The following is a 72,089-nucleotide window of genomic DNA, read 5'->3' as shown; positions in this document are numbered from 1 at the left end:
GGACACCAGGTCCTGGTTGCCTCGGAAGTTGTCCTCGTTGGCTCGTGCTGCTTGTCGGAAAGACAAGAACTGGCCGCATTAGAATCCTTCTCGGGCATAGACGTTGTCGATGTTTTGTTCTTCGCTCCTGTGGGAGGATCCTCCGACATGGAGTCGACCGGGGCCGTAACCACGTCGTTCTCGCTCCCGGTGCTTACTGGGCCAATCGAGATCGGCATCATGGTGCAGACCGGGAAGACAATCTCGCCGACTTGAGTCCACACCAGCATTGTTGAAGTTGAAGTTCCTTGGTTGATGCTGGGGTTGACGCTGTCGCCGATGAGGCTTGAAGTCATAGTAGTAGAACCTTGAGCACCAAGTCCCCCTACCTGGCGCGCCACTGTCAACGGGGGATACCCGTAGACCGAATATAGAGGGTATTGGGGTACGTTGGAACGAGGATCTATGTAATACGACATCAAGCAAACAAAAGACAAGGATTATATTGGTTCAGGCCCCTTGGTAGGTAATAGCCCTAATCCAGTTGGTATGTGATTATATGATGGAAACCACATATTACAAAGGGAATAATGGAACTCGATGATACCGACGAGATCGTAGTCGAGTTGGTTCGACTAGATCACCCGGCGACTTGGCTCTTGTAGGCTCCGACTCCGTAGGCTGTGGTGGATGTATTGGCGGTGAGATTCGATGCCTTAGGTCCTGCCCAGGGGGTCCCTTTTTTACTGCGGGTCAGTTGATCTCCAAGTAGGACTCGGAGATATCGGACCCCTCACGATATGGTAAAGACCCAGTCTCGTCCGAATAGGATTCCTTCCATCTGTGGATTCTGTTTCTATCACGTGAGAGATTTCCTTAACGTACACCGGAATTATCCGTATACGCGCGGGTGTACCATATCAGTATACAATCGTATGTTCAAAGATAGGGGATATACCTTATCCGTAACCCTGACAAGTGTACACATTTTCTTAATTATTCATAACATTCCATTCAAACATCTATATTTTCTATGTTTTAGATAAAGCCAAATGAACACCTATTCTAGTTTTACTCCTTCCTATCCTACCTTCATACTAAAAGAAGGCAATCTGACTCATATATCGATAACTGTTGCAATCGGATTGAGGGGCAACAGGAACACAACTAGAGGAATATGTACATCAAGGGCAAGTCGATGCAATCTAGTTGTTAAATATGTGATCCGAATTTTGGGTCCACAATATATTCGGATTAGTTTTCTAGTAGGAGTTCCTATTTGGTGTCTTTCTTTTATCCCCTATATATACTCTTGTAAGCCGTACGGGAAGGGGTGACGTTCCCATTGTTATTCCTTACGTTTGTAATCAACTCCTCTATAGTGATCATTGCTGGTCGGCGCCTGTGATTTTTTCCTGCAAAGGTTTTCCACGTAAAATTTGTGTCTCCGTTGTGCACCTATTTTCACAACAAGTGGTATCAGAGCATTGGAGATCGATCTACGTCACGTAGCCGCCGCCGGTTCGTCGAATCGTTGAATCAATCTGTCCGCCGCCATCCTCCCTGCCGCTCGCGCGTGAATTAGGCCAGCAGCAAGCCCATCACACGCGCACGTCCTGGCAGGAAAAGCAACAGCCGGCCGTCAACCAATCCATCTCTCACGCACGGTTCCCGAGGTTGAAAAGAAGTCAAAGAAGGGACCGATCAGGTTCCTGTTCATGTGAATTTTTATTCACGTGGAATTACTACGCGCACACAAGCTTGTGTACCAGGAAGACTCCAGATCTACGCTACGTGCACACTAGAAGTATACCAGGTTTCGTGTTTTTGCTAGGTTTACCCTAATTTCTTACTAGCAAATTCAGGATTAATTCCCATGGCGAGTTTGAAGTATGATCTACCACTCCTGGATCGATACACAAGATTCTCACTTTGGCAAGTGAAGATGCGAGCTGTTCTTGCACAACAAGACCTTGATGATGCGCTTTCTGAATTTGACAAGAGGACACAAGATTGGTCCGGCGATGAGAAGAAAAGGGATCGTAAGGTTATGTCATATATTCATCTTCATCTATCTAACAATATTTTGTAGGAGGTGCTTAAGGAGGAGACAGCCGCTGGGCTATGGTTGAAGCTGGAACAAATATGCATGACTAAGGATCTACCAGTAAGATGCACCTGAAGCAAATGTTATTTTTGCACAAGTTGCAAGATGATGAGTCCGTGATGGACTATCTCTCCACTTTCAAGGAAATTGTTGCTAATCTTGAGTCTATGGAGGTAAAGTATGATGAAGAGAATTTAGGCCTTATTCTATTGTGTTCATTGCTTAGCTCATATGCAAACTTCAGGGATACTATACTTTATAGCCGTGATACTCTAACTTTGAAAGAAGTTTATGATGCTTTGCATGCCAAAGAAAATATGAAGAAGATGGTACCCTCAGAATGTTCAAATTCACAAGCAGAAGGCTTGGTTGTTTGGGGCAGGCAACAGGAGAAGAACACAAATAGCAAATCAAGAGATAAAAGCTCAACTAGCTATTGTGGGAGATCAAAGTCCAAAGGCAGGTATAAGTCATGCAAATACTGCAAGAGAGAAATGCTTGTTGCTTATGCTAGTTGTGTACAAACTAGTGACCAGTGGATTCTTGATACTGCATGCACCTATCACATGTGCCCGAATAGGGATTGGTTTGCCACCTATGAAGCTGTGCAAGGTGGTACTGTTTTGATGGGTGATGATACACCATGCGAGGTTGCATGTATTGGAACAGTTCAGATCAAGATGTTTGATGGCTGTATCAGAACTTTGTCAGATGCGCGGCAAATTCCAAATGTGAAGAGAAGTCTCATCTCTTAATGTATTTTTGATCGCAAAGGTTACAAATATTCGGTGGAGACGAAATTTTGAAGGTAACTAAAGGCTCTCTTGTTGTGATGAAAGCTGATATTAAATCTGCCAACCTGTACCATCTGCGAGTTACAACTATATTAGGTAATGTTGCTGCAGTTTCTGATTCATTATCTAATTCCGATGCTACTAATCTTTGGCATATGTGTCTTGGGCATATGAGTGAAATTGGTTTGGCAGAATTGAGCAAGAGAGGATTGCTAGATGGACAAAGCATCGGGAAGCTCAAATTTTGTGAGCATTGCATCTTTGGCAAGCATAAGAGGATGAAATTCAACACATCTACACATACTACTAAAGGTATTCTTGATTACGTGCATTCTGATTTATGGGGGCCTGCTCGTAAGACATCCTTTGGAGGTGCTCGTTTCATGATGACTATCGTTGATGATTATTCACGAAAAGTTTGGCCTTATTTCTTGAAGCACAAATATCAAGCTTTTGATGTGTTTAAAGAGTGGAAAACTATGGTTGAAAGACAAACTGAAAGAAATGTGATAATCCTTCGTACTGACAATGGGATGGAGTTATGTTCTAAGATATTTAAATCATATTGCACGTCTTAAGGCATTGTGCGTCACTACACCGTTCCTCACACACCTCAACAAAACGGCGTAGCTGAGCGTATGAACAGGACAATTATATCAAAAGCCCGTTGTATGCTGTCTAATGCAGGTTTGCCTAAACAATTTTGGGCGGAAGCCGTTTCCACTGCTTGTTATCTTATCAATCGATCACCTAGTTATGCCATTGATAAGAAGACTCCAATTGAGATATGGTCTGGTTCCCCAGCAAATTATTCAGACTTAAAAGTATTTGATTGTACTGTTTATGCTCATGTTGATAATGGTAAATTGGAGCCTAGAGCTATTAAGTGCATTTTTCTTGGTTATCCGTCTGGTGTGAAAGGTTATAAGTTATGGTGTCCTAAAACCAAAAAGATTATGATTAGTAGAAATGTTGTCTTCCATGAATCAGTTATGTTACATGACAAACCTTCTACTAATGTTTCTATTGAGAGTCAGGAGAAAGCAAGTGTGCAGGTGGAGCGCTTGATCACTTCAGGGCATGCACGAGAAAAAGAAGATGTTGCTATTGACCAATATGCACCTGTTATTGAAGATACAAATTCTTCTACTGTTCAGCAGTCTCCAAAACGTTCTACTGCAAAAGATAAGCCCAAAAGAAATATTAAACCTCCTCAAAGATATATTGAAGAAGCGAACATAGTTGCTTATGCTTTGAGTGTGGCAGAAGAAATTGAAGGTAATGCGGAACCTTCTACATATTCCGAGGCTGTTGTTTCTGACGATTGCAATAGATGGATAACTGCTATGCATGATGAGATGGAGTCACTTGAAAAGAATCATACTTGGGAATTGGTGAAGTTGCCAAAGGAGAAGAAACCTATCTGTTGCAAGTGGATCTTCAAAGGAAAGGAAGGTATATCTCCAAGTGATGAGGCAAGATACAAAGCAAGGTTAGTTGCTAAAGGTTATAGCCAGATTCTAGGTATTGATTTCAATAATGTCTTTTTCCCTGTTGTGAAGCATAGTTCAATTCGCACTTTACTTAGTATTGTTGCAATGCATGATTATGAACTAGAGCAAATGGATGTTAAGACTGCATTTTCACATGGGGAGTTAGAAGAGGACACTTATATGGAGTAACCTGAAGGTTTTGTTGTTCCTGGAAAAGAGAACCTAGTTTGTAGGTTGAAGAAATCTCTTTATGGGTTGAAGCAGTCACCTAAACAGTGGTATAAGAGATTTGACTCTTTCATGCTTTCTCAGAAGTTTAGAAGATCCAATTATGATAGCTGTGTTTATCTCAAAGTTGTTGATGGTTCAGCTATATATTTGCTTCTTTATGTCGATGATATGTTGATTGCTGCAAAATACAAATCAGAGATAGCAAAGTTGAAGTCACAATTGAGTAGTGAATTTGAGATGAAGGATTTGGGTGCAGCGAAGAAAATTCTCGGTATGGAAATTACTTGATAAAGACATTCTAGCAAGTTATATCTTACTCAGAAAGGTTATATTGAAAAAGTTCTTCGTCGTTTCAGTATGCATGATGCAAAACCAGTGAGTACTCCTTTAGCTGCACATTTCAGATTATCTTCATATTTCTGTCCACAGTCAGATTATAATATTGAGTACATATCTAGAGTTCCTTATTCAAGTGCAGTTGGTTCACTTACGTATGCCATGGTGTGTTCTCGCCCTGACTTATCACATGCCTTGATTGTTGTCAGTAGATACATGGCTAATCCTGACAAGAGCATTGGAAAGCTGTTCAATGGATTTTCAGATACCTACATGGTACATCTAGTGCTTGTTTACAGTTTGGGAGATCTAGAGATGGACTTTTTGGTTATGTGGATTCAGATTTTGTTGGAGATTTAGATAGGAGAAGATCGCTCACAGGTTATGTTTTAACTATTGGAGGATGTGCTGTTAGTTGGAAGGCAAGTTTGCAAGCAACTGTTGCCTTATCTACTACTGAAGCAGAGTATATGGCTATTTATGAAGCTTGTAAAGAAGCTATATGGCTTAGAGGTTTGTACACTGAGTTTTGTGGAGTTATGTCTTGCATTGATATCTTTTGTGATAGTCAAAGTGCAATATGCCTTACAAAGGATCATATGCTCCATGAGAGAACAAAACACATTGATGTGAGATATCACTTTATTCGAGATGTGATTGCTGAAGGTGATGTCAAGGTATGCAAGATAAGTACTTATAATAACCCAGCTGATATGATAACAAAGCCCGTTCCTGTTACTAAGTTTGAGCTTTGCTTAAGCATGATTGGTGTTACAGTATAGTCCTAGAGACTATTTGGCGCGCGGTGATTTTACCTACATGAGGTATCTTTGGTGATTGATGTTTTTTATGCTACAAGAGGAAATTTGTCTAAAGGTGGAGATTGTTAAATATGTGATCCGAATTTTGGGCCCACAATATATTCGGATTAGTTTCCTAGTAGGAGTTCCTATTAGGTGTCTTTCTTTTATCCACTATATACTCTTGTAAGCCGTACGAGAAAGGGTGACGTTCCCATTGTTATTCCCCTACGTTTGTAATCAACTCCTCTATAGTGATCATTGCTGGTTGGCGCCTGTGGTTTTTTCTCGCAAGGGTTTTCCACGTAAAATTCGTGTCTCCGTTGTGCATCTATTTTCATAACACTAGTTGTCATGCTCTATATACTCTCTCTGATGCCTTCAAGAACACGAGCACCCACAGGTAGTAGGTAGGTCGTTGTGCCTGCTCTGCTGCCAAGATTGCAATGGAATCGAGGCGGCGTTGTGGGAATGATAAGAACTTGCCAAGTTGGGGGCTAGGCTTTGGGGTTCCATTGCACGGGATAGAGAGAACGAGATGAATCGCATGGCCGCCTTTTATCTGCTTAAGATAAACATTAAGTGTTGATATGCAAAATGAAAAATTGTTAGCGTGTGACTAATTGAGTTTTAGTTGTTTCAATCTTAAAAAAATGGATTTATTCAATATTTGAAAACAATTCCTATATGGAAAGTTTTCGTATGAAATGCACCGTTTAGCATTTTTGAATAGCATATGCTAATAAAAACCGAGGTAAAATATGTGTATTGGAATTAGCCTTTTCACTCGGTCCAAATGCGAATAAGGGTAAAAACCTTACTGACATGGTATAGAAGGTGTGTTTGTAAGATGTTTATTTTGTGGAGGAGAAATGATGGAAAATCACCATTCAATTAATCAAAGCTTGGCATGTGGCAGACATATGGATGGATGGGCCCACAAACCTATTGAAACATCTCTAAGTGGGCCCAACCTCCATGCCAATGGGCTAAGGATAATTCAGAAGACTTCCAGGAGGAAGCACTTGGCTAGGGAGGTTTGGCCGATCCCTGGGTTCGGCCAACCTAGGACTAGCTCCGTTGGCCCAGGCCAAGTCAATGACGGTTACTACCGACCTCTCAATGACGATTGATCTGGTTTTGGCGCCTCCAACCGTCATACTTTATTTCAACACACACCAAGAAGTAAATCATGTGAAGAAGGACATCCGGATAAGGAAGGGCAACTAGAGTTCTATATGGAAACGACTAGGACTACTCGAATTGTATCCATATTTGTCTCCCTAGTTATAATTGGACAAGGGGATATCTATGGATATAAATACAAGCCCCCTAGGAGGAGAGGGACACAACAGAATGGCAGACACATAAGCCAACACACGCCGCCAGATATTGACATTGGAGATGAGCCTAGGTGGTCATTGCAAATTATTTTCAAAGAGAAAATAGCCTAAAACTCTTACATGAATGAGTTTCTTGACCCATGAGAATTTTGTTTTACTACAAGAACCAGTAGCGCATCTAGAAATATTTTACAGCTCGAGCAAACTTTACTATAGCTAGTATTTACTATATAAATTCTATTTCTAATTTTATAATTAGATGAAATTTTAATGGATAAACCACCGACGAGCCCAAGCGGCTGCCTGGGTTGCCGGCCGGTAGATCCGCCTCTGGCAAGAACATATATTTCTAACAGTAGAAGATCGGAAAAAAAGAACAAGACCATGCCATCCCTCTCATACCAAACAGACAGCCAGGACCCTATCCCTAAAAGCAGGGATTACCCCTGGCCCCGAGTTATGAAGGGTGACTCATCTATAAAAATACCTTGATCCGTTTTCCATACCAATGTGTTCATATGCGAAAATTGTTCTTACGTAAGACCATGCGTCTACTTATGAAAATGGATTTTCACATGTGAGCTGGTCGCCAGCTAGCGAGTGGAATTTTCCTTTTTCCTATCCCCTAATCATAAGCTGGCTGACCAGCTAGTCGCATATAAAAACCTGTTTTGTCCACATGTAAAAATCTATTCTAGTGGTGCCATTCACTATGAATGATTTATCGAATTAATTAATTTCATTTACTCGACTATATAGCTCATACAACTAACTCAACTTGTGACACAAACGGGGCAAAAAAGTTACGTCGACCATGTGCTACTACCCTAGGAATAAACTAGTATTCTATAGGCTTGTATAAAGGGTAAATATAATTACCTTTTTTTCTCATTTCTGTAACTATCTAGCCTCCCTCTCTTTTCATCATTTGCATGTTAATGCACCGACTAACTACTCCCTGCTGTACTTTTTCGAAGATATTAATTAATGGATAATGAACCATGACACATTCCACTCAAAATTAGGGCATGTTTAGTTTATGAAAAGAATTTTTTTTCTGTCACAACAGATGTTTGACCAGATGTCGGAAGGGGTTTTTGGACACAAATGAAAACCTAATTTCATAACTCGCCTAAAAACCGCGAGACGAATCTTTTGAGCCTAATTAATCTGTCATTAGCACATGTGGGTTAATGTAGCACTTATGGCTAATCATGGACTAATTACGCTCAAAAGATTCGTGTCGCGATTTTCCTCCTAACTGTGCAATTAGTTTTTTAATTCATATTTAATATTCCATGCATATGTCAAAAGATTTGATGTCATGTTTAACTAAACCAGGACTTACTTCTCTTTTGTTTCACCAATTCCTCAATCGTGCCTAAATAAAATAATAAGGTTTATAGGTGCACTTTTTTTGTGGTTTACTAGTAATTAATCCTCCAGTCACAAAAGAATACTATTATTTAAACATTTCAAAGTTAATAAGACATAATTATGACCGCTTAATTATTTTTCGTAAAATATCCAAATAACTCTTACACAGGTACACAATTACGAAAGTTTTAGTTAATAATAACAAATTAAATTTGGTTATGCTTTCATACATCGAAATCTATATTCTAAACAATACTAAAAGTTAGCCTAGTTTAACTACACCAACTCTAAAAAGACATTTTTTAATTATGACCGGATGAATTACTAATTTTCGCATATCTGACGCATGTATATGTGTGCCTATGTGTGGGATTATCATTTGTTAATTATATAGGTACTTTGTCGTAATTGATGATATCTGGAGCACAACAGTTTGGACAACAATCAGATGCGCTTTCTGTGAAAATCACCGTGGCAGTAAAATATTGTGTACAACACGTATCATTTCTGTAGCTGAAACATGTTGCTCAGCTGACTGCAAAAATATTTATGAAATGAAACCCCTGAGTGATGTTTATGCTGAAAAATTGTTCATCAAAAGGATTTTTGGCTCTGAAGATCAATGTCCTGCTTATTTGAAAGACATATATATTGACATCTTGAGAAGATGTGGTGGTTTACCATTGGCGATTATTTCACTAGCTAGCTTATTGGCTAACAAACCACGCACAAAAGAACAATGGGGGAGGTACAGAAATTCTATTTGCTCAGCAACTGAGAACGTTCCTAGTGTAAGCAACATGCAGAGGATTCTATCTCTTAGTTATAATGACCTGCCCCACTATTTGAAGACATGCTTGCTATATCTGAGTACATTTCCAGAGGATGTGCTGATATGGAGGGATCCATTGATAAGAAGATGGATAGCCGAAGGGTTCATCACTACACAAGGTGAAGGTGGACGAACTTTAGAGGAAGTCGGAGAGTGCTATTCTAATGAACTAATCAATAGGAGCATGATACAACCGGAGGAAATCCAATACGACGGGCAAGCTCATGCTTGCCGAATGCATGATATGATTCTAGATCTTATTATATCTAAATCAGTTGTTGAAAATTTCATCATTTCATTTTCTCATAATTATTTATTGGGATGTCAAGACAAGGTAATTCGTCGACTTTCCCTCGACTGTCGAGAGCGAGATGTTATACTTCCAGCAACCATGGCTCTTTCGAGTGCTCGATCACTTGTTGTGTATGGGTCCACCGAACACATTCCACTTATTTCAGCCTTCCATGTTCTGCGTACAGTTGCCATAGAAAGCAATGATAAACTGAAAAATTGTTATCTCAGGGATATTGGGAGATTATTTCAGTTAAAATACTTGAGGCTGAGTGAAGTTAGCATAAGTGAGCTTCCTGAACAGATAGGCGAGCTACAAGAACTACAGACACTAGAACTCCAACGTACCAGCATAAAAGAACTACCGAAGAGCATAGTTCGGCTGAAAAATTTAGTGTTTTTGGTTGCTGATGGCATAACTCTACCAGAAGGAATAGGAAATATGAAAGCTTTGCAGAAACTTGTAGGGGTGAAAGTTGATATCAGCACCCCAGTGGATTGTTTGCGTGAACTGGGTGGTCTGAATGACCTGAGACGTCTGTATATAATATGGTGTGTTAGTGATGCATACCCTGACAAGAAAACATACACAGATAGCTTTATTTCCTGCATCGACGAGCTGTGTACATTCAAGCTTCGGTACCTACAAGTTGGATGCGATGTTACAAATGATTCTTCTCTGGATTTCATGCTGGATTCTTGGTATCACCCTCCTTACCCGCTTTACAATTTTCAGATGACCACATACTACTGTTTCCCCATAATTCCAGAGTGGATGGCCACGCTTTTTAACGTCGCATTCCTGGACATCAATGTTACTTCTGTGGGGAAGGATGTTCTTCGGATCCTTGGGGACTTGCCTTCTCTCTTATCTCTTTCAATTACGACGAAAACAATTGTATCAGAAAGGCTAGTCTTCGGCAGCGATGGGTTCCAATGTCTGAAAGAATTTTACTTCCATTCATGGCATGATGTCGTTGGTCCTTTATTGTTTGAGGTTGGGGCTATGCCAAAGCTCGAAAAGTTTCGGTTCAACTTGTCAGCACAAACAGCAGGATCTCTAAACAGCAACTTCTATGTAGGCCTCCACAACATGGTTTGCCTCAAGAATCTTGTCCTTGAGGTAGACTGTAGGGAGGCGAGGGCAGAACAAGTGGAGGCTACAGAGGCTGCTGCCAAGAATGCTATTGCAAACAATCCTCTCCCCGATCATCTCAATGTTCAAATCAGAAGAAACTGGGTACACAGAATAATAAAGGACACGCTCATGGGCAACAGCGTTGTGGAACAGCAAGAGGAGACAACAGTAAAGATTCATTATAACTGAAAAAGTGTACTGTGGTGCAAGTAAGTAAACATGACTACACGAGTACTCAGATTACTCCAACCCTTGCACACACCTACAATTATTTGTGCTACTACAACAACTACTACTAATTAGTACTTTGTTCAGGAATTGAATGGGAACAATATCGTTGGAGGTATGTCACGAGAGCCTTCGACTGAGCTTGCCGAAAGCAGTTCACAGCCGCCAGGGTGAAGCGTGGTGGCAAAGTGCGCGAAGACGAACGCTCAGCATGAATCACTAGGGGAAGCCAAGGGACTGAAGTGACCAACCGATCAATGGAGGCCTACTTGGTGTCCCAAGAAGAAGCGCTGGGTGAATTGCCTACAATTATCCTCATAAATGTCTCTATCATAAGGGTAGCCATATAAATTTCTCTATATTCAGTAATCCTAGGGTACATGAGCTTGTACTAAGTCTATAAATAGGACCCAAGGGGCATGTATTGGGAGGATCCCAAGAAATTTTAAATATTAATACATTGTTTTTACATTTCCACAAATAGCGAACCTTGTCTTTCAATGGACTCTGTTGTCATTCGACAACAGCTGGTGCTGACTGTGGGGAACCTAGGCCGAAACCACTTATGCCACTCTTGATATTTCTTAACGATATTACTACGAACATAATCCAAGGAATGCTCTATGTTACAAATATAAATCCATAAGCACACAGATATACCACTGTAGCAATTCACCCGAAAGTATTTTCAATGTATCATATTTATTTAATCTCAAGGGAAGATGTGGTAAGAGAGTACTATTCTAATAAATTCTTATCACTAGCCGCCAACCCGTGGTTGCACGGAATGTTAATCTAAAATATGTTGTCGTGTGATAAAAGCATTGGTTTTTCTGGTACAAATTATAAGTAGACTTTCTATTACTGACAGTTAAATGTAATGTAAAGTTCAATTTACTTTGCAGTTCTAAAGACAAGATTATTTTGTCTCTGCTAGATACCTTTTTTTTTTAAAGACAAGTTCTAAGTGTAACGCCCCAGGTAGCCACGTACCTAGAGTGTCACACTAAAAAAACACTCAAAACCACTAACTCCCGAAATTATTAGAAATTTCGGCAGAGTCTCTGCTAAAATACGGACATCCACGATAGGTTGTTATAAGATAGATCAATAACAAATTAACCAACACATTGCTAACCATCCTAGCTTCATAAATTCCATGTGAAAATAAGGACCAGAACTTTAAATGACCTCTACAAGTTCTACGCAAAACTTTGCTAAGCAGAATCATAGTCTAAAACTAAATTTCAATAGTGTGCAATAATAATGTGTAGTCTAGGGGTGCTACTCCCGTCCCATGCCAATCAATGTCATTAGGTACCTAAAAACCAAATTAAACACAAGAGTAAAGAATACTCAGCAAACACAATATTGACCTAGTAAAACATACACAGGTTTATGCAATAAGAAAACCAATATGAAACATTTGACTTCCTTCAATTTAAAACGAACGAGGCAAAAAGTAGTAGTTCCCTCCTGGGCAGGTGTGAATATCCTCTTAGCAATACCGGTAAGCCGAGCAAGCGTGATCAGCGCTTCTCAAGGATCATGAATAAAGATCCAAATTGCACTCCCATGACTACGCGTGATACTTGAATAATGTAAACAAAAACTTCTGAAAGAATGAAACATGAATAACGTCGTGAATTTGAACATGAAGTGAAATATGAATACGTAGCATAGTACCAACACGATACAATTGATAATAGGAAGCTTCGAATAATAATTGGGTAAATAAAACCAAACAAAGTAACACACTTTATCCATCACACAAGTCCGTCTTGTACTTGCCTTAACTTTTTCGATAATCCAACTCAACTCCTCCAACATTGGAACCCTCCACACCTGTGGAGAAAAACTACGCATAAACCACTATATCCAACTAATGATAATGATAGTTACAAGGGACATTTAATAAAATCGAAACCTAGAATATATAATTTTTTTACCGATTTATACTAAATAACCTATAGCTGTTCCCTTACTGTTTTATGCGTAACTCATAAACCGTCTAACCAAATCTAGAAAATAATATAACTTCGGACATCTATACAAAATTGTCTACAACTTTCTTGTTGGGTGAAAAATCCGATTATGCCTCTGCAAATCCCAGATTAAGGAAAACGAATTGCTGTCCTGATTTCTGGACCCGGTCAGCAGTACTATTTTTGTTGTTTCTCCTAAACCGTGTATCGGAATCGAGGGAAACCAGTGGCATTAGAAAGATATCGACGATGACTACAAACTTTATTTTGGACAACTAATCTGAATCCTGATGATTTAACACCAGAATTGAAAATACGGTTTCAGCCCCTAATCAAGAACCTCAAAAATTGCACGAGCGGCTATCGAATAAATTTCTATTTGAATCTTATATTTCTAGGGACTAAAGAGAAGTTTCCTCTGCAGAGGAGGAACACCACCTTGCGACAAATTTCCCTAATTTGCGAAATCGCTGAAATTCCGCAACGTTGCTCTGCCTTTTCCTTTCCTTCTTCCTCCTGTACAACCTCTCTGTACCCTTCTCTCTGATCAAGCAGCAGCAACAGCAGATTGGCTCAGCACCCAATCGCAGCCGCAACGCACAAGCAGCAGCAACAGCAGATCGGCAGCAGCCGCAGCAGCAACAGCAGATTGGCAATGATAGAAGGAGCAGGAGCAGGAACTCACCGGGAAGAAGGAAAACGGAAAGAAAACACCGGTTGTGATGGATGACGACGGCTGTGGTCTCCGGCTATGGTCGTGGCGGCGACGCAAACACGGCGGCGGCAACCGGGATGACGGCAGCGGCGGCAAGCGTGCAGGAGCGGCTAGGGCTGGCTGCTAGCGATACTTTTTTTCCCTTCTTTTTTTTTCTTCTGTTGGTTAAATAGAGAAAGACTAATGAAGATCGAACGGCCCACATTAATTCGGTCACTGGAACTTCGTTCGGACTCTGATTACTATAAACTTATAGTCTATTTTGCACTACTCGGTGAGCTCTACGCGTTCACGGTTCCTGATCGCTTTAAAAGTTAAAATTTTGCGTATTTGTTCTAATATTCCCCGAAATATACTAATACGAAATTCGGGGTATTACATTCTTCCCACCTTCAATCGAATTCGCCCTCGAATTCGCCCAACCATAATCTAGAATGCCGGGTATTACATTCCTCCCTCCTTCAATCGAATTCGCCCTCGAATTCGTCCAACCATAATCTAGAACGCTTGGTATTACATTCCTCCCTCCTTTAATCAAATTCGCCCTTGAATTCGTCCAGGTGTACCTCGAACAAGTACAGAAGGAACTCATAGGTAGGACTTATATAACTCACCAGGTGTGAACAACTCCGGATACTTCTCCCGCATCTATGACTCAAGTTCCCAGGTTGCTTCTCGCTCGGTCTGGTGCATCTAGAGAATCTTGACATATTTAATAGTTATGTGCCTCAGCACTGTTTCAGATTCCTTCAATATTCTTACTAGACGGGATTCAAATGTCAAATCTTGCTCAATGGTCACCGGCTCTACGGTAATATGATGTTCAGGGTCTCTCAAATATTTTCTCAACATGGAAATATGGAATACATCATGCACACCTTTCATGGGCTCTAGTAACTCGAGGCGATACGCTAGGATTCCAACTCTTTCCACTATCGAGAATGGACCAATATGTTTACCTTTCGTTCCAAATCTCACAACACCTTTGGCAGGAGATACCTTTAGAAGTACTTGATCACCCACTTTAAATTCCAATTCCCGTCTTCTGACATCGGCATAGCTATTCTGCCTACTTTGAGGTGCAAGCATGTGTTATCATATTTCTGCTATCCATTCTGTAGTCTATTGAACCCAATCGGGTCCTAAAACAGCTCTCCCCCCTATGGAATCCCAACAACAATGGGGATCGACACTTTCTTCCATAAAGTGTCTCATAGGGTGCCATTCTAATGCTTGCATGGTAACTGTTGTTGTAAGCAAATTCTACAAGTGGCAAATGATCCTCCCCACTGCATTTTCATGAAAGAATACATGATCTCAACATATCCTCTAGAGTTTGAATAGTCCGCTCAGATTGACATCAGTCTGAGGGTGAAAAGCCGTACTGATTTTCAATTGAGTATCAAATGCCTCTTGCACAGATTCCCAGAACTTAGAAGAAAATTTAGCATCCCTATCAGAAACAATCGAGCGAGGCACACCATGTAACCTCACTATCTCCCCCCTATGGAGTTAGATGTTGGTTTGTTAATCTAGATGTGCGGGTTGTGTTGTGTTTTCCTGTTTATAGATGACATTTTTTTTTATCTTGGATTGAAGGTCCCAGGTGACAATCAAGACAGTACTCACTCAGTGTTGTACCCTTGCTTTTATCTCCGCCAGCCAAGAACTGAGTGGCAGACCGGCAGGTAAGTCTGCAAGTAACATGACAAATAGAAATTATTCCCATCTGTCAATTCTTATCTTATACAGAAACCGATGTGTTTGCTCTGATTTATATTAATGATTTAACAATTTATAAATGGTAACCTGTATCCAGTACGTACTGAATGGGCTGTGGTTAATTGAGCTTTCAGTCCATAGGCGTGATAAAATATGCTGCATGCAGTAGGCTTCAATCTATCAGTAGACCAATCAGTAAGTTTTTCTAATGAAGCATTCGGTGTAATAATTTTATTTTTATGAGATGCTGAATGACATGCTCAAACTGTAGCTCTTGCTCAGTTGTTCGTCCTAATCTTTTTATAAGTTTTGAGCAATGCGGCACAGATTTGCAAGAGCAATGTGGAATGAATTCTACCGTTAAACTTACGAACTGACCAAAATACACTATATGTATAATCCTCAGATTTTCTTCCAATTTCCAAACTAATATTGTTAGTTCTGCAATGGATAACAATGGTGGGGTTCTGTACCAACATCGTCAACTAGAATAGGTGACAGTTTCATCCATCCAGTTAATGGCATATTCATCGAAGGTCCTGCAGCGGGTAAAAATGAATTATTTATACATTAGATTGTGCAGTTTATGTTGTCATGTAGCTACACAGCCATCAGCCACGTATGTATCAAGGAGTTCTGATATATATGCAGGTTGAAACATGACTTGTAACTCACAGGTTGGCTGTCAACCATATCATATATAGAATTCCATCACCCGTGAGTTTGCTTGTTTTACTGTTCTTTCTACCCTTTTACCTAAACTCATATAATTGATCTGGATATATTTTATATGATCCCCTTGTTATATCTGTGTCTTAGCTAAAAGTATTTGTAAACCAGTGAAATACAATTGAAATAGTCCGGCGTGATTTGAAGTTAATGTATTAATTTTTTTTCCCGTTGCAACGCACGGGCACCCAACTAGTGTAGTTATAATTTGACTCTGGACGTTGTGGTAGGATGAAGCATGGGTGGGCACGGACGGATGTTACGTAGTTAAAATTTGACTCGCGACGATGTGTTCATGATTGCGGATGACACGTAACACGTCTGTAGGCTAAAATTGAAGTGTACAGAGTAAAATTTTGACTCATAACGTGGTGTAGGTAGTGGCGGATTGGATGGACTGCCGACGTGAAATCTAGTTAAAAATGATTGATGATAGTAAAATTTTGACTCATAACGTGATGTTGGTGGTGGCCGATTGGGTGGACTGCCGGCGTGAAATAAAGTAAAACAATGGCTCACCATGTTATGGTGGGTGGTGTTGAAGTGGGCTGCGGGGACACGTTGGCTGGAGTGCAGGCGGGAACTGAATCAGGCACCACCTAATACGTAGCACCGTAAAGTGCTATATAGTGTGTGTATGTATATATGTATGTATGTATGTATGTACGTATGTATGTATGTATGTATGTATAGATTCAAAAGCTCAAGAAAAGCATCACCCTATGCTGGTCAAAGAACAGCTGTAGACGCTATTCGTACAGTGCGTTTGCAACGAGCAGAATTTATGGTAAAGGGTGCTGGTAGTGGAAGAGATGCTGCATTACGAGCCATTACTAAAAGTGGTGTACGATTAAGTTGTATACGCGATGTAACACCTATGCCGCATAATGGGTGTCGACATCCTAAAAAAAGACGTCTGTAAAAGAATTATACCCCTTTCAAGAGAAATAAACGATTCAATGATCAAATAATAATACTAGTCTATATGGTTCGAGAGGAGTTAGCAGGATCCACTCAAACACTACAGTGGAAGTGTGTTGAATCAAGTAAATTTGTTTGGTGCTCCATGGTGCCTGGGCACCATGATTGAAATTGAGTCTACCCAATTCAAATAAGTATGAATTTTTTAAATATTTAGATAGTAACATTAACTACTTTACTAACTAGTTCAAAAGAAGTTTGAACTGAATTTAAATATATTTTTGTTAGATTTTGATTGTAGGTATATAAGATCAAAACATATAATTAGTTAGGTATGTAATAATAGATTGTGAAATAAAGTTAAATTTGAGTTATTTTATTGCTACGTATAGGTATGAATCGAATTCTTATAACTAGATATATACTCACAATTTGAATATATATGATAGAAAATATAATGATGCTAGCGCACAATCTGCGCGGGCCACCATGCTAGTTAGGCATGAAACGAATGCAGATTGATCTACTTGTATTTTTTTTACTTGTGCAAATAAATATTTATTTCCTTTTGAGAGAAAAGGTGTACATACTATCTTAATTATTCATAATGTTCCATTCGAACATCTATATTTTATGCCGCACTACGGTGCTCTCTACTTATAGTAGAAAGCAATCTGAATTGTTGATTTCATTTGATTGAAGATTGCAAATCTATTTATATTACCACCCCAGTTAGTGGTAGTAGAAACGAGTATGGGCATTATTGTCAAAAAAATGTACGAATGAGTATAGTTGTCATTTAGTAGTTACTAAACTTTTTATCCTCATATTTTGGTTGTTTTTATGGAATATGAGCGATATCAATGGATGATCATATATAGATTGATTTTTGGAAAAACATAAATGACAAAGTAACTTGTAATCATTGTATTAGAAAATTACTAATTTACCCTAATAATACTGGTACTACCACCCTGCAGGTCTGCCGCCTCGCGCAGTCACGTCCTTGCCTGATCGTCAACGTCTGTCTCACTGTCTGATCTTCGTGACTTCGTCATTGGCATTGAGAATAATATCTTGGACAACATTGATCTCCAAACTATCATTGATGATTTCACTTCAAGAAATGCTTGAAGATCTTTTTTATAAGGGACATGGGATATTTGTGATCTTTTATTAAGGTATTTATACTACTTTGTTTCTATGGCGTTTTTTACTTGTCAATTATATTATCGTTTTTCTTTGCGCTTTATAGAGTATATGTATATATTAGAATTAAAAAAAATATATACTTAACTTATTAAGGGCCCATAGTGTCAAGTTCGCCTAGGGCCTCCAAAATATCAGGACTGGCCCAGTCTGATAGTATAATACTACCGGTAGAGAGCACCGGAGTATCGATCCTATATTTTCTACTCTTTTAGATAAAGCCAAATGAACACTTGTTCTAGTTTTACTCCTTCCCGTCCTAGCTTCATTCTAAAAGAAGGCAATCTGACTCATATGTCCATCTCTGTTGCAATCGGATTGAGGGGCAACAAGAACACAACTAGAGGATCTGTACATCTAGGGCAAGTCAATGTAATCTAGTTGCCATGCTCTATACATGCTTTCTCTCATACCTTCAAGAACACGAGCATCCAACAGGTAGTAGATAGGTCGTTGTGCATACTCTGCTACCAAGATTGCAATGGCATTGAGGCGGTGTCGTGGGAGTGATAAGAACCTGTCAATGTGGAGCTAGGCTTTGGGGTTCCATTGCACGAGATAGAGAGAACGGGACGAATCGCATGGCCGCGTTTGAGTCTACTCAAGGTAAATTTCAAGTGCAGATATGCAAAATGCAAAAATCGTTAGCGTGTGTGTAATTGGGTTTTAGTTGTTCAAACTTAATAAAAAGGGGTTTACTCAATATTTTAAAACAACTTCCATATATAAAGTTTTCGCACCGTTTAGCATTTTCAATAGCGTTCTAATGAAAACCGAGGTAAAACATGCGTATTTGAATTTGAATTTGCCTTTTCGCTTGGTCCAAATGCGAATAAGGGTAAAAACCTTACTGAATTTTCGTAATGCTAAAAAGTTTTGGCATGGAATGAAGGTGTGTTTGTAAGATGTTTGGTCTGTTGATTCAAGGGTCCGTTTGATCCTTAGTCTTTTAAAATTTCAACGCTTCGAGGATAGAAGTCCCCAGAATTTACCAAAATTCAGTACTCTTGAGATACCCGTAGTATGTTTGTTTTCTTTGTTACTAATTTTCTGTAATACCACAATTTAATTTTTTTTGTCCAACTAAACAAACCCTACATGTTTTATCTTTCTCCCAAGGCACAGTTAAGTTTGATGTTATGTTGCTACTAAAGTATCAGCAGGCCAAAATGTCAAATTATTGTCAAGATGTGTTCTTTTTGTTTAATAATGCCAAACTTTTGACAAAATTACTTCAAAGATTTTGCTTAGCGCCTTGTCAAACTAATTGCAACATCAAATAAACAGGTACGATTTGCCATTACTTTTTTTTTTTGGTGTATGGCACTCGTTTAGCCGGAGCTCACCAAGTCCGAATCCGTGTTGATCGATGCTATAGTTCGCCTCCACCTCCGCCTCCGCTTCAATAAAGCGAGAAATCTAGCTGCCACACAAATAGTAATCTATTTATCTATCTACAGGAATCATCCATCATCGAGAAACCTGACAAGAAATCCCCCGTCGATCGAGGTGTGCCGGTTCTCGCAGCGCATCTCCCGTGATGGCCGGTGAGAAGTTCCAGATCATGCAATACTTGCAATGGGAACCAGGGTTTCCCAAACCATCGGGACTGGGGTTACCGTGGTAACCGTGAAAAACCGTATAAAACCGTGCAAAATTTATTAAAAATTCAAATTAATTTTTAAATTTATTTGAATTTAAGGAGGTTACTGTGGTATTTATATTACTATACCCCGCGGTAAACCCGGAAACCGCGGTAACGGTAAAACAAACCCTGATGGGAACACCTTGCGCAGTTGCGCTGATCAGCGGCAGCACAAACGGAACTAAACCGGCCGCAGCCGCCAGTGAGAAGGTTCTGTCGAAGACGTCCGCCAGCCAGGCGGCCAAAATTTCTGATCATTTCGGTTGGACCGAGATTTATGAAATTTCGTGATTTTCGGTACATTTCAGATCGAAATTTTATCATGTTTTGACTGGGTTTGAATAAAATTTTACCAAATTCAACAAACATTTGAGAAAATCCAAAAAATTTGGTCGATATATTGATTTACCAGTGGGATCCAAAACTAACCGAAATTGTAATAATTGCGTCGGCAACAACAGGAAGAGCCGGCGGCGAGTGGCTTATCCGGTGGCGGCGAGCCTGCTGGTGAAGCCACGACGACGGCGAAGTCAACTGATCATCAGTCGTACCACGAGTGGAATGCGGAGCACGCTGCGTTGCTAGATGAATTGTGGAAGAAGACTATATCTGAGGTGAAGCTTTCAGACCATATCATTAATTTACTATTCTCTCCGTCATCTGAAAGGATTTGTTATATCCCATCAAAATCTCTTATATTATGGAACAGAAGAAGTCTGATTACTGTGAAGGTCCCGATGGTCTCGAAAGCTACTACATCGAGGATGATTCGGACACTGAGAGAGATTAGCATATGTAATTAGTCCTCATTTATCTATGCCCTAATAGTGTTTAGTTAATGCCTCTTCTATGTTTTCGTTACTAGCAAAAAAATATCCGTACGTTGCAACGGGTGAAAATTCTAATCATAATATATGGTTTTTACATATCAATGTAATGGCCCAACCTCGACGATGACAACCTAAAATAATTGAATTATTCATGTGACAACATGCATATAATCTAAAATGCTCTTTCAATCTCATTCGTGCAACCAGTAACAGAATCAATCAAATCCTACACTGTCTCGCATGGTCATGTCTACACAAAATAGAGTCACCTTGCATTCATCTCTAAATACTATCTCTGTCCCAAAATATAGCCAATTTTAACTATGAATCTGGACATACAAGTGTCAAGATTTATAGCTAAAAATGCTTATATTTTGGGATGGAGGAAGTAACAATTAAAAATATGTTTATTTCTTAATATTATTTTCATATCTATATTATCAAGAATAATAGCTATACTTAAAAAAAATAGTCTGATTATTACATACAGAGACGTGCAAGGTTTCCGATACACAATTTTATCTCGCGTTGAGTCGCACGGTTTTTAGGAGCGGTTCTTATTATAAATGACATTTTTTTCTCGTGTTGAGTCGGTCGATTTTCTATAACCTCTTTTTAGAAATGGTTTTTTTTCTCGGGTTGAGTCAGACGGTTTTCTTGAACCGTTTTTAGAAATAACGTTTTTTTCTCACAATGAATTCGATTGTTTTTCGATCCGTTTTATAAACAGTGTTTTTTCGATAGTTTTTTAGAGCGGCTTATTTTTTTATAAATGGTTTTTTTTCATGCTTAGTTTTCTTAAACCATAATTCAGAAATGGCGCATTTCTTTTTACAGTTTTTTCCTAGCATGTTTTCTTTTTGCTTCTTTTTTTTCTCGCGTGTTTTTTTCTTGTTTTCTCTTACTTTCTTTCTCGCGCGTTTTTTTGTTTGTTTTTTCTCAAGTGTTTTTTTTTTTTTTGCTTTTCTCCAATACAGATCGGATCTGTTTTTTTCCCAGGGAAATCGGATTTTTTTTCTCCAGGGAATCGGAATCTTTTTTTGTTTTTTTTTATTTTTTATTTAAATGGTTTGTTTCTCGGACTTTTTTTTGTTTTCCCCTTTTTAAGGGATCAGATGTTTTTTTGCCAGGAAAATCGGACTTTTTTCGCTTCTTTTTATTTAAACAGATGAAGGATAGTAGAGATAGAGATATTGCAGTCTAATATATAGTCTATCAGCAACCACAAATTAAGTGGCCGTTTTTTTTTCGAGCTCAAGTGCCTAAATTTGCTTTGTCCCTCCTCTTCCTATGTTAGTTCCTGATTTTGTATAAATTATTAGGGCCCCTTTCAATCGCAAGGTAAAAAAGCAGAGGAATAGGAAAAACATAGGATTCTGACAGGAATTGAAGTGTTTTTATTCTGACAGGAATTGAAGTGTAAAACAGAGGATTGCAAAACATAGGAAAAACACACGAATGGTCGTTTGATTGGAGCGCAGGAAAAACGCAGGAATTGGATGAGAGAGATAGACTCAAAGAAAATTTTCCAAGAGGTTGGAGCTGTTGCTAAATTTCCTCCAAAATCCACATGCAATGTGCCATTCCATAGAAATTTTATAGGATTTGGAAAACTTCAATCCTTTAAATCAAAGGGCCAAATAAAAAAAATTTTTATAAGATTTAAAGTCTATAAAATTTCTATATATAAATTTTTTGGTTCAAAAGGGTCCTTAATTGGCAGTGGAAGGATACGACGTGTGGTACCTGGTCTCCTGGTCGAGAGCAACCGCACAACCTACCAAATTATTGCTTCAACCCCTCCTTTACATACTGACATAATTTTATATAGGACATCCTATATACTTAAATTACTATTTAGCTACAGAGAAACGACGAACAGTTCTACCCTGACTCCTTTCCTTCCTTCCACCAAAACAAAACAAATCTGAACCTCAATAGGATTGAGTGGCATCAGCAAACGCACCGAACAAAGCTGTCGATGCGGTCCAGCAAACACCCTCTCTGTATGGCAAGTCTATGTGACAGATCATCCCAGTTGGATGTGACCCACAGCCTTGCCTGGACTGTCCCTCTTTGCGATGGCTGTATCAACAAAAGCACCCAACACGTCGCATTTAGGTTGTTGTCGTGCGGCTTGACTCTGCTTGGCCGCTGCGTATCACTGCAAGTAAGCAGAGAAAATTAATCGGGTCGACAATGGCCGGCTCATATGTTAACAAGGGGGCATAGGGTATACGTATTGTTTAACTGTTGGAGTATCACTTCAGGTTTACTGGACGGTTCACTGGTTCAGTAGTAATTTGCATTGGTGAATCTTTTGCATATAGTTAAACATCTTGTTGATGTTTTTTTTCTGCCATCGATAATGATTTACGGTGTAGTAGTATCATCGGAGTTGTCAAAATTGATGGTCGAATTGTTGAGATACGCATAGGCTACAATAGCATAAATCAAAATTTTCTATCGCATAAATCAGGAACCATGCAAGTATTAGATCATAGATCGTTATCACTCGACGCGCTGCGCAGTGGAAAAAGGCGCTAAGAAGTCGAAGGAATTCTCGCGAAGTAGCGCGTCGATGTAGAGGAAGTAGTCAATCGCACCGGCTCGACCTTCTCCTCGTGCGTTCTCCCTCGCCGTACTCCCACACCGATCAGCACCGCAAACCAGCGGCGCCTCTACCAGTATCCACACGTACAGGGACGGAACGCCACGCGCAGATGTGCTAGCACCCGCGCGCGGCTAGGGTTTTGCTCGGGGAGGGAAGTGACGGCTATGGTTTCTCACGTGATGCAATACCTCCGCCGGTCACACCCCTCACGAATATATAGGATCCATCACTTGGGCCTCCAAGTCCCGTAGGACTCCTATTCGAATCTCTATCCGAATTAAGCTCATATTAGATCTTCATCCAAAACCCTTATTCCGGCCCATTAAGCGTGTGACCCTGTAGGTTCATGTATACTCGGCTGTAACCCAAAAACTCCTTTTCGGTCCACGCGTCAACAGCGGCCCCTAGCAGGACGTATTGACCCACCGGGCATACATAAAGATCATATCGGCTGAATCTCTAGTGTATACTTGTATGAACCCCTTTACCTCACGATATCGATTAAGCTCAAGGCTAGATATGTGCCATCCTCTAATAGCCCAATCATTCATTTGAACCTGTTGATAGATTATATAACTTGTGATTGACTCCTCAATCATCTTTGGTATGGCCATGCACTTCCATAATCTACAATATCGAGGGGTCCAGAGATATCTCTCCATATGAGGGGCAAATCCCATCTTGATTATTCATATTCCACTACATGTTTCATAGCATACCCGAAAACTACTTTTATAACTACCCAATTACGGAGTAGCGTTTAGCAATCCCTAAGTAAGCTACTACACATATTGGGAACTATGATAATCTTAGGTCTAAGGATTCAACACCAAAACTAAATGAGATCACTGATGACACAACACATATGCCTCTTGCAGTGTCTCATGTTGGTCTATCCAACAACATGTTCACCAACATGTGTCCACATTATTAATTTGGTATCTCTATACCATGATCCATGAGACATGATCATCAATTAATACATATGCTGATCATATAAACATGTTTGTTCCACATATGACATTTGATCAGGAATAATTTAGAAATAGTAACAAACAACATAAAGAGTCTCATGAAAGAATCACATATTCATTAACGAATAATGAGTTATCTATTTCAAGGAACAATGTCGGATAAATATGTAAACATAGTATGTGCTATAATCATCTCTATGATTGTCTCTAGAACATATCACTAACACGAATCAAATAAATAATTTACGGATAAATTAGTAAAGAAACTACTACTATCAAATAGTGATAACGCACGGTTCCTCTGAGTAAAATGTCTCAGTTTCGTCGAAAGATGCTACAGATTTACAACACAAACCAACCAAGGAAAACTATGAACTCCTAACCATAGGCATGAATCGATAGACCAATGGTAGCAGATTGATATGCTGTATTTCTATCTTTTTATATTTGTTTCCATTTGAACATTTGTACTCTTTTTTTTATTTGTGCAAATAATGTTTTAATTCTTTTTGAGATAAAAGGTGTACATACTTAATTATTCTTAACATTCCATTCGAACATCTATATTTTCTACTCTTTTAGATAAAGCCAAGTGAACACCTATGCTCACATAATAAAAATAAAAGATAAACCAAGAAATGCCATCGACAAACGTCCAAATTCAAAAAATACCATCGATAAGTGTGAGTTTCAGGAAATGTCATCGTACAAATGATTTTATCTCAAAAATGCCATCGCCGTTTGGGTTCCGTCCATCCCGTGCCGTTAAATACACTATTCATCCTATAGCACTTAACGGTGCGGGATGGACGGAACCCTAACGGCGATGGCATTTCCTAAAACTCACACTTATCGATGATATTTCTTGGTTATGAACCCTTGTCAACGATATTTCGGATTATCTTATAAAGAAATTAAACCCGATAAAATCTATCTATGTATCTATCTATCTATACCTCTATACCTATACTAATTGGATACTTTCTACGAGCTTCCATGTTAACTGGAGAAATCTAACCGTTGATTTAATCAATTTTATTATCATGGCCGTACATACAAAATCTAACGTGGTGGGCTAATTTACCTTCTAATTTTGTGGGCTCTTTCAGCCCATCTATTTTTTTCTCTACAACAGATTAGTAGTAATCAAGAGAGATACAGATCGATCTCATCTCTCTTATAGAAATTAATGATAGAGAGGTGGGAGAGAGGACTAGCAACCACAGGATGATACCCAATGCGATTGATGACGATTTGTAATCTCAAATCCTCTCTAACTCGGGTACTATTTTACCTCAACCTTGAACAGATTGATTTTTCATTGATTTGGATTGACACTCATCTGAAACGTCATCATCCAACGAAATAAATTTCAGGAGTCCAGATGCCGATCCAAAAAATCGAGTGCATATGCCATCGTTCCCCAATTCACTCAGGTAAATGTCGAACTTGCATCTTCTATGCGATCTCCTCAGCCATCTATTTAAAACTTTCGTGATTTTTGATGTGTTTGGACTTTTGAGGGCCCGTTTAGTTCCCCAAAAATTTTTCCCAAAAACATTACATCGAATCTTTGGACACATGCATGAAGCATTAAACATAGATAAAAAGAAGAACTAATTACACAGTTATGGGGAAAATCGCGAGACGAATCTTTTAAGCCTAATTAGTCCGTGATTAGCCATAAGTGCTACAGTAACCCACATGTGCTAATGACGGCTTAATTAGTCTCAAAAGATTCGTCTCGCGGTTTTCAGGCAAGTTCTAAAATTAGTTTTTTCATTCGTGTCCGAAAATCCCTTCCAACATCCGGTCAAACGTTCGATGTGACATCCAAAAATTTTCTTTTCCCCAACTAAACACACCCTGAGTGATGAATTACTGGGCGATAGTTTCCCTATTTAATGAGTTGTTCGGTGTTCGATGAACGTACATGTTGCAACCTATTTAAGAAATTAGTGATGACTGATTTTGACTGAAATAATAAAATAGCTGTTGATGAGCTGTGCTAATAATCGGTAATCAGATCAGTCGACAAATCATAGACCCTTATCTATGACTTTTCTCTAAATATAAATACAAACTAGCAAATATAATATTTAATTCTCCAATTTACTGTACGTATGTCCGTATGCACTACATATAGTTATGCGGTTGACAATGCTAAGGAAGCATCCAAAGTCAAGGTCAGGATAATCAGACTTTGGGATGGCCTAAATCCCAACAGACATGATAGTTATTAATAAAGGTCGGAATAAATATTCCCCTCGCAAATAATATTGGTATTTATGGGTATTCCCAGAGAGCTCTCACATTTACTATAAACGTTAACTAAAAGATCTGTAGTTCATTAGGTCGATCGTATTACCATGACTTGATCAATCAAGAATTTTGTGTTAAAACCAATATTAGTTGCGCACTTCAGGGACGCTCGCACATTAGGAAGAAAGATCTTAACACCATTGATTAGGTGGTTTGCATTGCTATGATATTCGATCTATATGAATTCGTGTAAATTAAAATATGGCCCGGAAACTAACATGGACTCTTTAGTTTTATTTTTTAAAAAAATAATAATTCTGAAATCAGACATCATAAAGACAGGGTTTGCTCTCAATTTAGAAATTTGTTAATTTAATTGCATTTTTTAAATTCATAATTAGCAAGTTGTAACTTATGTGAACTCCAAACCATGTACAACTAAAATGTATTATTTACTATTTTTAGAATTATTAAATCATAAAAGTTATAATTGATACTTCAAAAATGTATTATTTCTAAATTTACAAATGATTAAATCACGAACAATCTATAACCGTGGGTCTGGACAGAGTACAATTTCATATATTATTTACGAAATTATTAAATCATATTCTTTTTACAGTTGAAAGTATAAATCATGTACTTGTCAAGACTCCAACTTGAAAATGTGTAACATTCAGCAAAATCTGATGACCAACATAATCATAACTTATTTATATTTTTAATATCTATATTATTAATAACTATAGCCCGTGCAACACACGGGTTAGCGTCTATATATCTATATCTATATCTATCTATATTCTATACTAATTGGATACTTTCTAGGAGCTCTCACGTTAACAGGAGATAACTGGCTGTTGATTAGATTGATCTTAGAATCAGAACCGTAGATCCTATATAATTTAACGTTGTGGGCTAACATTTTTTTTTACTTTGTGGGCCCTTTTCAAAGCCCATCAAACGCTCCTATTGCAGTCATGTTTGATCAGGTTGAATACGATCTGTACAGTGGGGGCAAGCAATGATCTATACTCCGCCAATGAAAACGGGATACAGGAGCGAGTATGACTTATCCCAATTGGTGATGAACAATGACGTAGACTCTGGAACAAGCATTGCCTCAAAACCTAACCAGCTCGATCAGCTGCTATTTCTCATCGATCTGATTGATTTCTCGTCGAAAACCATAACTCAATCGAACGGTTCACTTACGTGTGCTACCGTTATCGCACTGCCAGTCTCTCACGTCGCGTCTCGATTAGCTTTCCTCCGTCGGACACACTAATCTCGCTCGGTTCATGTCGAGGCACGAGTGCAAGCTATGCCTGACAACATGCACATCAACGAGGCTCGCAAGCTGCCATGCAGAGATTGTATTTAGATTTTTTTGTTAAATACGGATGAGCTATGTATGTGTCGCACATTTTTTTTTTTTTTTGCTGAAAACAGTCGGATCTCAGGCCGTTGATGGTTTGATGTACGGTGGATAAACGCTTTAGGGATGCAGCTTTCCTTTTTATCGTTATTAATCCTTTGCCTTTCTTTTTGATTAGCATCGGATTTTTCCTGTATGGATGATGACACGTTAGTTACATTATAGTTACATACTATTTACACTATAATTACATATATAATTTTAAAACTTACATATGTAATTTTCGGATTTACATATGTAATTTTAGGACTTACTATTTTTTGGTGAAAAATATGGCGCCATAAATATAGCTACTCCCATAATAAATATGTCATGAGGTAACGTGTACTCTTTATTAGATTTATAGTCAATAAATATGGAACTGTGTCCATCTTGGATTGTCACCTTAGAACTTTATTCATTTAAAACTGACATGAACTTTTTTTTTCTAAATCTAATCTGCTATAAGTTAGAAATAACTATGGAGTTGTGACCATCTTGACTATCAATTTAGCATATGTTAATTTCACTGTGAAATTCAAAGTAACAATTAATTAGAGTAATTAACTACGGTGTACTTCCTTTAGGGAGACCAGCTAACGTTTGAAAAAAAATAACAGATATATTAATGATAGAGATTTTTACATTTAGAATAAGGGTGTGTTTAGTTCTTTGGGTGTAAAGTTTTTGAAGTATACGAATACACATTTGAAGTATTAAATGTAGACTAATAACAAAGGGTGAATAACTAATATGATCCTTGAACTTTCGCTTAAGTATCAATTTAGTCCTAGACATTTTGTATTCTCCAAACAAGTCCCTAAAGTCCATTATGTGATTTAATATAGTCCTTGGACCCTCTAAAAATGCCATGTGTACATGCTACATCATCTATGCATGCAAATTCAATATTTAAATGTCCATTCTACCCTTACGTTTTCATAGGAAATAAAGAAAAACTATTGAGAAAAAACAGCCATTGGCAAAAAGATGTAGCATTGGTAACTAAAAAAATTTGGCATTTTCCTTTGTTTTATGTCCATTGGCATTTTCTTCTTGTTTTTCCCTTTGTTTTTTATAAAAAATGTAAGATTAAAATGGACATTTAAATATTAACTTTACATGTATGAATGATGTGGCATGTCCACGTGGCATTTTAAGTGGGTCCAAGAACTATATTAAGCCGCATGATAATCTTTAGGGACTTGTTTGGTCGTTATAAAACATCAAGGACTAATTTGACCTCTAAGCAAAAGTTGAAGGACTGAACTGGCTATTTACCCAATAACAAAACAAATTATATATTCCGCCTGTAAACTGCGAGATGAATTTATTAAGCCTAATTATTCTGTCATTCACAAATGTTTACTGTAGCATCATATTGCCAAATCGTGGTGTAATTAGGCTTAAAAGATTCGTCTCGCAATTTGCATGCACTGAGGTTCTTTATCTCGTACTTGGTTTCTTGGCTACTGGACTGGAACATCCAAAGCTACAACGCTATAACTGACCTCGGTCTTATTAGCAGGTGGATTGGACTGAAACAAAGCATTGACACGTTGTGGTAGTGCACTCATTGGAGTTGGAGCTGTTGCAACTCGGGCTATAGAACTGCTTTGGGATGCATGGATGACTATTCACTGAGGGACAAGCTTCTAGTTGCAGGGCATTGCACGGGTCGACTAGATGTCAACTAGATTTCTCAGTTTGGGGCACTTGTTGGCCAAATGACCCAGTTCATGGCAATTGAAGCAACGGATATTTTTCCAAACTCGGGATTTGCTCTTCCCATCTTGATTCTTCTGTCTTCGCAATGGAATTAGGCAAAAACTGTAGTCTTAGCAGGGAATTGCATTGCCTTCATGCTTCTCTCCATTGGAACTGGCAGGTTGGTTGGCCATCTTCTTCATCAGCGGAAAACTGAATTGACAATCTTTTGGTGCATGATCAGTTCCTTTGCACAAGAAACAAGTGATCTTGCTTGTAGGACATTCGCATGGTGGATGCTCTTCTTCACCGTAAGGGCAGGGAGCAATACACGTGCTAGCAATGTGTCCAATTGATCACCACAGCAAGAGCATGCCTTGAGTTCCCTTCATCCTTGTTGAAACCTGGGGAGACTTCTCATCTTCATCATCCGAGGAGACCTGGTCTGAATCAGACATTATCAGACTCTCTGCCGCCATGAGCTAAAAGATGTTTGGCCAACTGTTGCGCACCTCGAAAGAAATGTCCAACCTGACTTCTTGGAATGGTCCTACCAGTGAGAGGCCATTCCGTGCCGGTAATGGTCATCTGACAGACTTCATCTTCGATCCGCATGGGTGCTTTTCTCTTTCGGGTTTGCTGGAAATCATAGTTCTGCTAAGGACAATTCCTAGCATAGTGCCCTTGTTCATCATAGATAAAGCAGATGATACTTGTTTCTTTTGAGTCCACAGGTGGCATGGCATCATGGGCCTTCTGAGATGGTGGCACTACACTTATTTGTGATGTGAGTGTTTGGATATCCTCAAACTGCACTTGAGGTTGCATCTGACTCGGGTTCAGAATTTGTGTCTGGCACCGCTATAGTAGCTCTATAAGCAATTTGTTCTAGTTAATCAGGTGTTGGACCACTGCCACACAACTGGTGTCTAGTGATTCATTCACTCTGGAGCTTGAGGCGCCCATGTCCTGCCTTCTGACCTTCTTGCCTTTCTCATTATCAACCATCTATTGCAAGGTTTGGAGAGCAATAGAGCGAAAACGAAGGAGAGAGACAGATCATAATCTAAGGATATGACCTTAACAGATCTAACTCTTTTACTGATATGATGTCTGTTATACTTATTCTACAAGTTGATTAAGCAAACAACCTAGCATGGTTACATCACAAACCCCCGATGCAAACTGCGTGCTACACACACAAGCAAGGGAACATGCGACTAATGGCCCTACCCTAGAGGACGGCTTAGGTTCGACGACTGGTTCTCCAAGAGCTTCACTCCAGCTCCACGACTGGCTTCACTACTTCCTTCACTTCGCTAGAAGATCCTGAAGTCTTCTGGAGCTTCGGCAGACAACTGATGACTTCTCCTTCTTCGCAGAGCTAACCATCTAGTACTAATTGAAATCCGAAGAAGGAAGAAGAGAGTAAACATTTTTGCAAATAGCACAACGGAAAGGAGGAAAAAGGAACTTTCGCAAATAGTTTTGTTTATAAAATATGTCCTTAGGTTTTACCCACTTGGCTTAACCTACAGTCGAGATGACTCTGATACCATGTCTGTCGCGCTCAGGAAATATGCCTTTTCCGAAGGCTAGTGCATTGATCTCCGTCCCAGGAAAGACACATATTTATTATATCGATAATATTTATATTATTACAAAGGCACTTCAGGCTTGACAAACAAAAATAAACAGCAGCGGACTAGCAAGCCTACGGCTCCATCTTCACAGGCGCTCAACTGGGGTATAAGCCAAGACTCCACCTAGGATTTCTTCTCCAAAACTTCTCTTACTAAAGGAGGGGGAAATATTGAGCAAGAATGAGTACAACCACTATACTCAGCAAGTCACACCGGGAGATGCATGATTAATGCAATGTGGTACAAGGAGTAATAATATAGGGTTAGGTTTTGCGGTAAAACAGCTTTCTAAACCACTTTAGTTGCTCAAAGCTATTTGATAAATTCGATCCTGAGGCTACACAATATTATTAATCAAGGCCGTGAACCCACAGGAACCTGCCTTAACCCAAGGCCTACGATGATTTAGACCGAACTGGCAACCTAAACCAGGTCTCAGCTCGTCCCAAGCCAACCCAGGCCAACCATTCCAGGTTTTAGTTGATTAACCAAGTTTGAAGAGAGAAACAACTAACTTGGGTACATTGCTAGGCTTGCCCATAACCGAGGACGTTGCTATTCAAATAGATTATACTCTGATCAGAGGTATACATCTTTACCCACAAGACACAAACTTGACATCATGTCAGCCATGAATCGTCGAACCAGAAAGGTACCCGAAAAAGCCAAGATCGTGGCATAGTTCTTCACCCATCCTAGCTTTGAACAAAAGTACCGACACAACGCCCGCCTATGGCCGGAAGATCCCGGGACAGGTAGGTTATGGTTGAGCCCCACGGCATCAGGACCATCCCTTGGGAGTAAACCACCCGGATGCCTGTCCTATGCCACGACATCTCGACTACTAGAACAAACCGCCCATGTAGCCTTTATTTGCCTCAGAGATATCCATCGGTCCCGACTTCATCCATCTCTACCCATGTCCTTTTGTTCGTTACCAGACTTAGCTACAAACTAAGCCTTACCCATTAGACATGTAGAAGTACGGTAGTGCTTTGCAACTGAGGCCCGAAGACCGGTCCTTATGATGGCCGAGGTGCTACTATCAAAACCATGCACCTCGAGGCCAGCCTAAAACCATATTGGGGGTTTTGAATAGAGGGGAAGTGTATGTCCAATTCCAACATAAGCCAACCATTTCATAATGTCAAACTGATATGAGAATTCCCACAGTCTAAAGTTATAAAACCACCTACTGTTGCCTAATTAATTAGCGAAGCATCTACCTAAATTCATACTAGTGGAACCATGAATAGTTGGGGTTATATTTTCCTAGGGTGAGCAAGGTGATTATAACAATAGCAATGATAAGGCTATAACAAGGAATAATAGGAAAGCTAAATAAAACAGTGATAGCGCGAGAATTTAAATAAAGTAGTAATGCAATAATTAAAAATAAAGTAATTTTGTAAACTGGGATTCAATCTGCTCAAGGATGATGCGACTTGCCTTGCTCAGAGAGAAAAGCCTTCCGAACCTTCGGTGACGACCGCGAACCCGGGAGGCGGCCCAGGTGGGAGGGGCGGGGCGACCTGGACCGGGGCAGACCGGGAGGAGGAGCGGAGGGAGGGGCGGCCTGGGAGAGAGAGGAGAGGGAAAAGAGAGGGAGGGAAGTGGGCCGGGGCATGGGGAGGCCCGAGAGAGAAGGGAATGAGGGAGGACTTCAGCCACGGGCCGAGGGAGAGGAGGGGAACTTTGGGCCAGACTTGGCCCAAAGGAAAAGGAGGATTGTTTTTAGGTTTTTATTTTTAATAAGCTCTGATAATTATTTTTGTTGCTTAATAAATATTTCCGGTGCTCTGAAAATTCAAGTAAAATTTTAGGGCTCCTTTTATACCAAGGAGAATTTAAGAAAAATACTCTGGGCCACTTTTGATTTTTTATCGTACATATTTTAATGTTTTCCTATTTCTTTTTAATTTTAATTAATTCTATCATTCCTTTTAAAGAATGATTTTTAACTCAAGATGAATTTATCAGGACGTGACACCAGCCCTCAGAGAATTCTGAAAAATGGCAAACATCATTTGGTTGCTCTTGATAAGAATCAGCTGAGAGCCTCAATTCGCCCCGTGAACTTTAGTACTTCTCGTATGCTCTTTGGTGGCTGCATTTGCAGTATAGCATCAATCTTTTCTGGGTTGGCATCTATGCCTCTTTCGGACACAAGAAATCCCAACAACTTACTAGTCCGAACACCAAAAACACACTTCTCCGAACTCAGCTCGATTCCGGCCAAACGCAATGATTTCTTGTAAATCGGACGCATGGTCGGAAGCTTTCCTGCTTTTAACGACAATGTCGTCAACGTAAACTTCGACATTCCACCCCAGCTGCAAGCAAAAGACCTTGCAGATCAACCTGGCGAAAGTTGCCCCCGTATTCCTTAGGCCGAAGTCTATACGCCTCTTGGGCCTTCTGAGTGGGCCTTTGGGTCAACCCATGTACAGTGAATGGTCTTTTTGGGCCTGTTGGCAAAGGCGTCTGGCTCATGGGCGAACCCCTCCAGCTTAGCCCGACGGCTTCGCCCCTGACAGAAGCTTGGCGACAAGTTCCGTGGACAAGGTGGCGAATCCTCATGACTACGCCCCCACTGCTTCGCCCCAAGCGAACTCCTTGATCATCAAGCAGCGTTTCGCAAGTGTGATGGTTTCGGCATCTTCGGTCGAAGGCCCTCGTGACATGCCTCCAACATTCACGAAGATGGTGGCGACGCCTGCGGGGCCAAAGAAGACTATCTACGGCAGTGTCAACTAACTTTCGGCTAGAGTGCGCTGACCTATGGCCGATTTCGACCTTCATGCCGAAGTGGGGCCGCCAATGGATGGAGAAATGGTTCACCACAAGGTCCCGTACCCCACTGGCTATGACAACTTCACCACCTTTCGGACTCGACGCCGGGCTGTTGACACGGAGATGAAGCCCCACATTGTCGCGTTGGACCCTTCTTCAAAAGATAGCTTGTCGATTCAGCTACCGGGATTTGGTGGAGTTTTGCATGCTGAGGGTGAATCCCTTGGCATGCGACTGGGGCGTTTCTCTCGATCCCGCTGACAAGGCCTTCGGCCTTTCTTTGTGTAAATGGTGTTTTCTTCGGTGATTTTGGGTTAGTTGGCATCCCTTCCTTCTTCTCCTTTTCATTTGCTTTTGCTAGGCGAAGTTGAGGGGGAGGCAAAGAAGTTGATTGGGGATATGATCCCCAAGGAGTACGGGATCATGGTTGTTCGACAAACCGAGGGACGGACGAACGGCCTCTTCGTCGGGAAGCTCCCTTTGCGCGAGAATCCCACCAAGGAGGTCGTGCTTGGCGATGACGTGGAGCCTTGGTCTACCCGAAAAAGGAAGCTAGCGGTGGCCATGGCCTCGGCGTCGGGTAGAGCGAAGGTGGCTCGTCCAGCGAAGGCCGCCACACTTGCCCCTTCTGAAGATCCTTCCGATGCCGATGACGCCGAGGACGTTGAGGTGGAGTCAGAAGCAGAAGCAGACGATCAGGGTGACGACTACCTAGGTGAGGACGCCATGGACACTAATGCCACTGCTTGCTTCGCCACAAGTGAATCCCTAGGTACACGCCAAGCCCTGAGACTATGCCCTTGCTGAAAGACGGTGTTGGGACATACGCTTCCCCTCGAGACGTAGCTGGCTGGAGCCGAAGCCTTGGTGGCGATCGCGCAACGCGTCGTCGGTGGGCTGAAACCAAAGACGGCCGAGCCTACCCAGCCACCCAAAGTCTTGGGGTGCCATAGTGGAGCTGACCCGACGTATCAAGCTAGCACGGGGGTTTAGCGACAGCGAATCTTCTTCGCCTGCCTCCCCTGTTTCCCGAGACGTGCCTAGCCTGCCGAACGCGTGGCTTCACCCTCGTCGGAGTCTCATCCTTTGTCCACGGCGACTTCCCTAGACACTGACATCACTACTATGTTTGGTGATGCGCCGGCTATTCCGCCCCTTTCGCCCTTGGTGCATTGCAAGGGCAAGCAGCCAACGGCCAAAACCTCAGCTTCGGAGTGCGCGCTCCAGAAGCCGTGTTTCGTTCGCTCAGATTTCGGCCCAAAGTAACGGTAAGCAACTTGCTCGGGCCGCCTAGACGATTACAAGAACCGCCTCTAGGACATAGAGGCTGGCAGGAAGCACGCGATGCTTGATCATGCCGTAACGGCCAAAGCCTTGATGAAGTCCAAGGCCCAAGTGAAGAGGCTTCGGGCGGAGCGGGGTGAGCTCGAGAAGAGTCAATGGCCTCACAGCTTACTCCACGAGTTCCGAAGCGCAAATGGAGGCGCTTATTGCTCAGCTGAAGGCGGTCCGGTACCGAGGCTACTCGTTTATGCGATGAAGCTGCATCGGCCGCCCGTGCAGGCTATCCATGTCCTGCGCCTTGCGTTGGACTGGCTGGGTGCTTTGCCCGGCGAGCTACCGGCCAAAGGGGCTCCTGCTCGTGAGTTCACTGAGTGAAGCTCCACTGCCGGTGGCGCCATTGCCGATGCCTACGGAGAAGGGTGCTCTCGGGTGGTGGCAGGGTTCGTGCTCTCTGTTCTCAAGGCGAACGGTTGCGAGCATGTGACCGCCTTTCCACAGATGTTCATCGGGAGCTTCCCCAGAATCGAGCGTGAATAAGCAGTCAATGAAAATAGCACACGTAGAAACTGGAAAGGATACTCCTCCCATCCTCTATTGGTAATGTCACATTATGTGGAGACAAATAGAACCCGTACTACGTCGCCTCCAAGAGTTCCATTTATCCATTCCTTCAATTATTTCACTGTAGACAGATTGAAAATAAGGATGAATTTTGCATGTGTTGGCACTGGTAAGCAAACCATTAGATCATAAGGATGGCAGGCATCAGGAAAAGGGTATGCAGGTAAAGATGAACTTGCACATTTGATCTTCATATGCTTTCAAGAAAAGCTGAGCATGAGACAACTCCATATCACATCAAAAGGAGGGGGAGAGAAAAGCATCTCAAATTAACATATTCTTCCCAGCTAATAGTGTTGACAAGTCTACAAAATGATATAGTTAAATATTACATTTGAATGACAGCTTACTAGAAGCATTCCAAGATACTCCAGGGCTTCAAAACTTCCACGTTTAATCAACAATCAGACGATGTGAAGTCACCAGCTTTAAGAACAAAGTGATGAACTACAGAGTCAAGTCAGAAGTTGTAATCCCTACTACTATGCGTATACCATGAACTGTAGTAGATACCGTGTAAGCTTCTGCTGTGGGTATTTTTGCAACTGATCCAAAAAGAACGGAAACTAGCAGTCTATCACGCAGGATATGAAATATATTTCTATAGTACTTTAGTCTTCAGTCTTCTAGAGCATACCAAGATCTGTAATTAATACAACTCTGTACAGAATAGTATCTTTGAATGTGTCAGCATGTAACAACTTAGACATGGTAATCCGCGCCGATGCCTCGGAACCTTGGTAAGGCAAAGGATTTGCTGTTTCATTTGCGCACACATACCTTGTTGCCTACCAGTGGGCGCTCCGGCCATCAACAGTAGCAGGTAGTTTGTTTGGTATGTATGGCTTTGGTTGCCCAGCTTGGTTCACATCGATCCTTTCAGAATCACCTGTTTCAGTCTTGCAGGATGGATTTCTTCAGGGGTAAGAGCCTCGGGGAGAAACAGTGTTAGTAGCCAATGCTGGGTTTCTATCGGTTCGTCGATGCTCATATTGCTCAGCAGTAGATGTTGAGCAGTTACCATATCGAAGCGCAGAACCAACAACTTTACCAGGTCTTGCAGCACCACCTGCCATACAAAGTGATTTGCATAGAGTTACTCACAATCTTCCTGCTAAAATATTTATAAAATGAATGAACAGTATTAATATTGTGTAAATATTATCTATATATTAATATAGTGCAGGAGGAGGCTCTCCTGCTGTTTTAAGTCAAAAAGAAAAACAACAGTATTAGAAAGATTCCATTTTAAGAGGAATGGTTCAGGATATTAGTTTTCTTGTAGCTGATTTACTACTCGTGAATCAATATTTGCCAACATCATTAACTTAGATTAACTTATGGACACCAGTTGTGCCTTTGTGCAAAACAAGGACAAACTGAAGCCGTTAATTAACAGATATAAAAAAGGACCGAGAGTTTAATGGCCAGATTGGTCAGTCAAATTTAAAAGAACTTTGCACCACAAAGTTTAATATTACTATGTGACTCAGAGCTGATCCAAAGGAAGGATCCATATGTACTATTGCGTTTGCTGATTCTCAAATTGTGAGACTGACACAGCTGTGCACGACTGAATGGTGGCCCTTGGCACGGTAATCGTTTGCTTCTGTACTTGCATGGCCTAGTGGACTGGTGGAGCAACCACAATATGACAGATTGCTCAGCCTCTGTATGACAACAGAGCAGAACCATTAAGTATTTATCACTTTGGGCTCTTTCTAAACATTTGTCACCAAAAGAATTTAGTACACAACATACATCTGTTGGATCAGATGTCATCTGCTTGTCACAAAATACGGTGAAAATTTGGATGGAGCTATTTTTTTTATTGAAATTTGGATGGAGCTATTGAGGTGCAGTAATAATAAATCAGCTACTATATATGATGTTACATCAACTTCATAGCAGCTTCATGTGTTACCTTGAGGAACTCTATTCGCACAAACAGAAGCAGAACCTTGATGCATTTTTTGTGTATTATCTCCAAGTACACATTTTGAAAGATCCTCGGCGATGTTGGCTGTGTTTTGTGGACGGTCATCCGAATATAACACAGAAGGTCTGTTACGGAATCGTAGAAAGTCAACAAATGATCAAGTGCTACCTGCTAATTTAAGCCGTATTTTTTTTACAAGATAATTTAGACATATAAACGAAACTATAGAAACATTACCTTGGTAAAGAGTTATGTTGCCTCTCAGGTGGAGCTGCTGTTGATCCCTTAGCATAATGTTCTTCAAGATATGCAAACTGCTTTTTAAAATGATCTACCGCACTGCAAAGACAATGCAATAGTTCAGTGTAAGCCCACCAGAATCAGGTTATTCAGGTGTACCAATTAGTTTATAAGGGTTTTTTCTTTCTATTTTGTTACTCAAAATTCCAACTGAGGGAAGCACAGTGAAAGATAGACAGAGTTTTGACAACAAAAATAACCATCAAAACTGATTTTGCTATAAATAAGAAATCAACCTTACATATACAATACACACCATGCAAAAACACCTAACCGAGTTTAGTTAATAGTGTAAAGAAATGACACGACACCTTGACAGAACAAAATGTGTAAAGAGCATGCCTTGTTTATGCACATGCAGACATTAACGATAAGAAAACAAAAGGCTAGTAGCATGTCCAATATGACCTGGTCTGTCTGCAAACAATCAACCATTAAATTATACTCTGAAATTGCATGAGGCACTTCACTTTGGTGAAGCATGTTGTAGTTAAAAATCATCGCACCTAGGGTACATGAAACCAGCTGACTCAGTCCCTTCAAGGTATTCCCTCAACATATTTGGATGATACTCCAGAATCTCTCTATAGATGAGTCCCCTTATATCTTGCTTTGTAATCCTCCTCCTTTCAAACTCAAATTCCAGCTTTGTCACAGGCTGTGCTGAAGGTTCTCTATATACATTTGCTATGTTTCTGAAATAAGGATCGGCAAGAGCCTGAAAATATGTACAATACATTATCTTTTGTTGTTTTAGATTACCATGATTAAAAATAAAATAAAAAGGGATGATGTTGTACCTCTTCAGCATTTGGCCTATCTTTGGGCTCAAAAGATAGCATTCTCTCCAACAAACGTAATGCAAGTGGATCTGCATTTGGGAACTTCTGAGTAAATGGTATAGGCTTTTTGCGTCTCATACTGCTCAAATATCGCCTGGCCTTCTCATTTCGAATCTAGTGCATAAAGAGTACATGTAACTCCAACCATTAGAAAATTAGTCGGCATAAAACACTTATGTATGGCGACACATACTTACCCTAGATATTGCTTCTGTAGAAGGTGTCCCCAAAAGATCTGTAATTATATCAAGTTGATGCACCACATTTTTCCCGGGGAAAAGAGGTTTTCCTGTTAAAAGTTCTGCAAATATGCAACCGATGCTCCATATATCTATTGCTGGTGTGTACTGCAAGAATTTGAACAGTATAAGGTTCACCGATACTCCAGGTATTATATGTACAAAGAAAAAAATAGCCAGCAACTGGAACTAGACAGCATTTCATTGCAAGAGCAACAAACAGGAGTACAGGACATCGTCAGTAATGAAAAAGGTGATATTGTATTAAAAGAAGTAAAATGTACTAGCTGTCCTTCAACTTGTTGTGATGGGTCAGCTAGCTCCCCGTACGGACTCCTAAACTTGTCATGTGTCTTATCTAGATCCTAAATTTTAATATAAACCTACTGACATAGCCACTGACAGGACTGAGGTATCCTGAATCATCATCTCCTCTCTTATCTCTCTCATGCTCTCCATCTCTCTTATATATTTCCCATGCAACGTGATAGTGGTGCCCATCAATGCATCAGCACCCCTATTTACTGGATTGATTTGCAGGATTTCATTCAAATGCTCAATTCACAATATGGTACCAATACATACTATCGTTTGTCAAGAATAGAAAACCCAAATCAGATGAACAATTTCATTAAAAAAAATCACTGACAGGCTGCTTGACCTCAGCTTCTGCCCTTGCCACACCATAGCCAACAAAATGGACATGGAAGCTGCAATCCATTGGCAGAGCAGTAGGCCACACTTAGATTCTCCTTTTTCTCTTATGATTTTCGAAGGGCACATGTGCATAAATGGTCAATAGAAATTGACCTAATCATGTCAATTCGATTTAATGGCAGTGGCGTTTTGGTGACTTTTGCAAGCAGCTAGTGGCAACACAATAATTAGAACAAAACCAATAGCAGAATAGCAGATTGGCACATCTATGTGTTTGGTCTTTATTAGAAATACTACTGCACTTAGATTAAGAGAAAGAAATACATCATTTAATAGAAATATATAAAGAAGGAAATGAACGTGCTTGTAGCGGAGTGGCAGAGCCTTCAGTAGAAGAGCCGCTGACCCAGGTTCGAACCAGGCTTCACACAAAAATAATCCCCCTCACAGGAACTGGAAGAAGTGTGCTCCCTGTGGGAGGTTTGAGTGCACCAGTCGTGCACCACGTTTGGGAGGATTTTTCTCAACTTAATTGAATGCCATGGCCCAGTTGGGATTTTATTTTTATAGTTTCATCCATCATCCATGTGTTTTAGTGTGAATTTAACTTCAGTAAAAGAGAAAAATATAACAACAATAATGAAATGGAAACAAGGGTATTCTTGGAAATACCATGATTTAAATAAAAAAATTACAACATATTAAGAAGGTGACTAACCTTAGAGAAAAAAGATCCACAAAGTTCAGGTGCACGATACCACCTTGTTGCAACATAATCCTAAAAATACAAGAAATAGATGCTTATAAAAAACTTTGAGGACATAAAAAAATAGTTGGGGGAAAAGTGATATACCGTCCAAAAGATGGCAGTTGGTGTATCACTGAAAGCAACTCTTGCAAGGCCAAAATCACATATTTTGAGCTTACAATTAGCATTTGCCAAAATATTTTTTGGTTTAAGATCTCGGTGAAACACATTTGCTGCAGTAAACAAATAATGAAAGACAGCTGTCATATCAGTAAAATTCTAGTATAACAAAATATATTGAATAATGAGATGGAGCAGTCATATCAGGCTACTGTAACAAAAATAAATTGAATAATTTATTTCACATAAGTAGAGAAAGTTAAACCAACTCCTGCCACATTTCTACTTTCAGCTTTCCATGTGCAAAAGAAAAAAAATGATACATGTTTGTTTGAATCGTCTTGTTCAACTAATATGAAACAATAGAATCTGTCTCATTGTTCTTGACAGTAATGTGGCAACTACCATTGGTAATTTTAAATTGCTTATTGCTTAAGTGCACACTCCACAGCTTGATGGCACCTATGATTGATTTGTTGAAGCAGCTACATTAATAACTTTGTATTAGTAGCTCACAGACTCTGCATGCTACATCCTCTAGATTTTTATATCATGCAGTTTGACCTGGTGTGAACTAAAAAATTAAACTATGAGGAATATGAACCAATGTACATTTAAATTACAAAACTGAATATCATTCATGTCATCAAACATCACAATGTTTGAATCTTGACGTATGCATGTGCTCTATGACTCAATGGAGAGAGTACATGTTAGTAACTATTCTTGTTACAGGAAGACCTTAGATTAAAAGTGATAATTTTACTTTGGTACTGGTGATCAACTCGCAATAAGGTTAACTCTGGTGATAGCTTTCCAACCAGTGATGAAGTGGTTCATCAAGTAACTTGGTAGATCTATGAGTTCAAAGAACATGTCTATCCTACTATAAATTCTTCAATAGAGAAGCCTCCAGGTAAATGGGTACCTCCATTGAGCATGATGCTGCGAATAAACCTTGATGGCTCTTTTTATGCTGAAACAAACAATGGAAGCTGGGAGTTCAATGAATTTACAAGATGTGCTACAAGCAGAAGCAATTACATGTATTGAAGCTCTCAATCTGGCTATCTGCTTTGGTACGAGTCAGGTTATTGTAGAAACTGGCTCTAAGCAAACTATTTCAAGCACTTAAGCATGATGAATTAGATAATGGTATTAATGCTGATGCAATTCAAGGATTTGTTTTTTCAGTTTGATGTAACTAATTTGGTGTATTTCCCTAGATTTTGTAATAATGTGTGCGTCAATTAGTGAGGTTTGGCGCTGCTTTGGGTTCCTCTACAGCAACAGGCAACAATTGGCCAGATGGGCCTTACTTCATCATAAATACGTCCCCCCTACAACTCATGAATTAAGAATTCTCACAACGATGTTTTAATTCTGTTATTTATCCGACTAATTTTTTCTTCGCCAAATTGCCCGAAGCTTATGCCATTTTCAACCCAATCGTGGATTTTATGCCTGTCATACCTGTACTCTTTTTTCTATTAGCCTTTGTTTGGCAAGCTGCTGTAAGTTTTCGATGAAATCTTTACTACTCTGTCGTGGTGCTGATCGCGTGGTTTGCCTCTTCTCTCGCGGCCGAGCCCCCAGGCGTTGGGAAAGCTACAGCAGATTTGGCAGATTAGTAGTCTCCAACTTATTTTATTAGTGGATCGAGCGGATTGGTCTTGTTGCCATAAGCCTACGGAGGGAGGGGACCTATTTATTACTTCCCACATCCTTCCCTTTTTATTCTACCTTCCAGGGCCTGCCTCCAGCTCTACACAACTACTACCACCCTTTACCCTCAGTCAGTCAGCCTCCCCACTTCCTTATCTCGTTAACACAGGTGATAAACATTCCATCTTGAAATATTAGAACATTACTGAATTAAGTAGAAAAGTTTTTACCAACAAAAAAAAATGATCACAGATGTCTTATGCCTTCACTTGCAAGAAGACCACCCCCTGAACCATGTTTTTGACAATGAAAAGGAACAAATTTTCATGTGAGAACATACCAATTACCTGTATGTATGTACTTCAATCCTCGAAGCAACTGATAGAGGAAAATCTGGTAGTATTCTGGAGTCAAGTCGTCGTTGGCCTTTATAACTTGGTGCAAATCAGACTCCATGAGTTCAAAAACAAGATAAATGTCCTTGAATTCTCTCCTCGACGGAGGAAGCAAAATATGTTTTATTTCCACGATATCTGGGTGTCGCAGTAGCCGGAGCAACTTGATTTCACGAAGTATCCGAGTAGCATCAGACACATGTTCAAAAATGTCATTAATCTTCTTGATAGCAACTTTCTCACCAGTATGAGTATCCAGCGCGGAGCATACTACACCGTAACTCCCTTTTCCTATGACCTCTTCTATCTTATACCTGTTCCCCTCACCATACTCGGTAAAGAAGTCCATTTCAGACAGTTACTGCATCAACAGGAACACAACGAATCAGCCTGAGCAGGATTATTTGTCAAATGTAATTTTACCTCCACCATAGGAAAGCATCCAATATATCAGGGAAAAAAAAGGTAATTGCTAGATCAAAACGTAAAAGTGATGCACTACAAGGGTATAAATGACATCATACCCTTATCAAATCGAACCACTAAAAATATATATGTTGTCCATTTCATAAACAGCTACATAAACCCATTTTACTTCTTTTTTTTCTTTCAGTGTCCAAATCGGATAACAGATAGTCAAGATGAAACCAAGTAAAAAAAAACACTAACTATCAACATCCGCCCCATCCACTTGGTCAAAAGCCAAGAGATTTAACAACATCGCAGCGAATTCACCACCAATAGATTTACGACACCAAATCAAAAGGTGGACACTCGACAGCGTGCGACTCATCCGCCCAACAGAGCGACATTTGCGGGACAATGCAAAGCAGTGACGGGGCGGATCCAACTTGGGATACTGGGGTTCAGTTCAGTTGACTTGAACCCCCCAAACTTTTGGGGGGGAAAGAAACACAAACTGTTACTTGTAGTATTATAAGTTTAAGGCTATGAAATCAAGAGAAAAGCTTGTTCCAGATCTAGAAGATAAGCTAGGGTTAACGCACGCACGCACGAAAACTGGAGAGCGAGATGAGATGAGATGAATGAGAAAGAGGATGCGGACGCTCACACGAGGACGACGGCGCGGCTGCTGTGCTCGCGAGACGGAGATCGGCGCGGGCGCAGGGAGCGGAGACGAAGACGGGAGATTTTCCTTTGACGCGGAGGGGACGGGGGAGACGCTATCGACTCGCAATGATTTTTGGACAAGGTGGCATAGCCACGACTGATTTAAATTTTGTGTGATACAACGTATTAATTTTAAATTTTGAATTTCAGAAAACAGGAACAAAATAATTTATCCAATTATTATTAACATAATTAGATCCAAATCCGTACATGGGTGGAATTAGAAAAATACCTCAGCTCTAACAAAATGTTGTATCAAGAGTTGTGCTAGACAGGGTGTAAGATTTCATCTCTTTCTTTTTTTTATATACAATAGAAAAACTACTCGTGCGTTGCAACGGTAAAGGCTATTTTAATTTATTATGCTTATACATTTTAGTTAAGGTGAAATCTATTGTGAACTCGGTTGGATGATATATATTTTTTAAAAAAATCAAGAGTTATAATTAGGAGTCCGATCGTCTCAAGTTAGCAAAACCGACTCAAATACGCATATGTATTTTCAAAAATGAACAAACTTAAAAGCCGACTCATACTCGGATGACGTACCAAAATACCGACAAAAATATCTTCAATTTTTATAATAGTAGAGATAAATCGATCCAGTATCACTTTGAACCACTATGTCTCAAAAAGTTTTCATATAAAGCCAGCTATATTACTCATTCTTTGTGATGACTAATGACCCACATGTCAGTAGTACTCGGTTGCGGATATGTGATGACAACGAACTCCTCCAGCACCCACTAGTTGTTGCTCCTCTCCTCCTCGCACTGCCATCATAGCTCCCTCTCCATGAGCCACCGTTGTATATCCCATCCGTCTCTGCATGTGTAACCACATCCTCTAGCCACCAACGTGTATAATCTCTTCCCCTTCATCATGCACGTTGTTGCTATGGTTGCCGTTGAGGATGGTGACGCTGGACTAGCAGGGACAGTTGGAGAGCAGAGAAGTTAATCCGGGCTCCTCCTTATTGGATCCAGCAAATCCCCAACTATATCTCGAGGGGAAGAAAGAAAAAGGGAGAGAACTAGCGTGGAAACAGTAGCAGTCATTGGATTTGGAGGTGGAGCAGTAGTAGTGCCACCGGACTTGGAGATGGATTAGAAAAAGGACCGTCTAAGTACAAATGAAAGGTAAAATGGTTATTATTATGTGAAAATTAATAGAAGAATGGTACAATATAAAAAATATATAAGAATGCGTAGCCTAAACTGTAGTTTACCTTTTTTTTCCTCTAGCACAATTAAAAATGAGTTGTCTATTAGCCATGACCCATTAGGCCTGTGCTATGCTAAGCCTATTATAGGTGGTGTTTGGATCCGGGGACTAAATTTTAGTCCCTATCACATCGGATATTTGAACAGTATTATAAGTATTATAAGTATTAAACGTAGACTAATGACAAAACACATTCCATAACCCTGGACTAATTCGCAAGACGAATCTATTGAGCCTAATTAATCCATTATTAGCCTATGTGATGCTAAAATAAATATGTGCTAATTATAGATTAATTAGGCTTAAAATTTTTTTCTCTTATTTATACAATTAGTTTTATTATTAATCTATGTTAATACTTAATTATCCAAACATCCGATATGAATTTAACACCACCATAGTTTTATTGTCTCTGGATGGGCATGGTTTTATCGATCTATTTAGCTATTCTCACGAGGTGTTCACGTGTTAGGATATGGACTTATGGTAACACATGCTGATTAATTATAGTCCGATAGACCCGAATAAATAATAATAATAATAATAATAATAACCACCACCACAACATCAATTTTCTTTAATATTAAAGTATCATATTTTTATATTTTTATGTTCAATTGTGGTCATTTTTTTCTCACTATCTCTCTTGTACGTAACCTTCTTCCCAAATTCTTTCTTATTGAATTGATTTTCTTTTTACTTATATGTTTATTTGGACTAATTGTTTTCTCATAATTAAATAGATAATCAATCCTTTTCCATACTTCTCATATGATTTGAAATTGTATTGTAAGTGTGTATGTAATTTAATATGTAACATATAGACCTATAGTTGCTATAAGATTTGACCTTTTTTTAAAAAATATGACACCATAATAGATACAGGTAGTTAAGTCAATATCCATAAAAGATAATCTATGCAATTCGCTTCTTTATTTCATTCAAAGCAAGACTACAACAAATCTATTCGAATCTATTCATAGGACTTTCTGATGCTTGGCCTCGCATAGTTGCGCGCTTCTCAATCTCTCGCGTGATAACGCACTATCTACCTGGGCCGACCAAAATGCTCTGACACGAGCCCAATCATGCCGGACGCTCAACTCCTATGTGGTAAGCATGCTAGATGCTACAATTCAATCTACCCTTTTAAATCTTAGATACAGTGCTCATCTTTTTAAATCTCAGATACAATGCCCATCTTCCTGCTTATATATTAAGAAAATCTAATTGTTAGGAGTTTTACACTAAACTAAACTAAATTTATATTTTATTTGCCTCTATATATGCCAATAAAAATACGGTACTACCTATTGATCTTTCTACAGATTTGGAGCTTCAAATTTTACAGAATTTTCAACCAACATATACAACCCGTTTTGAATGAAATAAAAAAAAGGTTAAACATATAAAAAATCATAAATCTAAAGAAAAAAAGCTGTTGTAAAATCTAATTTTATGTAATGTAACTGAGTGTAAACTAAAAAGGTAAAATCTAATATCTGTAATCTCGTGAAATTTACTCAGAAGGTAAACTAAAAAATGTCTCTTAACATTTCTGTCAAATTTTGGTTGTTATTAGGATGGAAGGGGTAGCTATACTTAATCACATTTTGTAATTTCAGAATTAAAAATTCCCCTTTTTTTTCCAGCGGGAAATTTATGCATCTTGCAATTGTTAGATTGAAATTAACGGCTCTGATCATTTGAGCTACAGCTAATAAGCAGTGTAAAAAACGAACGAAGTAAAATAGTAAATCAAAGATGTAATTTATAGGCAAACTTTTATATATGTGCTATTTGTGGTTCCTGCTGTCTAGCTACGGCACTGTAGACTAATCAAGATTTATAACAATAGATCATTACTGTATACATGAACCGGTAAACCTAATATATCTCCTGTCATAGGTATTGATACTTAGAACTATATTTGGTCATACTTTCAAAACTTTAGCCTTCAATAATTGGACAAATGCGTAGTTTTTCAAGAGAAATGATATGCAAAGAAAAAAACTATCATATATAATACCGCAAATTTGTTAGATTATATTTTCTTAAAAAAGTTGATTAGATCCCTTTTCTCTATAAAGTTAAGGCCAAAAGCTCAAACCTCGTGCTCCACGTCGTCATCAAATTGTGAACCGTTGGATGAATGCATTAGATCGCTTTTCAGATGTTGGATGGAATGCAGCATAGAGCTCAACCCATTAGTCACCGGGTGAGTCTCTTCGCCTCCTCAGTGCCAAATGTGACCCACATGAACACATTGGCCTATCTCCACACGTATCTACTTGTATTCAGCCCATCAATCCGTATAAAAGAGCTTTATGGCTAAACGCATTTTCAGTTGATATGTGTTACCTAAATTATCTACAAATTTTGGATAGTGCTGCTAAAAAAAATTTCTCCAAAAAAGCTATTTGTTTCTTCTGTTTATTCTTAAGATTGTACCTCCTATGTAACAAATTGATGTTAATCAAGTCTCACAGCAACACACGGGGTATCCTCTAGTTATATAAAAGCCAATGATCTTTACAAGTGTAAAACTAAACTCATCACCTTAGGACAATCTTCTAAACTTAATACATAGGCTCACTTTATCACTACTCTCTCTGTTTCAAATTAATTGCGATTGTAGTAAATCTCACACAAAACGTTGTTACCTCATTAAGTACATCCAATTGTTCTCGAAAGCAAGAATTAACTCTGATTAGTTGAGATGAGCTGATGAGGGTTGCAACTGGTTTGATGTATGACTGCACTAAAAAATCGTAGAGGGAACATATCCTATGCACACAAGCTTTCTGTGCACACTCCATGCACACCAACTAGTAAATGTCACGAAAAAGTTCTAAAAAAAATTGTACATTTACTCCTAATAGTATTTCACATATCTACAAAGTCTCATATTCATATTCATTATATTCTAGACGTAACAAAAAGACAAAATTCTGACAGTTTTGAGGTAAAAAACTGTCAGAATTTTGACTGTTTTGATACGGCTAAAATATAATGAATTTCAAGATAAGATTATATATATATGTGTAGTACTATTGGAAGTATGCGGCTAATTTTTTTAGAATGTTATGTGACATTTGATAGTTGGTGTGCATGAAGTGTGCACGGGAAACTTGTGTGTATAGGATATGCTCCCTACCTCTTAAGTGCTTTTGAATGTGAGAAGTACGACATGTATTTCATACAAAAATTGAATGCTAGAACAATAAAGTAATATGAAACAGTGAGTATAAACTTGTAGTGATGACCAAATAAAACTTATTATAATTTAAAAGTTTGAGTGAATCTTGTTCTAAACATCTCTATTTAAGTAGAGAGAGATGTTGGAAGGTGCATGATATGGCTCACATGGATCTGAATCACTTTTTCAGATTATACAAAAATTTCACCTATTCTGAAAAAGTTAGCAATGGGACATATCTTGAGAAATCGCCTCATCATTTAGTTGCTGTTGTACTTGTTTCTCTAAACTCATATAAATGAGATTGTTGAACGATTCTTAATTCAACCTTACTTTAAATTCTCATTTCAGATAATATGATGTAATTATCCATGATGGATGGGCGAAGTATTGCACTTTAATTTTTTCTTGTTAATATAATTTAAATAATTACATTATACCGTCCATGTCATTGGTTGAGAACATGACGGACATGTGAATGCGATTATGATAGTGACACTAAACACATATCAATGTGTCTATCTCTTCTCTACTACTTAAAAAATCTGTAGTGGTGATGGTGAAGCCAACGTAGACGTGCCATCTAACGTAGAAAGGTACGTAGACACGCTTCAGAGCGACACGCTCCTCCTCCGCACCACCCACGCGCGATTCCTACGGATCGCGATCCACAATCAGCGGGAAAAAAGAAAGCTCGCGCCGCCCCCCCTCGCCACGACTCATCCTCCTCATCGCGAATCCCCTCCGCCGGTCTGCCTCCTCAATCCACCGCGGCACCACACCATCGGCGCCGCCCTGCACCGCCTGCCGTCGTGCCCCACCATCGGCGCCGCCCTGCACCGCCTGCGGCACCTACCTCCGCCTGTCTCCTCGCCTCCCGCCCCCCTCGCTCTCCCCAAAACGCCACCGCCTCCATCCATGGAAACAGAGGATGTAGGAGCGGAAACCCTAGCCCCTCTTCGTCGTCGTCGTCGTCCTCCTCCTCGCCGTGCCTCCCTGACCTGCCGCCGCTTCCACCACCCTCAAGCACCACCGCCGTCGAATGAGATCCCCTCCTCCCTCCATTGCGCCGATTCCCGTCCCCACCACGTCGTCATCTCAGGCACCGATCACCGTTGTTCTTCCGCCAGCAGATCGCCGCCTCCCCGCGTCATATCAAGGGCATCGTGTCAAGGGTGACGCCTCTCCGTCATCTCGTCCATTCCCATTCTGCTTCGTCATCGTGAGGTGGTCACACGATGACCCATCAAATCCGTTTCCCGTCCCCACATCGCCATCTTAAGTGCCGGGCGCCGCCGTTCCTCCATGACCGCTGGCCCGTAGCGACACCAGAAAACCCCACTTGAATCGTCGATTCGTCGTCGGCATCTTCTGGCAGCGATGGTCGACCTCGTGGTCCGTTCTTGATCCTCAGGTTCGCCTCGCTCCTCACCTATTCCCCATTCCCTGGACCCGCACCACCTGCGGCAATGTGTGAATTTGATTGATGCTGCCTAGAATTGCCCATGTATTTAAAACAGCAGAGCAGAACATTTCCTTTCTTGTATTTACGAGAATAGTGTTAATAGTGTACCTTGCCATCCTGATCGGCTAGATCCTGCTGCAGTGTTGAGGTGTTGTGGTGTTACTAATGTGTTCGACTTAATGCTGCCAAAGAAATCTATGAACCAGTCCAATTTCGTTGCATGCATGTATAAGGTACCGCTACCTCAAATTTAACTGATTATTCATGTTGCATGCTATGTGCTATACAGAATGTGGGAGACTAGGAGCTCAAGGGTGGAACCTGATGCTCCTTTATTTTTATAAAAATTCAGCTGCTAGAGCATCTTAATTTGTTCGGCCAAAAGTGCTGCTCGAGTATAACTCATGTCTCTGGTTATTTGAACCGACCAATCATTTTTTTTTCAGCTAAATCACAGGGGAGTGATGCCTACTCGTGAAGAACTGATAAGTCTAAGGTGATACTGCATTTTGTCAGCATTGCATCTCAACTGCGTATTTTTTAAAGCTTTCATTTACATTTAAATTATGCAATTTGCGGCAATTGTTTGTCAAATGTTACTATTAAGCCACTTGACATTGTTCAATTTAGGTCTGGGCTTTGTACTGGATATGTATTTTGATCTCTTCCCCTCATCTTAATCTAGCCTTTTCACATGTGCTATTTACTGCAGTGTCATTCCTTCTTTCAAGATTTCTATCCTAAGTGCTTCAACTTCAACGTTAACTATATGCCACCTCTAACGGCATCACTGTTCACTGACCAAAAAGTGACTAATCAAAGTGTTAAAATTGAGGGAACAATGGACTCAGTTGTTGTTTCCAAGTGTGAAGTTACAGCTAAACAACAAAGACACACACGTGTTGAATGTGCTGTTCTAAATTAATTTCTTCTGACAGGATATATGAGTTAACATTTTAGGTACAACATTCTTACAAAATTGGATGTTGATCTTCTTATTATAATTGGAGTGCAACCTTAACTGTGTGCTACTCCAACCCATCCACCGCGCCGGCCGCCTCCTCCCCCCACTGCATCTGCTGTCGCCGCTGCCTTCTCCCGTTCCAAGCCATGGCATCAACGGCCTTCCTCAACGCCACACCGCATCTATGTCAGTGCTCGTTTCTTGTGGTGAGCGCATTCCTTCTCGTTCTTAATTGAACCGAAAATAGGCATCAAGATAAGTTGCACGCTAATCTGCAAGTTTCTATCAGAAAGCATAGAAATGCATTTAGAGCTTGATTTTAGTTAGCAATTTAGCATTATATGTGAATATGCATTTAGAGCTTGAGTTTAATTAGCAACTTAGCATTATATGTGAAAATTTTTAGCAGTTATATAAGATATATGATTGTAAAAACTCCAGCGGCTGCCAGCAGGGATTTCCAGTGGTAAGTATTGTTTTGCCAATTTTGGATTTTTGGGGCCGATTTTTAGTAATTACATTCAGGTTTTGCCAAATTATTCAGGTCTCCACCATCACTGCCCACTCCTATGCATCCTATCTGGCTGTTGCTACTGTCTGTCAAGATGAGTTGAATCATCTCGCTGCACTTGGTGGTGATGATGCTATAGTGGAGACAGATTTCCTTAAAAGTGTTTCTGCTATGTGATTTAAAGACATGCACTCAAATACAGATAGAATCAATGCTAACAAAAGACTCTCTGGTCCTCAAAAAGCAGTTAAAGATCCTTTGGAACTATAAGATATCGTGTCCAAATATACGACAAATTCCTAACATTAGTATATCATGTTGATGAAAACTTGCATCGTGGATTATATGGCAAGCCTAATTATGTTCATATGGTTTTCAGTCAGAGAGAAATCGCTGGAGGGGATTACATGAAAGTTTGAGAATCTAAGGGAAGACCACCTGAGTGCAAATTTTGCTAGACGCTCAAGCTTTTTGTCGATAGTTTCTTTACTGAAGTTTGCTCCATACATTGGCACGAACTGGAGACGCCAATAGAGATTAGCAGGTTCATTACACGTGAACTCGTGGCAGAAATTTCTTGATGGAAATTTGACATTTATCTGAATAATTTTTAGCGGCGCACGAAATTTTCTTAAGTGTATCGCAAATGTACAACATTAGGGTAATTATTACCTACATGGTATATCCTATATTGTATCAAATTTTTTATTTTTTTCTTTGTTTATGCTCGTAACAAATTAATAGAATAACTCTCTCAACAAATTAATAGAATAACTCTCTATCTTCTAAGAATATCTATAGCAGAGTATGATTTTTAATGTGCTCATCCATGACAAATATCATATCTGTATATGCTTAATGTTCTAGATTTTTTTTTGCTTTAATTTGTATGTCACCATCAAATTTTCGTAGCGGTCTTCTGTCTATGCTGCCTTTTTATAATATCATAAACATCATGAGATTGTTTAATGCGCCAGAAAGCCACTCTGATTCTGTAGTGGTAATAAGTTTCTCTCACTGGAATTAGTCTACCGAGCAATTTTGATTTGTAGTCTCTCTAGTTTGCAAGATTTTTTTTTCTGTGCTCGATAGATTTTCACTCAATGATTATTTAACAGCTTTTCACTTGACATAATTTGAAATTGATATATAGCATTTCCCGTTGCAACGCACGGGCACCCAACTAGTTAGTTTATAATAGACATGTTGTGTTTATAGCTATGCCCATCTTAATTAATAGTTCCTCCGTCCTATTGGGTTAGGAGGTAAAAAATGGCCGCATTATGGTGGGGTGCGGGACCCACTCTGGTTGGGGCTATGTGGACTACCGGAAGTAACGTGGGATGTTTTATGCCAGAATTTACGATTGACATCCCTTACGTAGCTATATTTAAGATAAATTTAATAGTAAATCGCATAATGGGTCACCTGTTTTACCATTGTTGCAAGTTGAACAAGGGGCAAATCAATCTTTCACTTTGCACCTAATCTTTACACATTGTTTCAGTTAATTTGGGCCTATATTATTCTTCAACCTATAGCTCCTTCTCTCCTCTCTCTTTCTCTCTTCCCTGTCAGGCTTGAGGAACCACCCATCCGGGAACAGCTCAAGCAGCGTAGTGCTTGCACTGGAGCTCTGCCACCGGCGGCAGCTGTTGGCAACTTTTTTGACAAGTAGACAAGCATGATCGGGATACCTAAACGCATTGCGGTGATTGTAGAGTCGCCAACCACCCCAATCTAGCAAAAGCTGGACCAAGATGGGTTTTGATAGATTAAACCGGCTAGCGGAGCTAATTTAGATAAAACAATAGATAACTACCCGTCTCGTGGGCAAACAAAAGATTTACGGAACAAACCTACAAAGGATTTCACATTCTCATAGCGAAGGCGGCCGATTTACGGCGCAAATTGATAAAGATGGACGAACTAGACTAGAAGTAGATTGAAATATTGAAAAAAACGATTCAATTGGCTAAATTGGATTGTGTGTAGATTCTCCTCCAGTTGAACCGGCCTTATCCCTTATATTGGGGTTGGTCTTATCTCCTACGGGTCCTCCTCCACATCCAACTCGGGATAGAAACCAAAGAAAACCCGAAACATAGCCTCGTGAGTAAGGAAACCCAAGACCCGACGAAAACATACTTGATCTTGGACTCTGCAAGTCCGACTGGCCACATGCCGCCGGTCAGACCAGCCCTCAAGCAATGGTCTGACCACCAACAAACGGCGGTCAGACCGGCCCTGTGGAGGAAACCCAATGATTCTCCCAAATCTTTGCAATTCTTCTTTAATTTGATCCTAGGTGCCAAATTTGGGTGTAAACAGCAGCATCAGATGCTTGAGATGGAGCTCAATTTCCTCAACCTAGTACATGTTGAAAACATGGTCATAATTCGGTATATTTTAATCCAAAAATTAAGATATAAACGTGACATGTGTATAAAAGGATGATCTAGTAATAATGCTAAACATACTAATAACATAAATAGCATCATCGATTATGTAGTAACATGTTTAACACTAATGTGAATAGAGTGACATACTCGAAGAACGCTCTGGATCCAAAGGCGAAGGTGTTGGTGATGTCACCACCTTTGTTGTTGCCGTCTTCTCCTCCATTGGTGATCGATATGATCCGAGTTGTTGATGTAGAGCAAGAAGAACGTGATACAGAGGAAGCAGTGCCGAGAGCTGTCGCGCGTTCTTCAAGCTCCGCAAAAACTTGATTGCCCACCTATCAGTGCATGTACTTAGGTGGATGGAGTTCTGGAGGTCTGCTCGTCGTGAACACTTGTGCGCGCAAGTGATTAGGACCGGGGAGAGCCGAAGCAAAGTGTCAGGAAGAGAGAATCTCTCTGTCTATCATGGAGGTGGAGGATAATGAGAGAGATGTTTCGGGAGAGATTAATCCCGATTGATTGCTCTGTCCGTTTCAGTGGTAAGGAGTCTCTGTCAGTTACATTACTCATAAAAAAAAACGTCCGGAAGGAGAGCAGCCATTGTCTCGTACACCCCAGACCCGACTGGCCGACCTGACTCGGTGCGCATGTGGCAGTCCCATCACCCCCTCAACCATTCAACAAGTGATCTCAATTAACAACCTATTTAAGTTGAGGTACTTTCGCATTGGATTCTAAGGTGGTATTAATCTCTTAACGTCAATTGTGGGCCCATGGGATTTACTAGAATTAAATTGAAACTAGCTGATTTAATTCTAACAGTGCACATGCTTGTGGTATGGAAGAAAGATGAAAATAACAAAGAAATTTCCAATTGCTAAAGTGGGGATGTCAGGATTGAGGAGCATGCACAGGACGTGGCTGTGTTGTACCTGTGACGTTGCAACAGAAACAACACAACGCATATTGTATATTGTGTGTCTATTAGTGGGTTTAAAATGGTAGTCGTTTCTCTTTTTGTTTCTGTGCTACGAAAAAGTCTGGTGTAAAACATTGTTTTCTCCTTTCTTTCTCCTCTTTAATTACGTGACACAGCAAGGTGATGTAGAGTTTTGGAAGTGTCCTTACATGTTTATGATTGAAATTATTTCGTCTACAAATCTGGATAGAACATGATAGCGTTAATGTGAGTTTTTTAAAATCATTGACACTTCTTTGAATCATTGAATTTATCAGCTTTGTAGATAAGTATTAATTTATCTGTACATGCCAAAACCCCCTAGAGACATCCGTTTTGTGAACCGTTGCATTTATCAACTTTTTGAAAGGAGACTCCCTCTTGGTGGTAATTAAACACAACAACTCGATCATATGCATAGGATGAATGAAAATTATTCGTTTATTTGTGGCGAGCTTGATGAACAGTACATTGTAATCTTCCAGTTCCTACCTCTTAATATCTACACAACTCTCTCTTTTAAAATAAAGTACTAAAATTTTGGCAGGGCTCCTATTGCTTTCGATGAAAAAAAAAAAACTTTACGTGCTAGAAGAAGAGGGTCGACACCAAGTCTGTTAACCTGTAGAAAAATGCATCCAAAATAAGTTGAGTTCCATAAATTGCAGGTTGTTTTTATAATTTGAACAACAGGCACATCGAATTGTATTAAAATCATTGCATTTTTTCTGTTGGTTCCAAACTTGAGGTTAGCCAAGCTCAGAATAATGCTCGACCACATACATGCCCATGATGGACAACACAGCACAAGACTGCACACCAAGCATTATACACTTCAACAGAGTGCAAACGCCTGTTTTAGCATATATCTCTTAGGCATGTACACTGGGATATTAACCATGTAGCTACCCTAGCTCAAAGTCTTAGCATATATCTAACCGAGCAGCAGGACATTATTTGGTGAGGAGTTTCTAGATCTGTAGTGGCAAAAAGAGCAAAAGTGGGCATTCTACCTTCATTCAACAGACGAGAAAGAAGGTTGCAACACAATATTCAAGGTCGAATCCTAGTAACTCTAGCATTCCAGACGCGTCCCAACCCTCAGCATTAGTTTTTTTTTTTTAAAAAAAATATAGATTCTTGTTCATGCAAAATCGGCTGAGGCGATGTTTGTGAGAATATGTCGTTAGTCACCAGCTCACTGTGCATGGTTGTTCTCTACATGATGCTTTCAGCTAGTAGCAGAGGTGAGCTACATATATGGTAGGCAGGTGCAGTTGAATCCTATGCGACCACATGAGAATATCAATCACTTTGTTATATTGTAAGTACAAGGTACAATATTTTCACCTACTGTGAAGAAAAAGATAGTAAAGTCACACATGTCTTGGGAAATCACTTCGCTTAGTTGCTCTCCTATTACACTAATACAGTACTACTGAGATTGTTGAACAAATCTTAATTCAGCCATACTATTAACTCACAAGACTTACTATACTTCAGCAAGTTTATCTGCTGGATGGTTCAACAAAGTCACAGTATTTTGTTTTCTACTAGTATATGAATTTAACAATTGCATTAATTGTCATGTCATTTGGTTGAAGAGATATGACATACACATATGCAGTACAAATAGATTAGTTTGCTGCTGTGCAAACAGTACAATTGGTATTTACTTTGATTCTGTTTATTCTCTTGGAATGGGATTAAGATTTTACGGGTTTGTGGCCCATAAATTAAGGCAACCAATGGGGGTCCAAGAGGATGGCACATGGACACCATTCATTTGTTGTTCTATCAACATGATCCCCTCAACATGAACCGGCTACAAATATTCTTTTTTTAAAAAAAAAGTTGGTACGGGACAATTTAAAAGTATGGTCGTAAGCATCGTAAATATGTAAATTTGCCTGAGGACACTTTAAAAATGTCGTAATTTGCTGCAGGATACTAAGACCGTATTAGTTTTATTAGAGCTGGAGAGAAAATTTAACTAAATGACTTTGTTGCCCTTATTTTCTTCCTCCTTCCATCCCTCTCATGCGCATCAGGGGTACACGGCGGGAGCGGCGGCAAGACTACGTGATGTGGTGGTGCAACAGCACGGTGCATCGGCGGTGACCTTGCAGTGAGGCGGCTAGCGGTGTGGTGGTGAGGACTGCACAGTGGGGCGGCAGGGCGGTGGACGCGACTTGTGTTGCGGTGCGTGTGAGCGGCATGCGGACTGAAGCGCAACAAGGGATGCACACGTGAGGACCAGAGCGGCGGTGGCAACCTCACGGTGGGGCGGTGTAACGGTGAGGACGGTGCGGTGGTAGTGACCTTGCAGCGGGATGCGCGAATGTGCACTCACGTGCAGCAAGGGGAGTGCGAACTAGGAGTGGCGGCATGAATGCACGCTGCGGCGGTGGCAAACTCGGTTCCGTAGGAAGACCGAGAGAACGAAGAAAAAGATGAGGACAAAATTGATTTTCTACATTGTTTCTCATAGTACCATATTTTTTGAGTTTTCTCAGACAAATTCACATTCTTTTTTTTTTGACAGTAAAGAGAGAGCTTTATTAATGATGGAAACCAGGATTACATTCATGGTTCAAAAGATCCAGGATTCTAGTAGGAGCACATAGTCTCCACTCCACACAAGATTTTGTAGTCATGGCCATTCTTGTTGTGCCAATCAACAAAACCGTATTTTTCGCCAATATTTTTTACCTTGCCCGTCATCCTCCTCGCAGAAGATATTTACCGACGTGATGAAAGTTTCTTAGTTCCTCATCTAAGCAAGCGCATATCGAACATGCTTTGAGATACAAAGCAATTTTCACATTCCTAATGCCTCGCAACCCTTATCTCTTTATATATTTTCATGACCACATTGGTTGAGGGTTTCTTGTGGCCGAAAACCGAGAATACATGGACAGTCACCATAGTCTATATTATTCTTATCCGCTACGCGCGAGAGGCACGCTACATATACATGGGGTTCACATAGTGAGGAGTCCTTCAAGGGCTGTGGTTGGCACTTTGGGAGGTCCACATGCATATAAGATTTGTGACCCATGGCCATGAATATCACTTTGTCAAATTACATAATAGATTTCACCTAATAATACGTAGAGGTGAGAAAGATCCGACTGAACCTAATGAGCAAAACCTACTAACCAAGAAATTAATTTAACCATTTCGGTTAATTCGGTGTAGTTCGGTTTTTTTACTTCGGTGAATAACCAAATAGGTAAAATTATTACATCGAGTTACCAGTAAACTTAATACACCTGGAGCGTTTGGATTATTTCTCCGAGCACCTCACGTAGCGCTCCCCCATCTCACACACTTCCGTTTTTTCCCTTTTTTCCAACCCCTCGTTCCTTTTCCTTTTTTTTCCCATTCCACCTCTTCACCGCCTCCATTTTTCTCGCTCCCTCTCCCCTTATCTTGCTTCATTTCTTATCTCTGTTCCTCTTGAGTAAAAGATCTATTATAGTCATTAATATGAAAAAATGGTTCTCATGCTATAGAGTAAAATATTTACTCATCGTTTAATCTTCGTATTGATGTACTTGAGTAAAGGTTTTACTAATCGATATAAAAAAATGGTTCTCATGTGATAGAGTAAACTATTTACTCATTGATTAATCCTCGCTTTGATACATCGTTTGATCTTCAAACATGATAGAACAAAAGGTATATAAAAAATGATTGATGTTTGTATTCATAGAGTAAAAGATTTACTAATGTTATGTTCTCCTGCGTCTTCATCTCAATGAATTGAAGAAGAATGGTGGCTTCTCATGGTATACCTCGATGATTAGAGTAAAAAAAATATTCATCGATTGAAAAAAAAAATTACCATGGTATATCCCATAACGTTCCATAATACACATTCCCGCATATTTTTCCCGTTTTGCCAGTGACAATGATGGTCATGAATGTTTTAACTATATGAATAAAAAATTGCACACGTCTCCCATTATACATTTGTCGAACACAAATTCATCTTGAATAAGGAAAAAAACGCCGCTGATGGCTGGAGATGAGAGAGCCGGGGGGTAGCAGGAGGGCTCCCTTGCGGTGAGTTGCTGATGCAAAGGACTTCACCTAGATCCGCTGCAAAAGCCATAGACGACTGCGGTGTGGAGCTAGAGTCGACGACAACCGCTGTGTGGATTCTCTCCCAACCGCATCGCCAACCTCCAATGGAGGACAACAAGAAAGGCGGCGACATGAGGCATCAGATCCTGACGGATGGGGGTGGGAGGATCATCACCATTAGTCTTGTTGACAGAGCTCTAGCACCACCTCGGTCTTGTTGACAGCCACAACCACTGTTGACATTTCAAACTGCTGCAATCTAGAGGAGCACGATGAGACGAGAGAACGGCTGCAGGTAGGTTTCCTGGCAATGAGCCGGTGAGCGCAGACGATGGTGAGGCAGCTTGATAACTCGCAACATATTCATAGATCCCCTCCCCTCCCAAACAAAAGCAATAGTAGCTAGATTAGGATCGTGCCACAAGAACACAAAAAAAAGAAGAAGAAGAAATGAATGGGAGATCACAACATTTGGAACAAAGAGAATAGGCATAAATGTTTTTTTCACCGCACCAGAGTTTCCCTACAAACAAGTTTAAGGGTGTGTTTCGTTGAGTTGTGGCTTTTGAAAAAGTAGCTGTGGGCTGTGGCTTTTCGAAAAGTAGCTGTGGAATATGGGCTGTGGCTTTTAAAAAAGCTCGCTTGATTCAACTGTTGTGGCTTTTGAAATAACTAGTCCCGCTAATAAGCGAGCCCCACATGTCATACACATGTTTAAAAAAAAAGAAAACGGAGAGATGCAGATGGCCATGGCCATCGACACGCCTTCGCCGTCGCCATCGGCCTCGGCGGCGGCGGCGGCGGGAAGGCGGCTCGGCGAGGAGGAGCGGTGGCGGCGGTTTGGCGAGGAGGAGGACGGGTGGTGGGGAGGACAGGCAGCGGCGGGGGAAGGGACGGGCAAAAAAAAGAACAAACCGGTATGCATCATAACCAATAGCAGGTGGATAAATATCTATTATATACTAAAAGTCCATGAAACATCCTATAAACACTCCTAAGCTACCACGTGTCATCATACAAACTCTCCTAAATCGCCACATGGCAGAAACACCGGTCCCACCCACCTCCTTCCCTTCCCGTATATAAGCCTCCACAAACTAACAAAATCCCTACATGCGCTCAATCTCCTATTTTCATGCTACACAATAGAATTCAATCTCCTATTTTCATGCTACACAATAGAATTCGGATGTAATCTGTAATAACGCTTCCCATTTCATATGTGTTTCTTTTACAAGGAAATTAAAGTATCCTTATTATTGCTGTCTTCGCAGCGAGATCACAGCCAATGTAAACCGGAATGCCCTTGGAGCTTTGGACAGAGATTATCATCGATCAAGCCCTTAATTAATAAAGTACAAAATATCAACGATGCTTATTAATTGCTAATTTTGAATTTATTAAATTAATAAAATAGAAAATATCAGTTCAAGAGATTAATGAAAAACAAATTAGAGCAACCGAATACAATTAGGACAGGACATAGGTATTTTTTAATTCTTATTTAATTTGTTTTCAATTATGAGTAAAATATTATTATTACTTCCTTAGAAATTTCAAAGCTAAAATTTATGTACTGCTTTCAACAAAATTTAACAAACATGTATTTAATATATAACTAATATTTTAATATTTAGAATATTAATAATTATAGCACGTGCAATGCATGGGTTGATAATAGTTCATAAAACATCCGACAAACCCTCCTAATTCACCACATGGCGCTCTAAAAAATCTATTTATCTATTATATATTAAAATTAAAATTCCATTAAACTTCCAACAAATATTCCTAAGCTGCCACGTAGCATCCTACGAACACTCCTATACTGCCACATGGCACTCTAATAAATTAAAGAAATTCCTAAAAATTCTAAGAAAAGGCAAAACATCTAACCATTGACTTTGTCACTCATAAGAAACATGTGCACGTTCACTTCTATTAATGCATGTACGCAAATCCTACCCATGCACGTTCATCTATATTGAAGCACATACACACATCCTACATCAATGAAAGGAAAATAAGTAGAAAATATACGTAATTCCAAGAGATTTATTCTCTGGGAAAAAAACATACATATGTATGGTACGATCGAAAAAAATAAAGATGTTAAACTATTTATCTTTTCTCCTAATCCGCAAATTAAAAATTAAAAATTAAAATGTTTTTATGCTTATTCATATGTATGAACGAATGTACAATCAGTCCCCTCCTGCCCGCTCCCTCCCTATGGTTCCTTTCACTCTTCTTTGTTTCTATTTTGATTAAATAAATATCACATAAAAATATTCTAGCTTTTGTAAATGTATTTTTCTCATCCAAATAATCATAATAATTACTCCTTCTCCTTTTTAAATAGCTGGCTACGGTATTATATTCATTTATGTGCCTTGACCACTCATTTTTTCTATGGAAATATATACATATGTTCAGTATATATATTTTGACATGGAGCCACATTCTTCACATTATGTCTCTTTTCATGTCATTCTCATCCAAATAGTCTTAATAATTAACATAATTAATTTTGAAAATATAGATTATTCTGTCATATATATTACCCTTCAAACATGCATAGGTGAATTAATTTTTTTATTAAAACCCGTATTGACTCGTATGTTTTTGAATGATTACTGTTTGAGCATTATTTTTCCACATGGTTCTCACCGTTGAAGGTATTAGATTTTTTTTAAGTAATGTCGAATGTTTAACCCAACTCATTTCTAAGAGAAAAAAATTATATTTGTACCACTAAATTTAAATTTATTAGTACCGATTAATATGGCAGACAAATTGCGTATACTCTATGCAACAAATAGACTCAAAACTTAAAAACAATCTATCACCTTCATCTTCTCTCTGCTATTCTCTACAAGGCATCAAATCATCATCAACGGAGCTTAGTACATTACATTAACTATGGCAGGGGCATGCATATTACTAAGTTGAGGTGGCCCAATGAGAAGCCACCATTGGTAATGAAACTCAACCAGCTTACTTATCGATGCAAATCATTTATGAATGTGTCAATAGTAAACTAAGTGTTGAAACTATGCTTCACACTTTTCTTGAGGGGCATAACTACGTAGATATAGGACCCATATTTCAAGACATCATATAAGAAAGCCTTGGCGACTACGGCCGCTTTCAGCAGTTAGAGGAGCATTTATATCTAATTTTAATGGTTTTGTCCTATTAATTGGTAGAAACAGTAATTTTAAATATTTATACATAGATTTGGATACAAGCGAGACATGGGCGCTCTTCAGTGTGAAATGCAGATGGAACTTTCATTGTATTAATAATTTACTAAGTTATTCTTTTGGTACAAAGGCAATTTCATGAATTAAAAAGATATCCAGATTTAAAGACAGTGATAATACATAGTGGTGATATATGAGGTCATATATAACCGGGATAACTTTTTGTTTGACTATAGACATTCTTATAATTTAGCAAATCGAAATGTATGGTTATAAATTTTTCATTCTTTCAAAAGAAAATAAGGTATTGTACATGATCCTCATAGTGAATATGGTAACGTAGAATTTTTTTTAGCATTCTTTCAATAAACAATTAATAAATTGCCCGCGTATCTGCGCAGGCTTCCTTCCTAGTTTAACCTAAAAGCAGCTAAAAAGCGAGGGGTGGAGGTGATGGCTCGTCCGTGGGTGCCGGTTTTGCAATAAAAACCGATCTTTATATATAATAAACCAAAAGCAACTTTACTACACCTTGTCTTTCTAAATTACAAATCAACATCACATAAATGGACGATGCTCCTTCCTTTTTCGAAAGTGCTAGAACTGAAGGTAGTTAATGGGAGCTGGGGACGATACTACACAACATAGGAGTATTCTATACTTCACAAAGTGGGACAGAGTGCCCTACCAAAAAATGCATGGTTTGTCGTTCATCTCATGAGATTGATTCGCATCTGCTTAGTGGAGGAATATCTGCCTCTCTCACTGGTGGAGAAGTGCTTTTTAGTCCCGATTCGTAACCCCCCTGTAGTGGACTAAAGATCGCTATCTTTAGTCCCGGGTGAAAAAACCGGGACTAAAGATCGATCTTTAGTCCCGGTTGATGACACCAACCGGGACTAAAGATAGGGATCTTTAGTTCCGGTTGGTGTTATTAATCGGGACTAAAGAGAGGGTAGCGGCAGTCCATCAGCTGGTCCTTTTTTCTTTTTTATTTTCTCCCGAATCGAGTGGTATTCATATCATCAAATCAAACTCCAAATCCACATCACAACTCCACAGCACGATTCACAGATTCACCACAAATTCATTCACAATATCAATTCACATATTCATTCACAACATCACAAATATATTCACAATATTGATTCACAGGTTCATTGACAACACCGAGTCACATACTCATTCACAACATCACAGATTCATTCATAATATCGATTCATAGATTCATTCATAGATCAAAACATCCAAACTACAAATTAAAAAAAATAAAAAAAAAATCGACTCACCGGCCGGCCTCCCATCCCGCCGCCGGCCGGCCACCCATCTCGCCGCTTCCCCTTCGGCCGGATCTGGGGGAGGGGAGGGCGAGGCCGCCGGCGACCGGCCTCCATCCCGCCGGCCGTCCTCTATCCCGCCGCTTCCCCTCCGGCCGGATCTGGGGGAGGGGAGGGCGAGGCCGCCGGTGACCGGCCTCCATTCCGCCGGCCCGCGCCGAGCCGCCGCCGGCCGTCCTCCATCCCGCTGGCCCGCGCCCGGCCGCCATCCCGCCGCCGCCAGCCGGCCGCCGCCCGCCCCAGCCCGCGCCTGGCCGCCGCCACCCTGTGCCCGGCCGCCTCCATCCCACCACCGCCGGCCGGCCGCCGCCAGCCCGCGCCCATCCCCCATCCCGCCGCCGCCGGCCGGCCGCCGCCAGCCCGCGCCTGGCCTCCATCCCGCCGCCATCGGCTGCCTCTGCAAGAGGAAGAGGGGGAGGGGAGGAGGAGAGGGGGTGAGAGAAGAGCAAGGGGAGAGGATGGAAGGAGAAGGATGGAGAGGATGGAGATAAGGAAGGAGAAGAAAAAGAGATAAGGATGGGAGATAGAGAGAGAGGGGCTACGCATGCGCTTGTGCGTGGGCTGGTGCGTACGCTTTATTCCCGGTTGATGTTATCAACCGGGATTAAAGATCCCTGGGATCTTTAATCTTTAGTCCTGGTTGGTGTTATCAACCGGGACTAAAGATCTCGGGGGGCCTGACAAGGCTTGACAGATTTAGAACCGGGACTAAAGATCAAATATGCCCGCTGTAGCCACCAACCGGGACTAAAGATCATCTTTAGTCCCGGTTTTTAGTGGAACCGAGACTATTGAGGATTTCGGGCGACCGACCAAAGATGGTTTCTCCACCAGTGTCTGCATTTTAGAATGGGCATAGTTGATGACCAGCTGACTTAACCTACGAGAATTTGCACAGCAAGGCGATGTTCCATACAATATTGACTGAACATCCGACAGCATCCTAGCTAACTGAAACTAATGCATTCAAGGGTATAGTACATATATGGCTCTGCAATTGTGCGAAAAGAATGAGCCTTTTGGGGGCAGAGACATCCATCATCACAACAAAAGAATCATCAAGTAACTTTTCAATTGAATTAGTGGCCGTACGTGTCCTAAAACCAACATATTACATGTTACAGCTCTCTACAATCTTTACCAGAGAACACTGGTAGCAAGTGTACAATACAGTGTCATTTGGTACCTCCCAATTAGATGGCATTTGTAGAGTATGGTGCTGCCTGATCAGCCGTTGTTCTTTGGGAACCATACTAACGGGCCCAACTCCCTGAGACATCAGCAACGGAAAATGACAAGTAACAAGTGTTTACTTTTCTATCTGGCTGGATACTAGACAATAGAGTTTTCAATTTAAAAAAAATGTGGTAACTAATGTTACACTAGTACGTGCCAGTAAATTACCCAATTTCATTAGGTCGATCAGATCACTGATTTTTCAGCAGACATATCCATAATCAGATATTTAAGACGTCCATTTCTTTTTCAGGATTGTTAGGTAAGAATGTGCCATTTCTGAAAAATATATACATGTTGCTTACCAACAGATAAGGTAGACCATACGGAGATGTATATTAGAGGTGCTCACTACACTTCTGATGGTCCCTATTCATAAATCATAGAATCAGTAACTAGTACAAATCACATGCCAAGTCTAAATACGAATGAATCATCACTTATGCTCTTCCGTCTAAACCCTGCACACACAGGCAACAACGAATCACCAGCAAAGCAATCGTACAATAATGGGGGAAAATGGATTCGGCAATCTGACCGGCTGGTTTAGGGATGCAAAACACTTCTGTTATTGTTAGGCTCGATTATACGTGCAACAAACAATTTTCCTTCAATTACTCAATTCACTGCTTATAGTTCTATTAAGCATCATATATTTTTCTATGGTAATTACATAAAGGTGAGTTTTGACCAAGGATAACTTTGCCAAACATAGACGGTACTAGTGAAAAATGTTGTTTTCTAATAACAATGAAGCTATCCCGCATTTGTTTTTTTATTACCATTTTGCTAAGTCTATCAGGAGGTTTTTACAAATTTCTTTTGGTCTAACACCACCGAGAAACATTGCACGTTCAGGCTTCAACAGGGTGCAAATGCTTGCGAGCATGAGAGAATGGGATATTCACCATGTAGCTAGGTTAGGAACTCAACTCCCGCGCACACAAAATGGAGCGACACATTTTTTTATGATTAATTAATTATTTACTATTTTTTTAAAAAAATGGATAAATATGATTTTTATAGCTACTTTTGTATATAATTTTTTTTAAAAAAATGTTCCTTTTAGTTGTTTGAAAAACGTACGTGCGGAAAACGAGAGAGGTGAGTTGGGAACTTACTGGAAAGAACACAACAATACATAGGACCGAACAACAGAACACTACGTGAGTACCTTGTATTCTCTACTACTCCATAAAAAAAAAACGAATTCCTAGCGACGAACCTGGACACACATATGTTTAGGTTCGTAGGTAGGATTGTTCTTTTTTTTGGGACGGACGGGATAGGTCTGTGGTGGGGTGGTGGCGAAAAGGACAAGTGCGGGTGTTCACACTTCCTGCTTCCATCAACAATCTAGAAAGAAGGTTCCAACAAAATATAAGAAGATGATCCCTTGTAACTCTTGCATTCCAGATGCCTCTCAACCCTTAACATTAGATCCTTTTTCATTTGAATGGTTCATCTGAAATTTGCTGAGCGACATTTGTGAGAATATATATGTGGTTAGTCACCAACGTCACCATGCATGGTTGATATCTACATGATGCTTCAGCCAAGAGGAGAGGTGAGCTACAAATTGTGTTCACAGAATGAAGAGTCATTTTAAGGGTGATGATAATATGGTTGGCGGGTGCAATTGAATCCTATGTGACCACATGAATATCAATCAATTTGTTAGATTGTGAGTACAAAGTACGAAATTTCCACCTACTGTGAAAAGGATAGCAATGTCACAAAATTTCACTTCGTTGCTCTCCTATTACACATTTACACTATATCATAACTTGAGATTGTTGAATAAATCTTAAAATCACCCCTACATTGAATTCACAATACAGTACTATATTTTTTTTTTGAAGACAATTATTGTATGAGAGGCTCCTACAGTGTGTGTTTTGTAAAAGAATTACATATTTACAAGTGACAACATCCAAAAAATGTCTAGAGGTTGTGTTAATATGAGAGTGATATCTATCTTTTGCTCTAGGGATAACCAAGGCAAATTCTGCTCTAAAGATGTTTTTGCAAAGCTGGAACATGGAAGGGAGGGATTAATGTTTCTCTCTGCTGGATGGTTCAACAAGGCCTGATTTTTTTTCCTATATGATTTCAGCATTTACAGTGCCATGCCATTGTTTTTAGAGATATCACATATATACGAATGTATTTCAATATGGTTGTATTTAAATCATGAAGTCCAAATAGATTAGTTTGCTGGTGTGCATACAGAGACATGGCATTTTTTTATTCTGTTTTATTATTTTTTTTCTCCGAGAAGATTGACGAACCTGTTTTCTTTCTTCTAGAACAACTGCACTGCACTGCTTCACGGGTTTGCGACTGAATTAATTGGTGTAAGATGAATGGTACACTGACACCCTTCAGTGCTTCTTCTGTCATGGACTTGACTGTGAGCTCTACTGGGCCTGTGTGCGTGCTGATTTCCCTGGGCTTCTTCTCCCTTGTCTTGGCCCATCTCTTGTTTGGTCTAGATCTGGTCCTTGTCCTGTAGCGTATCCGGCAATGCATCGCTGATGACTCTTGCATCGTCAGTCCAGGGATGGAGATCTGACATTGACCCCTGAACATGAGCCGTCTCACAATAAGTTATGTTATTTTTGCTGAGCCCCTCTTCCTCCAATGCCAAAGATCTTACCAAGGAGGCCAATGTTCCATAACCCCTCATCTAAGCGAGCACGTTGAGCATGCGTCGACCTACAAAGTAATTTTAACATTCCTGATGCCTCACAATCCCTGAATTTGATAATTAATCACGAATCTTGCAAAATTGCTTGAGCCTTCTTTATGGGAAACCAAGAATACATGGATAGCCACCATAGAATATGAGATACTTATTCAGTCAGTATGACAATATATATATATATATATATATATATATATATATGTGTGTGTGTGTGTGTGTGTGTGTGTGTGTGTGTGTGTGTGTGTGTGTAAGGGGTTCACATAATGGGGAAGATATGTAGTGCAAATCACATATGTAGTGAAAACTATCATTAATTAGATCGAAAAATGAACATATAAGATTCATCCACGTCACCATGAGTAAAAATTTTACTTATTCGTGATGAGTGGAAGAATTTCAGACTTCTATTTTTCGATCCAACGGTAGTTTCTAAGTTTTTACTGTATATGTAGTTTCCATCATATATTTTCCCCCACATAATGAAGGGTCTTTGAAGGACCATGGTTGGCACTTAGGAGGCCAAATAAGTTTTTTTTACCCCATGAATATCATTTTTTCAAATTATATAATATAAATGATTCACCTAATCTGATGTAGACGATGCAACGCAAGCACAAACGCCTTGCAATTCTATGGTATCCTAGGAAGGAGTGAGAAAAATCACCGATTGTACAACATTTACACTTCTCACTTTTGTTATTGTTTCCTAACTGGTAATCTCTTTTGCCATTACGGTCATTAAATGCAACTTGTGGAAACTAAATATTATAGGAACTTCAGAAAATCACAGATTAGAAGACAATATGATTTTTGAATCCATTAAAACTATTACTTTGAAACTATTAGAGGGATGATTATTTTTCATGTCCACAACATGCATGTCTTGCATAATTGCCGATTTTCCTAAACTTGATGTAATAATCATGCGCGCACGTACATAGTTCATGGTGGGTAAATTATCCACCATGAACTTAGGAAAGTGGGTTAATTCCCATCCAATCTGTCAAGGACCAACTATATCACAATGAGTCAATGAAGGCATCACCAGAGTCCTTCTAGACCTGGACGTTTGGCTTTTTACCATTTTTGTTTGGGTCGTTATGGACAGAGGGAGATGATAGGATTGATATCAAGATTCAAGATAGACAGATAGGAAGAGAGGCAGGGGGAGTGAAAGTAATGTTGGTAGGCGAATTTCGCCGATGATGTATTTAAAGAAAAAAAAGTTACGAAAAAAATCTCAACCATTTGATTTCATCAGTTTGTAGGTACAGAAAAAAAAATCAAGATGCGATCATAGTGGACCATGTCAGTTTTTTAAGAGAGTTTGTAAGAATTGTTTCGCACGGTCATCTCGTTTTTCCTTAACTTGATGTAGTAATATATCATGCATGTGTAATTCCCTAGTGTAAATTATTTTGTAAAAATTCCAAGAGGTAAACCACATTCTGGTCCACTTTTTTTTCTAAAAAATAATAAGCAGATAATTCCCCAATTTAATGATGTTTTTTTCGAAATTCAATGAATAGAGTAAATTAAACCCACGCCTAATAAAAACATAATTTACAAGGACTAACACGTGACATGCCTACCCATTCTCAATCAAAAAAAGCTCAAAGAAATGAATCACCAAACGTCCAAACCCTAACATGGCCAGATTACAAAAGAATCGCCGTCACACATAAGTTCATGGATATTCACATTCTCAAACGATGTGAGTAGAGAAACCCTTATATCTGTCAGGGACACTAACATTGGTGGAGAAACCATCTTTGGTCGGTCCGGCAAAATCCACAATAGTCCCGGATCCAAAAAGAACCGGGAGTAAAGAATGTTTTTAGTCCCGGTTATAAAAATTTTGATCTTTAGTCCCGGTTGGTAACACCAACCAGGACTAAAGATGATCTTTACTCCCGGTTCATCCCCTGTCAGATGTATGTCAGGGGGCCGAGGATCTTTAGTCCCGGTTGGTGACTAAAGATCGCCACTTTAATCACGGTTGGTACTACCAACCGGGACTAACCGGTTGATAGTACCAACCGGGATTAAAATTAAACACGTAGTATATAATCCCTATCTCTTATCCTCTCCTCCACAGTTACAAGTTAACAGATCGAATCTCACCCCCTCTCCTCAGATCTATCCTCTCTAACTCTCTTCTGCAACTCCTCCCCTTCCTCCTCTTCTCCCCCTTCTCTCCCCTTCCTCCTCCCCTTCCCGGCCGGCCTCCCGTTCCTATCCGGCGGGCCGGCCGGCGGCGGGGCCGCACGCTGCATCGGCCGGCGGCGGGTGGCGGGGCGGCGCCCGGCGGGGTCACGCCCGGCGGAGGGCGGCGGGCGGCGGGCGTGGCGGGCAGCGGCGCCGCGCCTGGCGGCCGGCAGCCGGCGGCCGGTGGGGCCGCGCCCGTCGTTCGTGGCGACCGGCGGCGGCAACGACATTCTTTTTTTTTTTAATTTGTGATGATTCACTAAGATGTATTTGACTGAGAAGTTACAAATTTGTGATTCATTGTTTGGATCTGTGATGTATTTGAGTATTTTCTTAGGATATTGTGATGTATTTGATTTGTGATATATTTATTTGTGTGTATAAGTAACTTTGATTTGTGATGTAGATTTGAGATGTTACTTCGATTTGTGGATTGGGGGTTTGATTTGGGATATGTATCCCACTTGATTTGGGAGGAAATAAAAAAGAAAAAAAGGGGATCATCTCACTGCCGCAACCCTCTCTTTAGTCCCGGTTGGTAACAGATCCCCTCTCTTTAGTCCCGGTTGGTGTTACCAACCGGGACTAAAGATCTATTTTTAGTCCCGGGTATTTGAACCGGGACTAAACATAGCGATCTTTAGTCCCGGATTGGTAGTCCCGGTTTAAAAACCGGGACTACAGGGGGTTGCGACCCGTGACTAAAAAGCATTTCTCCACCAGTGTAATATAGGAGAACCAATGAGGGTAGTTATTGGTGCCAGTTCTAAAACAAGCACCAATAACTCCTTCATTGGTACGGTGCTGGTTGGGTTCACCTTCTTTCATTTTTATGGGCATGGAAAAAACCAGCACCAATATTTCATTAGTTGTCGGTTCTTAAATTTATCATGTCAAAAGGTATAAAACGCTTCATACCTATAATGCTGGTCTCTATGCGGTGTTGTGTACTAGTGATAATTTCTTGTCTAATTTGGCTATCAAATTTAACTCATATTCCTTTTTTTTTCAACGGTTCCAAAGCAGACGGATGGTAGGATCATCCCAATCCAAGTATGTACCCAACCTAAGCATATTTTGCAATCGGTCCATCCGAGTAGAACTTGACCGCAACGCCTATGATGGAGTCATGGAGACAGCACGGTCTTGCAAACCAAGCATCCCACAAATCTCTCCTCCCATTCTTAGGTAACCCTCCAGTTCATCCAGCCAGCAATGGAAATTCAACAGCGTGCAAATGCCTAAGAGCATGACAGATTCATGCAGCTGCCTTGTCCCAGACATGTCACATATATAGGACCAGGCAGCAAAACACCAAGTGATGAGCTGTCTATAGTTCTATGGAGCATAAAAGCACAAAAGCGGCTATTCGAAGTCCCTGGTTATGTCTAGACATAAGGTTCCAACAAAGCATATGGTGGAGAGATCTAGTATTTTTCACATTCCAGGCGCCTCCCAACCCTTAATGTTACGGCATCCTTTCCTTAAAATTGATATATAGGGCAAGATGTTTGGGAGAATATATGCATGGTACAACATGCATGGTTGATCTATGTGATCCTATAGGAAAGTCGAGCTATATATGGTGCTATGTGAAGTCTTTTAAGGGATAATGTAATAATATCAATGATCTTTTCAGATTATGCTAAATTTTTTTGCCTACTCTGAAAAAGTTAGCAATGTCACACGTGTTGAGAAGTTACCTCAATTCGTTGCGCTTGTACTTTTACAATAACACCATAAATGAATATTGTTGAACCACTACTACAAGAATACTCATTAGTGCCGATTTGGAAGGCCTCATAGGTGCCGGTTTCGGACCTAACACATATTGGTTGGAACCGGTTCCAAAATCGGCACCTATAATCACAGAATATTACATGCACATCCTCCACATACACATCTTCCACAGAAATGACAAAAATTATAGAATATTCCATTCACATCCTGCACATCCACAACCTTCACATTCACAAGAAGACTATATATTTTTATAACTCAAGCATGTGTTCCCAATATATCCAGTGGCAACATCAAAGGTTCAGAAAGACATGAAAAGGTAAAATAAATATGCTGACCATGAGCTAGAAGGTTCAGAAAGAAGAACTTCCTCTTCGATGGCCAACGAGAATTGAAGCAATTCAGATTTAGGCAGATAAAGGAATGACAAAAGATTGATCACAACTTGACCATGCTACATGTCATGTTCCTACTACTGCTTAGTAAAATTTAATGAGGTCAAACTCATGTACTTAATTATGACAAAAAAATAGGGCTTCACTTTTGGCAAACTGGCATGTTGTGTTTTTTAAGTATTAACCAGCAAAAGCAATCATTAATTGATAATTAATTAGTTTCACAAGACCTAACTTATAAAGCCCGAAGCATCGAGTAGAGGCATAGAAGATATTGTTGGGACTAAGCGTGTCAGTCAACTTTAGCCTAAGACGCGACCAGATATGTTACACATCTCAGGAGACTTGACAAAAATTTGCTTGAGCTCTACAACATCTCAAATGCT

At 40.0% G+C, this 72,089-nt stretch overlaps 1 protein-coding gene across 1 annotated transcript; it reads right to left on the bottom strand.

Moving 5' to 3' along the window:
* Positions 1–36,284: 36,284 nt before the first annotated feature.
* LOC127754639 (mitogen-activated protein kinase 15) lies at positions 36,285–44,121 on the bottom strand. The gene is made up of 10 exons (XM_052280211.1): positions 43,998–44,121; positions 42,878–43,286; positions 40,851–40,978; positions 40,716–40,775; positions 39,299–39,448; positions 39,060–39,215; positions 38,766–38,977; positions 38,197–38,298; positions 37,945–38,084; positions 36,285–37,089 (listed from the first exon to the last, which is right to left on the bottom strand). Exons 2-10 carry the CDS (start codon positions 43,272–43,274, stop codon positions 36,938–36,940), a joined length of 1,497 nt encoding a protein of 498 aa, XP_052136171.1. The 5' UTR covers positions 43,275–43,286; positions 43,998–44,121; the 3' UTR covers positions 36,285–36,937.
* Positions 44,122–72,089: the final 27,968 nt, after the last annotated feature.

The sequence above is a fragment of the Oryza glaberrima genome, chromosome 11 (genome assembly GCF_000147395.1).
Source record: "Oryza glaberrima chromosome 11, OglaRS2, whole genome shotgun sequence".
NCBI lineage: Eukaryota > Viridiplantae > Streptophyta > Magnoliopsida > Poales > Poaceae > Oryza > Oryza glaberrima.
This window is presented reverse-complemented; position numbering and strand designations above follow the sequence as displayed.

Excerpts from the sequence above, each read along its gene's own strand:
- LOC127754639 (XM_052280211.1), bottom strand. The coding sequence starts at position 43,274 with ATGGACTTCTTTACCGAGTATGGTGAGGGGAACAGGTATAAGATAGAA. Across the intron at positions 39,216-39,298 it reads CTACAGAAGCAATATCTAGG|ATTCGAAATGAGAAGGCCAG; the intron begins GTAAGTATGTGT and ends TTTATGCACTAG. Across the intron at positions 38,085-38,196 it reads CAACATAACTCTTTACCAAG|ACCTTCTGTGTTATATTCGG; the intron begins GTAATGTTTCTA and ends ATTCCGTAACAG.